Here is a 60,948-nt window from a genome sequence, read left to right as displayed (position 1 = left end):
GAGCTTCGCCTTTTGGCTCAGCTCTCTCTTCACCACAACGGATCGGTACAGCACCCGCTTCCCAGCATACGCTGCACCAATCCGCCTGTCGATCTCCCGCTCCATCTTCCCCTCATTCGTGAACAAGACCCCAAGATAATTGAACTCTTCCACTAGGGGCAGGACATCCTCCCCAACCCGGAGGAGGCACTCTACCTTTCTCCGGCTCAAGACAATGGTCTCGGATTTGGAGGCACTGATTTTCATCCCGGCCACTTCGCACTCGGCTGCGAACCGCTCCAGTGAGAGCTGTAGATCACGCCCTGATGAAGCCAATAGGACCATGTCATCCGCAAATAGCAGAGACGCCATCCTAAGGCCATCAAAACGGATCCCCTCAACACCTTGGCTGCAACTAGAAATTCTGTCCATAAAAGTTATGAACAGAATCGGTGACAAAGGGCAACCTTGAACGAGTCCAACTCTAAACGGAAACAAGTCCAACTTACAGCCGGCAATGCGAACTAGACTCTTACACCAGTCATACAGAGACCTGACGGCCCTTATTAAAGGGCCCGGTACTCCATACTCCCGGTATACCTAGAGGCTCTGGATGTTGCGGGGCTGTGTTGGTTAACGCGGTTCTGTGTTAATCATCAATCTTCTGAGGACAAATTAAATAATTTGTACTGGGCTTACAGGTCAAGACGTCTATAAGCAGTTTCTTACTGTTAGATTGAGCGTTAGGGATAACCGAAATACAGTTTTTACAAATATAATAGCACGTGTAAAGTAAGTTTTTTTCCACTCCTGATTTTCATTTTATGTGTTAAATATTCCCTAAAATGTAATAATAACCATCCAGATGCTTGAATACATTTGTTCTTAAGTTGTTGCAAGAATTATGCCAGAACCTAATGTGCATCATGTCCTTTTGTGTCTTTTAATTTGTATTACAAAAATCTGGTTCAGCTTTTCTGGATGTCCAAAATGCAACATTTGGCCTGCAAAAAAATTGATCGTAGATATGTGAGATTGTCTTAGCTATAATTCTGCTTGAAATATCCAGCAAATTTTGTTCTGGATGAGAAGAATTCATTTGCAAACAGGATTAGTGATGCAATTTGTTGTATGAAGAATGTGTGAGACATCTGAAATTTTGATATCCGTAGAAGTGTCAATCTGTTAACCTGCACTGTCGATGGCCAACCTTTGCCTGATGCTCACATCTGGCCGTGGCAAGTAAAAAACTGTCACAAGGTAAAAGTTATCTTATCTTAACAATTGAAAAAAAGTGCCTTCAGTGTTCATATAAAACACTATGTCTAAGAAAATGAATATTCCCTGTAAATAATAAGTTGGTGAAAAACTGAAATAGATCAGTGGACAGAATAATAGGTTGTAATTTGGAACTACATTTTAAATGTATTTAAAAGTATTTCATTATTTGTTTAGTTTTGAGAAGACTGATACTTGAGATTTTTTTGATTGTGGAGAGGATAAATGGTGTTTTGGTTTCGTAAAAATAGTTCTGGTTCGTCCCAGGAAATAGCAAGGCAACTGTAGAAAGCACACGCTAGTAGCAGATACAAACTTGTCATAAGGTCAAAATTTTCTCCAATGACATTTGAAAATAAAGGTGCTGGACTTCTTATTTTGCTATAAGAAAAGATTATCGAGTCATCATATTTTTGATATGGTTCTGTTGGTCTGAAATATTTATAGTGAGTTATGATTTGTAGCAACTTGTCGCAGGATGAGGCAATTCCTCTCTCCTATAATGGTAAAAGAAGAAACAAAAAGGTGCTTCAAAGTTAACATATATGTATACATATATATATATATATATATATATATATATATATATATATATATATATATATATATATATATATATATATATATATATACATATATATATATATTATATATATATATATATATATATATATATATATATATATATATATATATAATAATTGTGGTCTTCAAAAAAGTAAAAAAAAAAACTTGAAAGTTTCTGGTGAGAAAAATATTTTTTCAATATTCCTTATTGACGTACATTATCAACAACTCGTTTTTAATTTAATACAACTTCTAATGTATTTTTCAAAATGTACATATTTGTTTATCTATTGATAGATAGTTTTATGGTCATGAATTGAAGATGTCAACAGTGAAGGAGCAGCAGTGTGGCTTTAACTCTTAGCCCCGCCCATCGGCTCAGTCTGGACCAATCACAAAACACTACGAGCCCGTGGAAAGCGGCTCGGCCAATCGGCGTGCACTACGGCTCGGGCCCGGAGCAGGATTTATGTGCGTGTTTGTGTATCTGCTGATCAGTCAGCGGTGTGTATGGGTGTGAATGCGAGAGCGAGAGTGTGTGCGTGTCTGAATGCGAGCGAGCGAGTGAGTTTTGGTGTCATTTTATTTTATTTTTTAAAGAATATCGACGAGTTAAAACTGCTAGAGCAATGGCAGGCTTCCGGAGGAGAACACGTTAAGCCAACCTTACGCCACGAACTCTGATGAAGTGGAAAAGAAGTAGTTTGCTGCGTAGAGCTCATGAAAACAGGACGCATCTACGCAGTTTAACATCTTTGTCGACACCGGCTAATCTGAAGTTCAGGTTGCTTTTTTTAAATTACCTTGTCGTAAAGCAGTCGGGTTTTAAGTCCAATATGCCTTCTGTAGGTCGCTCAGGTTAGCCAATGAACTAGTAATCGTCATTGCAAAGACATAAAAGTAGCTCATTATTGGTGATTCAACCATAAGCTACTTGGTCTAAAATGCTAAAGACACTGACGAAAAAGCTGAGAAGACATTCACTCAATGAGATCCATCCTTTCCAGCTGAAGGTAAGTTGGACTCAGTTTCTGTTAGAAAACATGGTTGTCATTGCAGGGAAAAAAAAAAAAAAAAAAAACATCTGAGAAAGACATTAGCCTGAGTGGGTGCAGCTTGGCTCTACTTTAGTCAGATTGAAGTCCTTGTAATGGCTCCTGTAAGAGGTAATAATGAGTTAATTATCATTCTTCCATCTTTAGTTCTCCATTTTGCTACAGCCTCCCTGTAAATCTTAACTTTGTGTTCTGAAATCTGGAGTTTTCTCAGCCTCTGAGGCCCTTGTAACCCATTCATTACATTGTTTGCAGGCATTTTCAACTCTTTTTCCAGATGTGGATAATACAGCTTTCACTCGTGCTCTACTGTGTGTGTATGTGTGCATGAGAGAGAGAGAGAGAGAAAGGGAGTAAGGCATTCACACTCATTTTCCTCAGTCTCTATAATAGCTCTACGTGTCAAGACAAACCGAACAGCAATTAGGATCTATAGAAAGACTAGAAAAACAAACACTGTAGTAAAAAAAAAAGATAAATAAGAGATGATCTGAGTCATCGTTATCCAAACATCTCCAATTTTCCACAGCTGAACCCCCGTACTTGCTCTCCTTTGTCACAGCCAGCTCAGTTTGCATAATGCCCCCCTTTTTTTTTTGTTTAAGAGACGGGTGAATGGTGTCCTGCATGGGTCACTAGCTGGCTCCATCTATACTATTGTGCATCAACCGACTGTACGTTGGTCGCATGGCTGCCATTTTGTGCCAAATTTCTCCCGTTCAAAGGCCCAGCCGAGGTTAGGGATGAAAACGTGCCATCCCTATTGTCGTTGGCGCATTTGTTTAGGTTCACGAGTCCCTGCTGAGTGATAGAATCCTTTGCTCTGGATAATGGGAAGTTTAAAGTTCACTGATAGAGATCGTCCCGAACACCATCCACCCCATTTTGTCTACATGTGGATACATAACTAGATTCTTCCAGTTAGAACGATGCTCAGACCACCATATGAGGCACCCTGACCATTTCCAGAGCCAGGTTCCAGTAATTTCCCAAATTCTGAGCATTACCCTGTGAATTCCTTTTGGATTTAAGAAATGTATCAAAACATAGACATTACCACTTCTTTTTGCATATAGTACCCAAATTATAGTAGATATCTGAGACGTATGCATCATTTAATAGGGTAAACATTTTTTTAGAAATAAAGTTTTCCCAGGATTGGCTCAGATTAGCAGCCGGCAGGCCAAATGGTGAAAGTATTTGTTTTCCCCTAATGCATTCATCACATCAAAACTAAAGAACTCTCATAGTTTCCATCTATAAACGCATTAGCCATCAGCTTGTGTTTTGATGCACTTTTTTTTAAGTTCAGTAAAAAAAATCAGACAAAGGGATATTGCTCTGATGTGGGTTGTCAATAGGGATTATCTTTTAATACCTTAATTTTCTGTTAGATTCAAAACTACAAGCACTAGAGAGAACCTGTGGCACTTTTTTCCGTCTCGTTTATGTTATTGTTCTTAAAGGCATCTTAGTTAGTAGGTCGGACCTGAAGGAGAACAGGACATCGGTATCGGTCAGGAGAAACGAGATCAGGGGCATTGCCAAAAAAACAACAACAACAACAACATAGCTGTACTTTTTTATTCATGAATTCTGGAATTATAAGGTAGCTAAGAACGGATTTTACATGTATACCAAAAATACTGCAACACTGGCCGTTTTCAGGGTTTTCAGCAATGGGCTTTCATGCAGTCTGGAAAAGCAAAGCTATGGATCTTGCGTTTCGGTACGGAGGAAGCCCGATCAGGGCTGCCCTTTTATAGATCTGAGTACTTCAAAATGAGGCAATTGCTGATACAGAGTCCAAGGATGATTTGTAATTAAAAATGATCAAATCTGTGCTATGTAAATGCCATATAATGTCCGTAGCTTTACAGAATAGTAAACTGACACACTTCTTTCATATTACACCTATTCAGAACAATGATTGTTTTCATCCCGTCTTGTCCGCTTTACTTGACAGCGACAGATATTTTCTACCAACTGGAGTTTCTGCAGGACAGCTGTAATATTCTGCACTGACAGGAAGTTAACCATGAGAAGAAAGCTACTATAATGTTCAGATAATGCAATGTCGAAATTTCTCATAACCATTATAATTCGTTTTTTACATTTTCTACCTGACTTGATGCCTACTGCTAGTCATCCTCATGTTTCGCTCCTGCTGGTAACGTCTTGCAGAACGGTGCTGAACTAACTTTGTCATGCTTACGTCGCTGTGGCTCGTTGATAGTGTGACTCCTAACATATTTCGATGCGGTTCTGGTTAATCACGTGCAGATAAAGCTGGCGGAAAACATCTCTTGCATCAAGATTTTTGTGTTTGACCTTGGAAGAGGCAGCTTTCCTCCACAGAGAGGGCTGTCTGAGAATGTCCAAGATAAGAGCATGTCACATGACACACTCAGGGAGCCACAGCAGCCACTACAGTCCCTCTTTCATTGTCATTACCATTGTAAAGCGTGAAGAAATATTTCGATTGTTAGGAAAACTTACATATTTATGTACATATTCGGTTCAATTTCCCCCAGAACACACGTAACGCCTGTAAAACGCATACCAGAATTAAACTGGATGCCGTTCTTTAACCCATTGGAGCGCGAGTAACATTCTGAATATTTAAGCAGTAAAACCTATTATTACTGTAGCTATTGTGTGGGCATTGAGGTTGGATTACACAGGAATGCCACTTTTTTTTCTCTCTCTCATCTGGATTTTCTTTTTCACTTTAATAACAATAGTAGCAAAACTGACTGCTCTGGAGAGATTTTTCTCTGGTTATGTCCATAGCTGTACATGAAAGTTTCAGTGATGTAAAACCCTCTCCTTTTAACAATGAGAGCCCGGTTCGGTCCGGTCCGGTCCTCCTCTGAAAAGCTGCTCTCCCTTCTCCACCTGCCTCATCAGCAGCTTAGCAAAACATTTTGCTACGATTTGTTTCATCAAACACTGAGACAGTCATCCGGTAATGCTATATGCATAATTACGCACCGATGGCGCAGAACAAAGCGCTGCTTACACTCGTGTCTTTTGAAGCTGGTTTTGAGTTTAGCTCCTCATGTAGTTTATTTCTACGACTGGAATCTCATTGGCTTATCACACGGCTGCAGCATCAGAGCTGATAGGCCAGAACTATATGCGCGAGAGTAGGTGGGACCCGTATCACACGAGACGACACGTGGTGAATACGAATGGATCTGAAGAGACCACAGGTCACAATTGGTTTAAATGGATGTCAATCAAAACATTTTTTTTATTTAAAACAAACAAACATTTTGGGTCTATTATTTTGTTTTCAAACGGTGATGTCCTGAAAGCTAACTTGTACTTCTGGCCCCTTCGTGGGTCGCCAGGCCCTTGAGGGGCATAAACTGACACAGGTTGTAATTGTTTTTGCAGGCCATGCACAGGAAAATAGCCTCGATTGTTTGAAAATGTGGTTCTAAAAAAAACAGGGGCTGATGGTTTGCTGCCTGTGCAGCTGATATAAAATCAGTCATGGTCCAAGAACAGGTATTGAGATTTGAGTCTGGTCAGGGACTCTTAATACTGATCACTTTAAAATGCCTTGACATCCCTACATTTAAGTCATTCCTAAATCTGAATTTGCATGGAACTAAAATAAGCATTTTTACGGGGTTTTTTAAAACCTAAACGAAAACCATATAGCGCACAAGCCAGAGGGCTATTTATCTGCTCTCCTGGCATCATTATTTATTGGCCAGTAAGCAGTTTAGAGATGCGTAATATCTTGCATTGGCAGTCGTCATTATTATATCAACATGTGCAGTGTTGTAATCACTAAGTACTTCTTGGATGCAATATTTGGTAGACCATTATAGTTCAAATGGAATACATTCAAAAGGTTTCCTCATAACATAGTTTGCCAGTTGAATGGACTCTTACTGCCGGTACCGTCTACATCTGATAAACATTTATGTGTGTCTAAGATGCTAAAGTGAAAAGAGGGAAATCTGGAGAAAAAAAAAGAGTAGTAAAATGAATATATAGAATTGTATAATTGGATGTTTTTCTGATATCCTCAATTCAAATACTGATGAATGGACCCATTTTGACTGCATGGTGGGGCCAACTTGAGTCAATTTAACATGTGTGCTGCAAGAGTGTTGGCTTTTTAAACTGACATATAAAGTATGACATTTTGAAGAAAATCCAATGAGACTTTTGCTATATTTTTTGAGTGTAGTACCTTATTCAGGATGCTGAATAAGGTACTACTAAGGGTCAGTACTGTCACTATGTGACCATATTGAAATGTTTTTCTTTTCTTTTTTTGTACAAGTTCAACAAAAATTACAAATTCAATAAACAGCAAAACATATCCCAGGATATGTTTGGACCCCTGTTTGTCATGGCAAGAGCTAATGGGGATCCTTAGTAAAAAATTACAAATTATATCACTGTTTGGTCAGAGAAAAATCCCACTTGTCGAAGTTAAAACAAGTTAGAAGACCTTTGGTCAGAAAAAGGCTTTTATTCCCATATGCACAAGACCAAATTTGACCGGGGGTCAGCATCTTAACTCAGACTCAAGCAGGCGGGTTTTTTCGGAGAGTATAAAATTACTTCCAGCAGACAAACCGAGCGCATTTGTCAAATATTTTCACTCATTTGGTTTTACTCCTGAAGTTATCCCATATCAATTGTAATCAACATGGCTTACGGCAGATTCTCTTTGATTGTTGTTCAGTCTTGTTCATTGAAAGTTACTATTTATGGTTAAAGGCAAACCAGAGTTAGACTTCTCTGAATTCTGGGCTTCTGCTCCAGCTCCTGAGGGTCGGTTAGTACACAGATTAGATTAGATTGGAGTTTGGGGTTCATGTAATAGTTTAGGTGGTCAAAGGTGATCAGAAATCAGCCCGACTTAAGTTAAAACTCCACGTGGGTGCAAGAGAAAAGAAATCGACCACGTCTGACCTTGTGCCGGTGTGTTTTGTGAGGCCGTGTCCGTGTCAGTTTGGAAGGACGGAGCAAAGCTGATATGTGTGTGAACTGGGTGGTGTGAGTACGCCTTGACATTGCCATTGATCCAGCTTATCCAAGCCGCTCAGTGATGCAGGGGGTTGACAAGGATTTCATTCAACTGTTCTTGACAAACAAACACACAACTCTTTGTCCAGGTTAGAGTGTGAAATAAAAAGCAGTTTTAATGCGTAATTTATTCAGCCTGCTGTTATGTTAACTTTTGTATCTGACCTCTCTGCAGTACTCTATTAGCTAACTTATAAGTAGTAATGAAGGTCTAATATGAAAGAAGGAGAGTAATGTTTAGTAAATTAAGAGTCTTAGAAATAAACGTTTTTTCTGGTGATGGATTATGTTAAGGGGCATAACAATTCAAAGTTTTTTTTTTTTCAGAAAAGGGTCTTTATATTTTTCTTTAAAGATTTACATTGGGAGAAAAAATATTATATGCAAAACTAGAAGTAGGTCTTAAAGTTTTGCACTTAATGCATTTAAAAAAGAGCAACTTAAAGGTAGATCATCAGATAATTACTGATGCAGATATTTGCCCTTTTTTAAGAAAAAAAAAATACAAGTAATCATGTGCTTTGATTAACTCATTTAGAGTTTAATTATGATCCAATAAAGGCCAGGGACATATGGCTAAAGCATAAGCGGGGAATGGATGGATGGATGAAGAATTGGTACGGGCTAAAAAAAAAAGTCATCTCTTGTTACATTTGACACTAAAAGGGAATGCCAACTTTAAAAAGATTAGACTTGTATTCATGTGAGAAGAGCTCACGTTAGACCCTAATTCCTATCAGTCGGAGCCTTTTACATTTAATTGGTCAATTAGGAAAAGGGGATCAACATTTCAAGTTTTTGTTTTCAAACTTAGGTCTTCCGCAAAAAAGAGATGTATTAAACCAAACGTTTTTTTTTATATTAACCAATAAACTGCTACATTTAATACATTTTTGTAACCGTATTTCCCTACAAGCCAGGGGTCTATTTTGGACAAAATAGTAACTTAAAGTTGGTAAAGAAGTTTTTATTGCCCCATTTATATCCTTTGACAAACTGGATGTATGAATCTTCAGACTTCCTCTTCAAACTCAGTGGACTTCATCTGTAAAACTTGAGCAATCATTGTCTTGTTGTTTGGTTGTTGGCAATTTTTTTTAAATATTTTCCAATTGAGCCCTTATTTTATACACATATAGCTATTTGTTTGCAACATATTTAAATTTTATACCCATACGCTTGGATCAGATTGTTTCATGTGCTTGTTAAGTATTTCAATAAATTGTGGGGATAAAACATCAGAAAATGCTTAAATCCAAAGCAGAATTAAATGTACTACGGTGATATTTTCTGTTGATTTCATATCACACTCTATTTTCATTGACTGTGGTTTTGATCCCCATTTGGGCCGGTTGACTCTTATGAAATATGAAAGATTAGATGCTGAAATCAGATCAAAAGACGAGACCAGAGAGGAAGATCAATCTCCTGACGCTAGCGGTAGATATTGTTTATAAGAGTCACATTACCTAATTTTTCTACAGTATGCTATGAGTTCATAATAGAACATTTCTATTAATCATTGGTTGTCAAAGCTTTCACAAAACACCCATCTGGTTGTCATGAACTGTTGCATGTACTATACTAAACTAAGCTATGAAACATCAGGTACAAAAGACTACAACCGCAAACGTTCAAAATGGTCAAAAGGAGTATTGTTAATGAATCTACACCTGCCATGTTCTGAATCAAAAGGAAACAAACTTGTGTCACCGATCAAATGTGCCAGATTTCTGTAGACCTGCTTTATAAACCCTAACTGATTGATCTGGTTGAATACGAATCATCAAGTGTTCATCAAGCTAGTAACAGCTAGCGTTAGCTTATGTTTTCCAGGAGGTTTACAACTTCGTTGATGCGCGTTTTAGCACTTTACTGACCGTTCTAAGTTGTTCTCAAACATTTATGTCGTGCTGTTAGCTTAGCATGTAGCATGCTCAAATGAGCGTAATGGTCTAATTTCAGCGTAATTTAACAACGTTCAGCAAAACGGCCCGTCACGTTGCAATGCGCTGGTGAGAACCCTGACAACCGAGTGAAATGCGACTGGACTTTAAAGCACACGTCCTCCTTCTAATGTAGTTTTGCCTTTTTATTTTATTGTAATTGTATCACGTTAAGTTTCTTTAGGTCTGTGGAAGACGCCTAAAAGTATTAAGAATGTTTTTTCAAAATGCAGCTGTGCATGCTTAGATGTAATTTTCTGTCAAAAACATGAAAAAATATTGACAATTTACTCTTATTCAGTAACACATGTTGGGCAATGAATTTTAACATTAAATGGTTGAATAATTTCTGTAACCCAAGTCAAATCATAATCTATTTATTATCATTACACACAATGATATATTTCAAGGGTTTATTTCTACAAATTTTGACAATGATGACTGACAGCTAAAGGAAGCCCAAAATGCAGTTTCTAACAAAGAACAACATTAAATAAGACCCATAAAAATTGGAGTTTTATTGCAGAAATGTTATGCTATGGCCTGCAGAATCATGGCAAAAACTGCTGATTTGACAGTAGCAGTCATTGACAGCCTCCACCAGGAGGGTAATTTACAAAAGTTCATTGCTAAAAAAGCTGGCTTTTCAGAGTGATGTTTTCAAATATGTTAATATATGGTTGAGTGATGATGTTGTGACTTTAGTTGTACCTGTAGCCTAATGGAGTTGCTAAACCTCCCTTCAACAGCGACAAGTTTACCTTTCATTTCATAATGAAAAAAATATTGTATGTATGTATGTATGTATGTATGTATGTATGTATGTATGTATGTATGTATGTATGTATGTATGTATGTATGTATGTATGTATGTATGTATGTATGTATGTATGTATATGAAGTACTGTATGAAAACGGACAAATTGTCATAGGATCATAATTTAGATAATCCATCCATTATTTACCCTTGAATCTTTCTTTCTTTCTTTCTTTCTTTCTTTCTTTCTTTCTTTCTTTCTTTCTTTCTTTCCTTCATTCACTCCACCTTCCCGTCTCTTAGTACAGGTCCAGGATTCAGATTTGAAGCCTGGCTGCTGTAGAAATATCTGCCATTAACTCATGGCATACCTTTGTTTTTATGATTTTCAAAAATTGTCTGAGACGACTCTGAATGCTGGCCATTTAAGACCAGTAAAGTACATAGTTTTGACATGAAAATGTGCAAGGAACCCTGAATTATTGATTCTCCCACATGGGGGGCTGATTGACCTTATAAATCGACAGACCTGCGATCTCTTGTTGGGGTTTATTCTGAGCTGACTTGCCATGTAAGAAGTCCGCTCTTTTCTCTGATGATTACACCTTAGAATATATATCATATCTGATTTCTGACATAAAAACGGGGAGGCCTTGGCTTCGAAATGGAGCAGGGCTGTTGAAACTGGTCTTTGCTGAAGAAGCTGCTAAACCAAACAGTGGAATTTCCTTTTAATATCATTTGAATAGAGCCTTTGGTTTGTTGGGATTTGGAGCTTTGGCTCCTGTTCCCCCATTTCACACTTTCTGGGGCGCTTCAGAGAGAAGAGTGTGTTTTACACACTGTAAGCGTATACACACACACACACACACACACGCACAGATGGCAGCTGCTCAGCGAAGCCTCTGAGTGGTAATTACTTAGCGTGAGGCGCATTACTTAACTCTTAGCGTTGCAGACTGCAGGCTATCTGTATTGTTTCTACTGCTGTAAAGGAGGAATTGATTTTTTTTCTTCTCTTTTTTTAAAGACAGGCCTCTTTAGGTCATGGGAAACAAAGTCTGCAGTTTGTCAACAGGATGACTCAACTTTGTGCATCTGTTTTTAATCGTAGAATAAAATCCATCTTTGTTCTTACGCAACGTATGTTGCAGATTCATGCCGTGAAACTAAGAAAACACCTTGAGAGCGTTGCTCAAGTGCTTATCGTTCTGCTTTTTATGCATTTGAACTTTGTGTTCACGTCTGTGTGAATATTATCTTTGAATTAAAATAAATAACATATTTGTTTATTACTTTTTAATCCTCTGAGACCGGTTAACAAAAGTGATCCTGCCTTCAGTTTGTCTTGGAAGTTGAACTTTGATCTGGAGATGGCATTACAGATTAAAAGCCATCATGGCCACCTTGCAAATAAGACTTTGTGATAGTTGCTGATTTTGTTGCTTCTTCTAACACTGGCAGTAATGAGCGCGGCCATCGAACACATGAGTCAGCAAACTCTGCATTCGAGCCAAAGTTGGGTTTGGTGTTTCCTCCAGCTCTAAGTTATGACCTCAGGGTTAAACGAGCCTGAGAATAAGCGGTTAACAGCAGTTGCTCTCAGGGAGAGGTGTTCGGCTTCAGTTTGGAAAAGGAAGTTATCGGAAGAAAATTATTTGGTGAGAAGCTTGGTATGAAGCAAAGATCGGTGCGTTTTTAAACTCATCGCTTTGCACTGAAACATTTTCAAAGAAGACTTTTTTGCACTCAGACATTTTAGAATTTGTGTAACAAATTGTTTATTTTCCATCAAAACACATTGGAGGTTTAATTATCTTTTTGATCTCTGTACATACATTAATTTTTTTGTTGTTCTTACAGCCTTTAGAGGGCCTTCCCTGTTATTTGTGTGTTTGTACCGTTGAAGCGCTGGCTGTTGTGCAAGAACTGTTATGGGTTTTTGGTCTTCTACACTAGAGAACAAGGTTTTTTTTTTTTTTTAGATCAATGGGAGACCATCAGCAGTATGAGATTTCTAACGGAAGAAACGAAAACTTAATTATTTTTAACAGTATAGGACAGCAGTAGTCGCCTACCTTACCTACCTGGCCTTTGTGACCGACTGGATCCTTTTTTTTTTTCTTCCAGATTTCCTATCATGGCAGTGGAGAGGGAGGGGAGAGTGATGACTCAGAAGGCGAGAACCAGGAACTGGCACAGATCGACAGAGGTACAAGGACCGTCGAAATGAATCATGATTCACAGAATTCTAGGTTGCATTTGGGGTTTTTAATCGTACCGGGATGTCTACCTGCTAATTTCCTGCATTAACGTCTCCAGAGAGACGGAGAAATTGCGCCCTCACCCCCTTGGCCACCAGTCAGCAGCACAACCAGGGTCCCGTCTCTCCAGCCCGGTTACGGCGCCTCCGCCTTCTCCTGGACGCCAATCTGGACCGCCACTCGTCAGAGGAAGAGCTGGAGCGGATCAGCTGTGGCGACAACAGGAAGTGGGCGTCCGCCTTCCCCCAGCGCCACGGCGACCATCACAGCAGCGCCTCCAGCGACGAAGAGGTGCGGGATCTCTGCGGCTGCCGGTCGCCACCCGCCTCTGCCAGACCCCTGGTTGAGCCCGGCGCCGCTTGCCTGGCAGCGTCTCCCAGCCCCGTCCTGTTCAGCTCCAGCCCACCGCGCAACCTGAAGCCGCCCCCGATGAGGTTTCAGCTTCAGGTGGCTCAGCCAGTCGCACGGCCCATCATTCTGACCCACTTCGACCAATCAGCACCTTATAGAAAGTATCGGCACAGCTACAGCGGGGAGCCTGGGAGACCCAGTCTGGACCTGGAAAAAATGCAACAGGTCAGTTTCCCAGTTTGTCCTCAAATGTTTGCCAACTCTGGAGGATTGCATACGGCACAGGAGGATCTGTTCTGCTAGTTTCATTTGCGAATTCCTCACCAAATGAAGAAAAAAAAATAAAAATTTTTGGTTCTGGACTCCACAAAGAGCAAACAATGTTCATAGTAGCTTTTATTTCCTTTTCCAAATGTTTAGAACCTGTCTTTGAAACTTAACAGTGAGTAAAGGAGCAATATTTCAGCTTGGAGTCAATGTAACAGGATGCAGTGGCAAATATTTTTAAATATTCAGTTTGACAGTAAATTAAGCCATTCGAAATATTCATATTTACTACCACAACAAAAGTTATTTAGGTTTTGTTGGAGCACATTCTGTTAAGATTGCTGAAGCAAATGCTTGAATAAAATCAGTTTTCAGGTAGCATAGACCAATAAAATAAAATAAATACAACAAACAATCAAACATGATCTTACATTTCATTTGGGATTTTATCAGTGTTATATTGTTGCGTTCAGGTGCTCATTTTAAGTTAAAAAGAAACTAAATATAGTTCATGCAAAGCAAATTGCTATATTATGCAATAATGTAATTGCAATAATGCAATAATGTTATTTATTGATTTATAATAAAGTATTTCAACTTTAGAAATGACATAAACTAAAAGAAAATGAAACAATGTGAACATAAACAGTGAAATGTTTTTAAATTCACTTATATGTAAAGTCTTTTTTTATCAGGTGGTGGTAGAAAGAACTGTTTCCAAAATGCATCACATGCATCATTTTTAGATTATTGTGGCGAGTGATTAGTAGCCTGTTTGTTTTTTGTTTTGCTCAATTTTCAGCTTAATACAGATCAGTTGAAGCATATCATCATCATCATCATCATCACAGGTGTAGCTGTGACTTATGTGAAATAAATCCATCGAACCAAGTTAGCAAACTGAAAAATGGTGGAAGTCATTGTCATTAGTTAGAAAGCGGTACTTCCTGGGAAAATCTCGCATTCATGGTCGTATAAAAATGGCCTCACATGGTGGAAACTTCTGCAAAGAGTATTGTTGAAAACTAATAGGACAGTTTTCTGGCTGCTTAAAACCTTAGAGATGAGAGAAGAGAAAGATCATGGATGTTCAAGTTGATGTTCAAGGAGTTGTCCAAGCTTTTCTGTTTCTCCGCTCACCTCCCTGACATTGGCTTTGAGTTGGGATTTGCACTGCAGGTCAATTAGCTACATCTGAAGCACATAGCACTAACATCTTCCAGAATCGAAGGGGAAGGGGACAGCAAACATCTGGAAAGTGGCTCTGTGTCTTGAAGTCTGATCAAATTCTTCCTGTAGCTTTACAATGGTATCAGCATACTTCTCACCACTAAATGGTTTGCCAGAATTCACGAGTGCCTTGCACGTTGGGAAATGGCAGAAGTTTGTCAGGCATTTGTTGCAAAGGGGCCTCCCTGATGGATAATTCAGGGGAGAGCGATGGCCTCTTCTACTGCAACATGAGTTAAATGTTTATCGGCAGCCTTTTTCTTCACGGCAGGCTATGAAAAAGACATGACATGCTGGAGGACAAAAACACAGGCCATTTGTGCACTGGGTGACAGGATACTGTTTATTTTCCCTCCACTTGGTGACAGTCCCGAAAACATGTCTCAGGCGACCAACGTTGCTAAGTCATGTTGTTGTCACGAGCCTGAACTGTGGAAGCCCACAAGTGTCAGGTATGGAGAGAAAATTGAGAAAGAAGAGAAAAAGAAGAGAGAAGGAAGGACAGAAAGAAAGAAACCCCTAAATTTCATTATTGTTAGCCTGAAGTTCAGGGGGTGCTTTGACACCGACATAAGCTCTGCACCTGTTGGGGGCATGGGAGCAGAAGCTATAGTTATACAGATCATATTAAATTTGAGTAGAACAGTATGTAAGTGTAAAAATGTAAAAAAAAAAAATGCAATTTGTAAAACGTGATCTGCAAAGAAATTTAAACAAGCAAAATCTGAAAAATATGAACTCACTGCAAAAACGGATCTAAAAATGTGTAAAATGTTATTAAAATTTGTGTTTTTGTCCTTGACTTGAGCAGGAAAATAATATTATCTGCCAATGGAATGAGTATTTTGACCCCTAAAATAAGATAATTGGACATCTTGCACTTGAAATAAGATGATGGAGATGAATTGTTCCTGTTTCGAGTGCAAAAATCTTATTCCATTGGCAGATCATCTTATTTACCTGTTCAAATCAAGGACAGATACACTCATTTTAAGAAAATTTTACTTATTTTTAGAACTGTTTTTGCAGTGACTGCAAAAACGTTTAACTTTTGCATAAACATTGTAATTTACTCTGAAAACCCTTTTTGAGCAGTTTTTCAAATTTCCATTTTTGAAACATGGATTTTTTGCTTGCAATATTATTGGAACAAATTGCTCTTCATAGTCGGGGCCCAGTGGCACCAGGCTTTTATTTCTGGTGGGGGGGGGCACAAAATATCATTCTGCGGGTCGCAATTGGCCCCCGAGCCATGACTTTGAGACCCGTGCCATAGAAACATGTTGGGGAAAAAAAAATTGTTAAAAGACACCAAAGGAAACATTTAAGGAACGATGCTAAAGAGCACGCAGGACAGACCAAAAAAACGCAAAGCAAGCTCTCCATTTCCGTCGCCGGACACGCTCCACCTCGGTGGTCCTGCTGGAGAGGGATGAAGGAGAGGGAGGCACGGACGGCAGATGTCCGCCCTCATTTCTCACAAAGGCTGGTGAGCGAGGGGGGGGAACGACGAAGGGGTGGGAGGCAGAAGGAGAGGATTAAATAAACAAGAGAAAAACGACAGCCGCTAATGAGTCATGGAGAAGCGGGTCCGCTAATCATTAAAAATCCAGTAGACCTGTTGGGCCCACAGTGTGGACGGGGAGAGCGTGTGCAGCCATGGGGGGGGGGGGGGGGCTCCATATGTCCGTGAAGTTTTTTTTTTTTTTTTTTTTGATTAAACAGGGTAAGGGCAGATGATGGGAGACAGCGGGCAGTGCTGGTCGAACAGTGTGCGTGGCATCCATCATGCAGCCAGCATGTGCACATCCTACTGCTCCTTTGCTGTATCAGTGTGTGTCTGAGAGTGTGCACGCTCAGTCAAGTGGAATGGGAGGTGCTGCAGGGTATACAAAAGGGGGCCTGCAGAGGTAGCGAGCAGACACAGCCGGAGTTTCCCCCGGTTAACCCTTTACACGAAAGGTCCTGGTGGAGAAACCGAAGAAGTGAGGCAAAAAAAAAAAAGGGTAGCTGAAGGGTGTCGAAACTCAGAAGGGACGAGCAAGATGGGAAAACTCTTTATGCGACAGAAAAAATCCTGTTCTTCTTGTTCCAGACACATTTTTTTTTCCATATTTTAGACATTTTCTACAAAATGGGAAAACTCTTTTATGCGTCAGAAAAAAAAAATTCTTGTTCTTATTGGTAGTTTATACAAACCATGCGCCCGGAGAGTTTGGTCCACAGCGAGGCCGGGGCTGGGTTTAAGATGCTGCGCTTGTGCGCGTCATGAGTTCACTGAAAGGGAGGTTAAAAGGTCAGCGATTTGCTTTCGTTTAGTCCGGCCTAATCCCTCGATTATTCACGTCACAGATGCGGTTGAGCCATTTGCTAGTGTAATTATCTTGGGAAGAGCAACAGTTTGCGTGCCAGACTCAGCTCGCATACCGGGGCACACTTGCGGCTCACGTTTTCTTAAAGAGGTCCGGACAGACTGAGAGGCAGAGCAGGCTTGAGCTCGGACGGACTGGAAGAGGCGAGCGGGTTTTTGGGAAGAAGCGGATCGAACTTAACCTCTTTCTCGTAAACAAGCATTTGGACATGTGCGGTTTATTTGGGAAGGGTAGCACCAGCGCCGATCTGTGGGTGGACTTGCTTTATTTGAAGCAGCTGTGATGTAGTCACTGGCAGAGTGCAGACCACATCACTGTAACTCGTTCTTACGTTTCGCAAAAGTATTCACACCCCATGAACCGCAACACGTTCGTCGCACACTTTAATGTGTTTTTCTGGGACAGACCAACACGAAGTAGCATAAATGTTTTGTGCACTGCAAAAACGGAACTAGAAACTTAATATAAGAACAATTCATCTCAATCATCTCATTTCAAGTGCAGTATGTCTAATTATCTTATTTTAGGGGTCAAAATACTCTTATTCAGATAATCTTATTTACCTGCTCAAATCAAGGATAAATACACTAATTTTAAGAACATTTTACTTATTTTTAGATCCGTTTTTGCAGTGTGCTACTTTTGTCTGAAAATGTTCTTGTTTGAGTAATTACATTGAATGCATATACCCCTAAATAAAATGACTATCTTTCACTGCAATTACATTTTATTTGCCAGATTTCTGGTCTTAACTCAGATTCCCAGTTGGGTTCAGGTCTGGACCGTGACCGGGCCTTTCCAACACACAAAGATGATTTTTATCACTTCCATTGTAGTTCCAGCTGAACGTTTAGGGCTGTCCTGCTGCTAGACGATTAACCTCCTCGCCAATCTCAAGTCTTTTGCAGCCTGTCAAGTATATCTCAGTATTTAGCTCAGTTAGTCAGCCCATGGATTCTAACCAGTGTGTTGATCCCTGCTGAAGAGCAGCATCCCCACAGCATGATGCTGCCACCACCAATGTCTTTCACAGAATGGTCTTGTTTGTTGTTGTAACATGAGAGATAGTGTAAGAAAAAATGTGAGCTATTTTTACACAGTACAGTAATTATATCATATTGGGGGTAAATCCTTATGTTCTGCACTGCAAAACCAGAGCTAAAAGTAGGTGAAATTTTCTTGAAATCATTGTAATTTTCCTTGATTTGAGCAGGTAAATAAGACTATTTGCCAATGGAATAAGATTTTTGCACTTAAAATAGTAACAATTCATCTCCATCGTCTTATTTCAAGTGCAGGATGTCTAATTATGTTATTTTAGAGATTAATTGTTCCTGTTTTAAATGCAAAAACCCCATTCTATTGGCAAATAGTCTTATCTACCTGCTCAAATCAAGGAAAAATACACTCATTTCAAGAAATGTTTACTTATTTTTAGTACCCTTTTTGCAGTGTGGCAGAGAATCAGTTTGACACCCATCAAATTATTTAAAAAGAAAAGTTGTGATTGATGTTAATTTAAACAGAAACAACAACAACAAAAACTGTCTACTGTCTAGTCAGCACAGAAAATCAGCTGCTGATCTGGACAAAAGTAAATTGGTGCTGCTAACCTGGCGGATTTGTGGCGACAAACGAGCAACTTCTTGTTCCACAGCCGCGTTACGTCTCGCCCCCAAAACGGTCGCGCAGCAAATCTGGGTCAAATTCACGCAGAGAAGAAACAAAGATGTTGTTTAAACCTTTAGGCATGGAGTTTTTTTACACTCATGTTTAAGCAGTCTACTGTCGGCTGTGTCAGCGACACAGAGGAGATCGGGCTTGGCGGGAGGCGAGGACGAGGGCAAGTGGACGGCAGCTCTCTGGGCCACATCACAACAGCAGGAGTCTTGTGTTTCCATTCTTTCCTGCGCTCCTCAGAAGCTGCCTCTCCACAATTCAGACAATTCGATGATTGTCTGGTCCCTCCACCCCCACCGTGTTTTTTTTTTTTCTAAGAATGGCAAAGCTGCGTGGACATGGAGGGCAGTGGGAGACAGGATATTGCATAAGCTTCCAAGTGTTTAGTTTTAGTCAGACAGCTGGATTTGTCCTCACTTCCTTCATCCTCCAGACCCACCCTTTGTGTTATGCTTAAATGTTGCGTTTTTGTGACTGAAATGTCCTGTAATCATTAGGGTTCAATGGTAATACACTTTATAAATGTACAAATTATAATTCATAAACAGCCTTTGCAGTTGTAAAGAAAGCCGGGAGATATTTGCGGTTCCTGAGCATCTCTGTTCTCCACAGAAAATGCTGCTGAAGAAGAACTGCGGGGGCAAAACGCGGACGATGAAGATTCGGGTGAGTTTGTTTTATGTTTAGTTCTTTTGGGTTATTGATTCAAATTTGAAGTGCTGATTTATATTCTTCTTTAAGCGTTTGTTAAAAACCTTTAGGAATTTCTATTTTGAGAATGAAAAATATGCGAAAAGGTAGAACCAGACCTGGGATCTAAGGAAGGTTTCTGGCAGGTGTTTCACTGAACGCAGCACCCTTTCCTGGAAAAGCATCGTGGTGGTTTACACATTATTTTACAGTCATCCTGCGCTAGGGGCGGCGTTTGGTAAAATATTAATGCAACCTCATAAATACACACTTTGACAAGGGATCGGTTTCAAAGTCTAATATAAATCTCAGAAGGGGTAGGAGCTCGATTCCTCTTTGTTCAAGAGTTTTTTTTTAAACGCATTAGAAGTTTTTAAGTCCATTCAAAAACCCAACCTAATCCCAGCTCCAACTTCCGTCACACGTTCAAAGGAGTATAACACAGTCGAAACACCTCCCCCCCTCCCCTACCTGTTGCTGCTCACTGCCTGAAAGTATGCTCCTAAAGCTTTCCCTCAATCACCAAGAATAAGAAACATGGCTGCTTGGACATTTTTCTGGCCACCAGGACATGGACCATCATTCCCGGCACCAATCACCCCCGGACAAACCAGGGGAAAATCGGGGAAAACCAGATATGATTTTAGAACAACATTGTTCTAAAATCATATCTGGTGAGCATCCGACTACAGACTAGCTACCTGAGCAGATATCTTAACTAAATAATCAACTTATTTTAGTTACCTAGCGGCCTAGTGGTTAGAGCATTGCACTTGTGTCCCAGAGGTTCTGGGTTCAACTCCCACAGACTGCCACTCTGGGTCCCTGAGCAAGACCCCTAACTCCTGCTTGCTTCCCAGGCACCGCACAGTGGCAGCCCACTGGGTTAAATGCAGAGAGTAAATTTCCTTGGAATTTATATTGCAATGACAATAAACTTGACAATGATTATTGAATGACTTATTTTACTCCGTGTCGAGCTACAAAGAGCAGAGCAGCTAAAGGGTATTGTATTCTGTGGTGTTACCAAAATAGTTAATTTACTGGCTGTGTTTATCTTTGATTAAGCTTGTGATAAATGTTTTATTTCACACTATTCTAAATGTGCTTTTCAATATGTGATATAACTTTAGAAGTGGTTATGATGTTTCACATTTTTGTTTTAGATACTGTAAAATTTTGGTACTTTTATATAAGTATTCTGGTGGTCTTTGCAGTTAGCCATGCGTATAGGATAGAGTAATGTGTTATACAGAACATAACCTGCTTATTAAGTCGTAATACATTTAGGGCTTCCTGCTTTTTCCAATTCACATTGATAATGCAGCTGTTTATTTGTTTTGTTTTTTTGACTTAGTCTGTTTCTCCGTTCTTGTTATATCTTGGAAAGTAAATGCATTAAGTGACCGTATTAAGGGAATTCAAACCCAAGCACGAGGTTCACAGCAGAGCTTCTTTATCTAGCAGGACGAGGAGGATCATGGTTTTCATTACGGATAAGGTTGCTCCGTTGCCCTGTGAACAGTCGAGCCCGTCCTGTGGCCAGCTCCTTGATCTCCATCCAACTGCACACTGGGCCGGCATCTGGCCCCCGACGTTTGTTCCCATGCCCACCTAGCTGCTGAAAATCTGATAGCGCCATCAGCTCGACATTGCAGCGACGCTTTAGAGCTTTCTTCTGCAGGTTTAATCACGCCCGGCAACCTTTATAGCCCGGCGTTCCTGTTTAGTTGCCTTTTAAAAGTGGCCTGAGAGCTTTTCAAAGGGCCCCTGACAGTTTTTGAAGAACAGCTACTAAAACTGTGTAATTGTTTTTGTTTAGTTTTTTTTTTTTTTTTGGTTTGAGGGAAGCTCGACTGGAACGAGCCTCGGTGCCTTGGCACGGAGCGGGCCACTCCAGAAGGATGCACAGTGTGCTGAGAGAAGTGACGTTATTATCACGTTGTGTGGGATAGTGTCGGTGGAACCTTATCACACTCTTGTTTATGTATACACACCAACTGTAGCTGCTGCTCGTGCGTTTCATGCGCCCAGCTCCGCGAGCTGAGATGGAAAGCGAGGATGATCTCTGAGTGAGTGGCGGTGAGAGGTAGAGGAGGAGGAGGAGGAGGAAGAGGAGGTAGAGTGCGTGCGGTTCCCTTGTGGTGTTTTTCCAGGGATGGAGTCATTTTCCATTTATAGCCCGGGCCGGCTGCAATCTGTTTAGCTCCACTGAAACACACAAGTATTGCTCATTATTCCCCGTCCTCGCTCGCTGGTTGTGTTGTCCATGTCAGTGACGTCTGCAGGCACTGGGTCCGCTCCAGCTTTTCGATTTCTTCTCGAAAGCTGCACACAGCAAGCCTTTGAGCTGCTTGGAAACTGTCTTTTGTCTTCAACCCCCCCTCCTCTTTTTCTTTTTTTTTTTTTTAAATCTGCAAATCCTCGATTTCCTGGCCACGAACCAGAGGAGACACTGGATCTGATGGGGGCCCTACGCTTCAAGCAACTCAAGCATGAGAGTAGTCGCAGGGGTCAGGGAGGTCAGCAGTGGTGTGTTTTAAAGAGGAGGGGTTCGGTTGGGAAACACAGATCTAGCTGCTTCTCATTTTTATTCCCCCCCTCCTAAAGGGGTTGGAGGTGAACATGACAGCATGTTGGAGGCCGCAGCGGGCAGAAACGACGGTGACTGGAGTCAGCCGCCATGAGGAGTTTCTAGTGAGCAGAGCCACAACTGATCCAAGTGAAGGAAATGGTGCAGTTATGGTTGGAGTGGATAAGAGAAAGTGCTGCATAGTATTACTGTAGTTTAGACTGAAGTTTGTTGTGATGCAGGTTTTGTCCTCATCTGCCAGGAAAGAAATTACACTTTATTACTATTGCTAAAAAAAAAAGTGTATTTTTGTCAACAGGATCCCTAAATGTTTGCGCGTGTATTCATACCTCATGGACTTTGACGTTTTGTCAAATTACAGCCACAGAAAAAAAGTTATTTTATTGAGACCCACCAGAGGCAATACTTTGTAGAATAATGTTTCCCTACAAGCAGGAAGTCTTGAGGTATGTCTCTACCAGTTAGCACATCTAAAGATGTTTCCATTCTCATTTTTTAAATGGCTCAAGCACAGCCGACTTGGATAGAGACACCTTCAGTCGATCCCTTTAGGTGTCGGTAATGTGTTTAAAGTAGGTTTGACTCCGGGTGGAAGGGAAGTTGCAGCAGCGAGATTATCTAATTTTATTATTTGTTTTAGAGTTTATATAATCATACTTTTTTACCAGAAACTTTCAGATATTACACAATAGCATTAGTCAAACTGTTTTATACATAGACTTTTACTTTAAAAGTTTATGTATAAGTCTTTGTTCAACAAGGATTAATGTCCAACTCACAAAGCTATACTCTTGACTAATAATATTCTGATTAATAAACACTGTTACATTTCTTGTAATATCTTTATCTACAGACCATTTTTGTAGCTTGTGGTTAATGCAGGGAAAAGTCAAAATTAAATGGCAATTTTGATTTTTGATTACGCAGCCCTACAACTAATAGTCCACTTAAACTCTGGATCTCTGCAGCCCTGTTAGGTTTTACCAGGAACATCTTGGCTCCTCTCTCTTTGCTGTTGCAGTTGTCATAATTCGTTGAACAGTGTTCCATGCGATGGTCAAACTCGAGATATTATTTTATAACCTAATCCTACTTTTAACTTTGCAAGGCACTGTATAATGACCTACAGTAATTATAACAATTGTGTGCAAACATGGAGTGACTAGGGCAAAGGGAGAACCATTAATATCTGCATTGAAAACCAGATAGGGACTTTATCCTGGAAACTATCTTTTATGATCAGACACAGTTTATTTTTAGCACAAGACACTAATTTTGAAGTACAACTCCTTCAGACATTAAAATGGCCCCTAAACTTGAACGCATGACCTGTAACTGGACAGAACACGTCTGCAAAAACAACAGCCAAAGAAAAATAATAAAAAGTATTTATCAAGACCACTTTAAAAGATCACAGTACAGCCAGGCGTTTAGGAGGCAAAGTAAAAGGTATTTCCTCTTCTGGTATCTTAACCATGAGCAAAGCAAGAGCAGCAGGAAGGTATTAAGTTAGACCATCAATCATCTCAAATAAATCTAGCAAAAACAGCAAACAAGATTTTCCATTAGATTCTGATCATTTTTAGAGATGCACTGATATTAATTCTGGCCGATTTCTTATTTAAGTACGACTAATTTAAAAAAGATTTAAGAAGAGCATCGAAAAGATTTCCACTCTGTCTGCCATGAGCGGTCACTCATTATTTAGATTAGAAGCAGCTGTGAAGTCAGGCTGTATGTGCGGCAGAGCAGTCGCGTTTTTCAAGGTTTTACTAATGTTTTAGAACGCAGGCAAAATTATTATGGAGTTCAGTTTTTAAACTTGCATTAGCATCTTTTATTATTGAGGCTAGCATTTTGAAAACTAAACCTCCCTTGCATATACTCTGGTAAATATTGAACCTTACCTTTTTAGCTATGGAATCTCCAAAAGTCCCCCAATATTTCTAAATCTAGCATGCTTCATGCCAGACAGAAGTTAAAACCTCAAAAGAATAAAACAGAGTACCTTCCTGTTATCTGCTGAAAGTCTTGCTCTCTCTCTCTCACAACCTCAATGTAAACCAGATGTGCAGAAAATAGTTTCCTTTTTAAATAGCTGCTTGCATCCCTTTGCGTCCTTTCACTTAAATTCAAATAGCTTTTTTTTAAATATCACTGAGGTAAATTAAAGTGTCAGTGCACACTGGTAGGTAAACATGCCTGTGTGGTAAGTGACTTGAGTTTTTGTGTTTTCAGTCGTTCAGTGTCCCTTAAATAGTAAGTTTCTTCATCTTATTTCCTTTTGATCTCAGATTAATGCAAATGTTCAAATGGAAGATGTTTGTAGTTTAAGGAGTTGTAATCATGTCTGCCACTGTTGATTTGTCAACACAATTGGAGATGCCTTGTTCTGACTTTCAGAAATGTCCTGATTTACCTCGTCATCGTTTGGCCGACTCACAGGCACCATATGGAGATCTTTTTTTTTTTTTGCGTTTTCACTTTCATGTTTCCAGTTACCCGCCTGTCACTTCTTTTTTTGCCTGTTTTAAATCAACATCGTGATTCAACTCTTAAGTGGTTTTGGGAATTGTTGCCGAGTTACAGCTGCTGGATCCCTGAAGATGTCGGCTGAAGTTGAGCTACACCTGTGGCCTAACGACGCGGGGAATCATCCGCGAGAGGAACCGGTCGGGCACAGCCGTGCGTTCATCTCGGTTTCCAGCGAGGAATCAGCTCACCGCAGCCCTGGAGAAAGCGGTTGCCTCACTGCCAAATCCAACAAAGTCATTTCCTGCCGTTTCCTGTGGGGAGGAAAATGACTCGGGCTAATTTTAGAACGGAGGGGTGGCGGAGGGAAGGGGACGCTTTTGCAAGCGGAGAAGGATTATTGTCCCTAAATCTGTTCCAAGAGTGAAACGAAATCTCTTTAAGTGTTATTTCCAGAGGAGCCAGATACGTTTTTTTGTTGTTGTCGTCTAAAAATAAAAGTAGCATTGTTGGTCAATTAATCTTTTCTCTGTGTCTGTAGAATCTGACCGGCAGTCGACCTCCGCCCAGGTACACCTATGACCCCTCCATCTTCGCCTTCCGGTCCCTGAGCACAGCGCCCCCCTGTAGATCCTTGACACCATCTGAGGACCCTCCATGCTCCTAAGCAGACACCATCACCCCCGATCAGACTCCGGACCGCACCTCTTCACCTTTTTTTTTTTTTTTTTTTTTTAAAGCCTGCGGCGTATGCGGCACGTGAAGGACTGAGATTTGGAAAGGTGTTGTTTAAAGGTTGAACTGTTGCACTCTCAGGTAATCCCTCCCCGTCACTTTTGATCGCTGCTGGAACCAGGATACACCCTAGCAGAACTATGTTGTATGTATAGCTGTAATTGAGGGGGGGTCATTAAATAAACACGGCCCAAGAAGGGGTTAACCCTGTGGAAGCCTGTTCGGATCACACTGAAGGAAACAATGCATGTTAGACAATCAAGTGGTTCCAGGGTTTCTTCCTTCGTAACTTCCTATCTAAACTAAAAGGTGACTCATCTATCTGGTTACTGTTAAACTGAGATGGTGGTCGCCTTTGTCTTTCTGAAACTACTTCTCTGGATGTGTTGCTGCAAACACAGTACTGTAAAGTCGAGCTATAACAAACATGTATGACTGTAGTTGAGTAGTCGACTTTTGATGACTCGTCACTCGTCGGAGTTACTCGTACTCTCTTTTCTTGCATGAATCTCCGAACTCTGCAGAAACTGAGATCTGTGGAAACATTTATGACTGTAGGGTTGCTGCGCATTTTGGCTAATCTGTCGTCCTGGCTAGCCTACTCGTAGTGTGCCATTTCAGTTTTTTTTTTGTTTTTTTCGGTAATGTACCTCGATTACATTCTAGGTAGAAGAGGACCACTGGTCTAACTATCTAAAGATCTCTTAATGCCTTGAAATTACATTCCTGCTATATTAAAGTCTGAGGTACTTCCCATCCCCTGAAACGAGCTCAAACACAATGTCACCGCTGTAACTAAGACCTCGCCGAACTGAATGTAACATTGTGACATGTTTTCGTCCATTGTTGCACAAAAAAAAAAAAAAAAAACTATTCAATAAATGCTCTGTGGCCTCTTGTTTAGGAGGTGATGTCATTTTATTTCGTAATGCATCCAATTTAAAGTGGTGTGACACCTTGCTAAAGCATTCATACCCCTTGACGTTTTCCATTTTGTAGGAGACACTGCAAACAGGTGGAGGAAGGCTGCTCTGGTCAGATAAGACCCGAACTGAGTTCTTTTCAATGCAAAATGTCGTGTTACAGGAAATACACGCTGCACATCACCCTGAACCACCCATGAGCAGGGACAGGGACACTGGTCAGAGTCTATGGGAATATTTATGGAGATAAATACAGGGCAATACTCGAAGAAAAGCACTTAGGTTGTTAAAGACTTGGGAGTTTCACCTTCTATCGGGACAATGACCCTGAATATACAACCAGAGCTACAATGGATTGGTTTAGATCCAGTATCCTGCAGCTTTTAGATGTGTCCCTGGTCCACCACACCTGAATCAAATGGCTGAATTACCTCCTCAGTCTGCAGTCAAGTTCTCCAGTCCTGCTAATGACCTGTTATTTGACGCATGTGTGTTGAAGCAGAGTAACAGAAGTTGCAGGACACCAGACCTCGAAGACCAGAACTGAGGACCGCTGGTTTGGATCTAAGCGGGTTTACGTAACCGAAGCTGTGGCAAGACTTGATAATCGTGGTTCAGATGTTAGTCTCCACGCAATCTTACTGAGAATCGGCCAAATCTCCAGTCTCTGGCTGTGCAAAACGGGAAGACTTAACAGCTTTAATTTAGGCACAGTCCATCTATCGTTCGCACCCGCTTGTCCTTGCAGGATAGCTGGGGGACGGTGCCTATCTCCAGCAGCCGGGAGGCGGGGAACGCCCTGGACAGGTCGGCAGTTTTGTCACAGGGCAACACAGAGACATAGAGTAAACAACTATGTATGCGCACTCTCACATCTCAGGGCAACTTAGAGACACCAATAAACCTAACAATCGTTTTCTTGTGGGAAAGAAGCTGGAGTACCGAGGTGAGATGCACGCTTCATGCAGAAAAACTCCAGGCCAGGATTAGAACCCAGGACTGGTCCACCATGCAGCTACCTGATGCCTGGATGGATGGAAGAATGGATAGAATAATAGACGGACAAACTGATAGTTGGTTGGGTGGGGGAAAAAAAAAAGAGAGAATGGACTGATTTAAAGAACACATGGATGGATAGAAGCAGGAAAAATAGACCAATGTGTGTCTATACGAAAGAATACATGGACGAAGGACAGAATTAACCAATGGCTGCATGGACAAGCTGAGGTTTAGTTGGATGGAGGGATGAAACAGTAGACGCACAAACAAATAGGAGGATAGATGGAATAGATTGGCTGGGTTTATCAATGCAACTTTTAGACGTTTGGATAAGAAACAGAAAAGCCAATAATATTCAAAGTTTATATGATCTTAAAAAGGTAGTTGGATCACATTCCAGGCTACAGAGCAACATGTTGGTCATAACCAGACTGAGTAACTGGTTATGACCAAAATATTAAGCCTAACTTAATCTGTAATAAATCAAAAACTCCTCTGAAGCCCACTTTAATAAGAACTGTCCCTCTGCTAACATCTGGTGGTTAAATCGCAGATTGCGACCAACTAAACCAAACATCCGATTTATGGTAAACATTTTCTACATATAAGAAAAAAAAACAACACTGTGTACATAAAGTGTCCGACTTTCCTGCTCCACAGCTCCTACTAGTAGCTGACAGAGACCACAACCCAGCCTTTTTTTTTTACTTATGTACTGTTTTATTATTTTACAAAAAAAAAAAAAAAAAGGATCCACTTAGTATTATTGTGTTAAAACACAGTTGCAGAGATGTGCAAAGAGGACGGGACGTGTAGCTGACGTCTAAGGAAACAACACTTGAGTGGGATTTCACAGAGAAAGGAATCGCCTAGCTCTCGCAGAGACAATCTTGTTAAAAAGAGAACTTTGAGAGGGCTGGACTGTGTGTGCGTGCTCATGGAAACACACACTCCACTTAGCTTGAGTCATTATCAGCTTACGTTTCATCCAGTACGCCATCCAAGTGTCCAGATGGTCAGAAAAGCTGCTTCAATGCGCTCCCTCTCTTCCTGACACACACTCACTCCCTTTGCAGAGGGAGGGAGGGGAGGGGAGGGGGGGGGGGGGGGGGGTTACGCCAGGGATCGACTGAAGCCAAACAGGAGCGCGGTGCGGACTGGGTGTCAGGTTGGTTTCATCTGCAGGAAGAGCAGCTAAACAACAGAAATCTGGAGTCGGACGCTGCTGAGGGCCAAATAAAAAGGCGAACGTTTGAATCGCTCCCTGCCAGCGCTGCGACTGCTCAGAGGCTGAACGCCACTCGTTTCCAGTTCCTCGCAGTCTGAGAGAGGGAACCAAAAAGGTCGCGGTTCTGTTGTCTCGTCTCTGTTGTGTCCTCCTCAGTAGCCGTACTTGTCGTTGAGGTGAGTGCGGCCGTCTCCGGTCTGACCTGTGAGAGGAGGAGAAGAGGCTGTGAATCGCTTCGTCATCTAATCAGATTTGTGTCTGAGAAGAAGAAAGAAGAAAAAAAAAAAAAAAAGCTCCTGGCTAGCAGCAATTTCAAAGCTCCTTTTATTCGCACTTATCATTTCTGTTCCAAACTTTGATCTGCAACTCCTCAGCTGCACAAACAAACCTTAAAAGGCCTGTTAATGACATCCAGTCTGGAAAATATTTCTTCCCCGGCAGCATTGGAACCCATTTAAAGGCACGTTTCACATTTTCAGACAGGGGGGGAAACAACTTTCTACACATTGCTGTGTGATGAGCTGGCAGGGTGATTTAAGGCCTCGGTCAGCCGATGGGCCGGTTGTTTACCTGCAGGCGGCATCCACACAGAATAGTCGGGGTCATCCTGTGGATACTGTGCCGACAGCTGCACCGGCAGTGGAGGCTGTGGAGAAGCATCAGGGATAAAAAAACAAAATAAAATCACCTCATGCTGAGCACTCACACGCTTCTAACTAACACATGAGAGGTGTGAGGGGCCTACCCTGCTGGGGCCCATCACTCTCTTCTTCTTCTTGGGACTGGGCTCAGCAGCTGGCTCTGTGGTGCCCCCTGCCTTCAAATCTGTGGACAACACAAGGGTCATGATACCAAGGTTACCTCTAACTTTACAGACAAGAGAAATAATTCACACGGTGAAGCTCGTACGGCAAGTTTGCCCCTTTTGTGCTCAGTAACGTTGTGCCAAACTGATCTGTAAAAATGATGTCTCACTTTATCTCTGCTTAAGATAAAGATGGAACTAGAGCCTTGCTGAACAAGTGCTTTTTTTCTTATAAACCGATGCTGTAATGATTGATTATTTGACTGGATGAATAGACGGATAGATACAAGAAAAAGAGGGAAGGTCACAACAAAGATCATTTAGAAGGAAGTATGAAGGGTAGAGGAGCCAAAGGACATAGGGACTTTGGAAGGAAGAAAGGACACAAAAGGAGAAAAAAGGGAAGAAAGGAAAACTGCTTTTATACAGTGGGATAGAGAATAACATGTGGAACTACTAAAATGTTTTCAATACTCTACTTAGAGACCTGGAAAATAAAAGAAATTTCCAAACTTCTCCAGACTGTGCAGTAGCTCATTTCATCAGTTTTTACAAAAAAAAAGTAAAAAACAAAGCAACTGGACTTGTTTTCCATAGTTGAAGACGTTCCGCTTCCTCTCCAGGAAGCTTTCTCAATTCAAAAAGTCTGGAGTAATGTGGAGTACCAAGCTTTATACTACTGCCTAACAAAGGCCCTGTAATGGCTTAGATAACATGCAAATTCAACCGAAACAGGTCCACCCCTTAGTAATGGGCGGTCGTTAAAGTCATTAAGCCAGCAGATTGAACCGAAACTGGTCCACTCCTCTGTAACGAGGAGTTGTTAGGGTTGTTGTTGGTCTGAATTCAAAAAGTCTGAAGTAATGTGGAGTAACAAGCTTTATACTACTGCCTAACAAAGGCCTTGTAATGGCTTACATCTTCAACTACGGAAAACAAGTCCAGTTGCTTTGTTATTTACTTTTTTTTGGAATGACCATGACCTGGATGACTGAGAATCTTCACCAGCTCATTTCATCAGTTTTTAAAATCTTTGAAGTCCCAGACTTAGAACCCTCTTTTGTTTATCCAGATGTCCATAAAGATTTAGAAACACTGCCTGAACCGTGTAGAAATGGCCCTTGGCTGAAATGAAACGCATAGAGGAACCCTGTTGTGTTTATGAGAAGGCTGGTGGATACCGCTGCCACCTAGTGGCAGGAAAAGACCTGAACCTGTCTGAAAAGGAGGAGTAAACGGACGCTTTTACCGTTGACCTCCTCAGACTCTTTCAGGCGACCCAGAGGAGCGCTGGAATCTTCACAGTCAGCTTTAGACTGGGCGGCGCTGCGTTCATCCCCATCATCTTTACTTCTCTCTGCCTCCTCCTCCTTCTCCTCTTCTTCCATCTTCTCCCTCTCTTCCTCCTTCTCCTCTTCTTCCATCTTCTCCTCCTCTTCCTCCTCCTCCTTCTCCTCTTCTTCCTTCTTCTTCTCCTCCTCCTCTTCCTCTTTCTCTTGCTCCCCCGCAGATGGAAGTTCTTTCATGTTGAAGAGCGCGGCGGGCAGGTTGGGCCGTTTGGGGGTCAGCTTCTACAGGAGAGAGGAGAGAGAAGAGAGGCCGTTGCTGCGGTGACAGACGAACAAAGACAAACCGTATCGCAGGTGACTGCAGCGCTTACCCCGATGGCTCCGGTTCTCAGCTTGAACTTGCTTCCTCCCTTCATGGCGCCAAACAGCGGTAAGCTCTTTTTGGGTTTCTCCGAGTCAGAGCTTCCGCTGTCGTCGACGCCCACAACAGATTCAGGTTTACGAAGCATTCGCGCGTAAGACGATTTCAGCTGGCGACGAAGAGGCGCCTCACCTGGGGAGTAGCGAGGGCATCTGCGCCGGCCGGGTCAGGTCCACCAGTTTCCGGAGCCTCTGAGCCTCTCTGCGCAGGTCGGCCACGTGGATGTGAAGCTTCCTGCGCTCCACGGCGTCCATCGCAGCCTCGGTCTTCACCGCCGTCATGAAGGCGTCCAGCGAGTCCTCGGCGCAGGAGGCCGAGGTCTCTGCGAAGAGAAAGAAAAAAAAAGACAATGAGTCGTTTCAAAGTGGAGACCAAAAAACGAACCTGGTGCTGCCGGGCTGCAGGTGAAGATGACGCACCTTGTTTACCAGCAGTTAGCTTTTTCTGAGTGTCAGCCAGCTCCTTCTCCACCGAGGACAGCTTGGCCACCTGAAGAACAGTAAATAGTATCAGTTAAGAAAGTATAAACATAAATAGGAAAATTTAGTTATTTTTTGTCGCTCCCAACTAAAACCATAGAATATGTTCTTTTGTGTTTCTTTTGAGCAGTAACATGGAATGCCAGTTTTTCCTCTTTGGGAGGGGTGGGGGTTTCTTCCACTTAGCTTCCCATTAATATAAAAAAAAATACAGATTTATACGAGCAGCCATCTTCTGTCTCTCTTTTTCTGTTTCTGTCTCCATCAGGTATTTTTACGCATGGTTAGATTTTGCAGGCTACCTGCCTTTCTGCCTTTCCTACTTGATGATTGAATAAAAATCTCTTTGAAATTTAGATCTGCCAGAGTTTAGAATACTTTTTGAGCGTAACTTTCTTCAATTTTAATTTTATTACATTCGGGATCAGCTTCTGATCCATTCATGGGGTCTATTTAGCAACAGAAGTGCGTTTTCCAAGAATAAAGCGGCCATCTTGTTTCAGGGACGGACTCAGGAAGCTGGATTTTTTTCTTTTGGTGATTTGTAACAATCACAGCAAATGGTATTTTGTAGGACATCTGAAAATGACCATAGAGCCATAGAACCTGCTGTATTGAGCATTAATGTTTATAATAGAGTTTATGATCCTCCTCATATTTGCACGAGGCAAACGTTCTCGGTATATTGAAGTAATCAGGGCACCGCGTGAAATACATAAATGTGTCCTTTTTCAGTTGTAACATCTGCCGGGAAAATTCTCGGTCATTCGAGCATTTTTCTTTCATGTATTTGGGGGTTTTGACTAATTATTTCTTTGCTTTAATGTCAAACTTTAATTGTTGAGACGGCTCCATTTACGATTTTTACAGAAAGTAGAGAAAAAGCATCTCATCGGAATCTTGTTCATTTGAACAAGATTTTTCTTCTCTGTTATTATTCTACTGTAATATTCTAATTTTCCATCACCTCTCAGCCATAATTACAAACATGAACATAAATAGATGCTTTAAATATATCACCCTGTGTGTAAAAAGTCTAAATTCCTTTTTGAACTGGATCACTGAAAAAAAGCAACTATTTGATAATAGAGAAATCTATCCAGACGCATCTGTGCGTTCTCCCAAACATAAAAGTGCTTCTGCGCTCCATTATTGGTCCTAGCTGTGTGTTAGACCGTTTGTCGTGTTTTACCAAAGATTCGTAGGTCTCGGTCCGCTCCTCGATCTTCCCGGCCTTCTTCATTCGCTCCTGCCTCTTCTTCTCCACGGTGCCGGTCCGATCCAGGAAAGTGTCGTCGTCGCTGTCGTAGTAGTCCTCGTCCTCCCAGTTTTTCTTCTTCCGTTTGCGTGAAACTGAAACCAGAGGAGACATTAAACAGGAGACTCAGACAGAATACCACCTTCGCCGGACACTTTGTTGTTTTTTTTTCCTTCTTCTCCTCCTCGGGCCCTCACCCGCTTCCTGCCTCAGCAGCCCTCGGGCCTCCAGCATCCGACAGGCCTCCAGGCAGCACTGAACGGCTGCCTCCTTCTTCTTCCCCGTGTGGGTCACTTCTGCGACCAGCTGCCGCCCCAGGGCGTCGTCCACCGGCAGCCTGAGAAAAAGCACAAATACAGTTTAAAGATATATTTAACGGAAGCGCGTGACGTGGGTGCTTCGGGTCGCTTACTTGATCCTGCAGAGCCACGTGCCATGATTTTGGTCCTCGTACTCAAACTCCAGCTCCTCGCCTGCAGACAGGAAGCCCGGGTTAAGACGGTCGGACGAAACGCAACAAAAAGAGAGACGGTCGGGTTGTGCAGGGAGTCACCCTCTCTGTCGTAGAATCCTTGCAGAGCCTTCTTGGGGTCTTTGAGGTAGGCTGCCTCCTGGTCCTCGTGGAACTCGGTCGAGAAGGGGTTCTCCTCGTTCTCGTCTTCCTCCGGAGCAGCGTCCTCTTCTGCGGGTTGGATTTATGAACGCAGAAACATCAAATTAACAGAACATAGCCTTTAAGCTTTAATCCAAAAAAAATAAATAACAGGGTCTCAAAAGCAAGAACATTTGCTCACCCATTCCCCAGGAGCATCCAGAGTCCTGATTCGATGCTTCGCTCTGGCTCTTTTTGCCGTCCCCTTCCACATCATCCTCCTCTCCATCAGAGCGGTCTCCCATCATCCTCTTCTCCAGCTCAGCTCTCTGTTTGCGGGCTCTCTCCCTCAGCTCCGTCACCGTCAGCTCCGACTCCTCTTCCTCGTCAGACTCCGGACCCTGCGGAGGGGAAAAGGGAAGGACCTCGAGTTGGGAACAACCTTGGATGTTATTTCCGCTGGATAACCACAAGGCCGCTATCGGCTGCCATAAAAACAGAACCCGTTCTTTTTTTTTTTTTTTACGAATATGGCCACCTGATATCCATTTTTGAATTGATAATCTTAAGAATGTGAGGATGACTAAAACCAAGAACAGCTAACGTCTTGACGCATTTCAACCTGTGCCGTTTTCCTAGATTTGGCTGTATGAGTTACAGCTATTGTGAAGAAAGCAAATCCATCATCGGCGGGTTTTAAAAATCTGAAAATGCAAACTTAGTTTTAACAGCAAATTCTTCCACCTTAAAAAAAAAAAAAAAGAATTTGGCAGCTCAACTTAGGTTTGCAAAACCGGATCAGAGTGAACATCGAGACATCTAAAACAATCCATTTTGTAAAGAGGAGACCGAAACATATAGGAGTGAGTGAACCAGCATTTCAGAAGCACATACGACTTCAAGTAGGGATGTTCTTGCAAAATGCAGGGGCTCCGCCTCTGGAATAACAAACAAACATGAATTTTAGCATAAACACCCCACACCAACAGACAAGCATTGGTTGGAGCAGCCACTGGACTCGGTCACCTTGCAGTAAAACAATAAAAACAGCTGCACAACAGAGACTTTCAGGAACGTCACACCTGACTTAGTGCATCAGGAGTAAGAGGTGCGCATGTGCATTGTGGCAATTGTGTACACTTAGGATGAAACAGAGATAATGCAAAGGAACCCAACATGACGGCTGCAAAAAAAGGTCCTGGGTTCAAATCCAAAAACATGACTCATGTGTTAATCGGCCTTTCCAAAACGCCCTTAGTCTGTGCGTGGTTGTGTTTGTCCTGTGCGCCTCTGTGTGGCTGAACCTTCAGAGAGCTGCTGTGCAAAGACAAGCGTCTATTAAGGAATCTATCACCCTGCTTTGGCCCCAAAGCAGGGTGATAGATTCATACCGGGAGCTGGTATGGAGATGGCGCACATGTATTGTGAACTTGGCCATCGGCGGGGAGCAGAGGACCTACCTGCACGACGAACAGCCTGGTGCTCCCCCCGAACTTCAACACGTGTCCCACCCTCAGTCTGATGTAGGTCTTCGGGGGGATCTTGTTCTTGTTGACCACCGTGCCGTGGGTGCTGCCCAGGTCGTGGATGTAGAAGCCCCTCTCCTCGCCGACGCAGCCCACCTCGCCGGCCTGGCACCGGTACTGGATCACCGCGTGGTACCTGGAGATGGACGGGTGCTCCAGGGAGACGTCGCACACCGGCAGCCGCCCCACCACGAAGTAGCTGCGCTGGGTCAGCGGCACAGTGTCCACTATGGTGCCGTTTTTGAGGATCTCCAGGGCGTACGTGGATTCCGGGGAAGGACCCCCCCAGGGGGGCTCCGCGTACGGCAGAGGGGGGAACTTCCCCGCGTCGACAGGAGGTCCCTTCGCTTTAAAGTCTTGTCTCTTGGGCTTGTCGGCGTGTGCGTCCTCTTTTCGCTCTTTTTCTCCGGCGGCCGCGTCAGAAGCAGCCTCAGGCGCGGAGTCCACCTTGTTTTCTGCTACGCTGTTTATCCGCTTGTTCGCTAGCGACGGCGCCGCGAATATGGCCGGTTTTTTAAAGGCGTCCTCTGTTTCTGCCTCGGCGGTGACTTCCTCTTTCTCTCCGCGTTTGTCCCCATCTTCGCTGGCCGCATTTTCCTTCGTTTCCACTCCAGACTGCGCTTCTTCCTCCATATTTACCCCACGTCTGTAAGCAGGAGGAAGAAGCGTTTATTTTGGTGTAACCGTGAAATGAGTCCGGCTATTAAGCGCTTAATTGGAAAACAAATATTCTCAACGCAAAAAAGAAAAAAAAAAGAAACATTATCAAAATTAATTTTATATATATTTTTTTATTAAGTATGAATATCATTTTTTTCTTGCTGTATTCAAGCCTGAATTTAAACAGTGGAGGAACTAATCTGCAAACAGGCTTGTGAAGCATGGACAAGAGAAAGGATACAACGTTGAAGTTAGCATCCGATTTGTTGCTGAACGCTCTGTGGATTAAAGGACAATTTGACGAGTTTTAGGAAGGTTTCTTTTGGTCGAAAGTGGACGATTTGTTTTAAACTAAATACAGAATATTTTAAACGTGTTTTTTTAATTTATTTATTTGTGATTATTTATTTGTGAAACGTTTATCCCATGAATCCCTCAAAGGACAATGTGTTTATTTGTTCATTACTGGACATACAACTCGCTGAACAATAAAATAAGTAACGCAAATAATATATTGATAAGTAAAAATGAGCAAAAACAGTTCTCATAATCCAGTCTAAAGAAATAAGTATCATTAGCCTCTAAATGGCTTCTCACAAGTCATAAGATCAGCTTTAGTTTTATCTTTCAAAAGCTGTCCTTTCCAAAATGTAATTTTTTAAATCACCTTACTTACAAAATAACGTTGCACGTTCTTACATGCTACAATGACATTGCTTGACATTGGACGCTTTTTGGACATTAAATGTTTCCTGAGGTCATACATACTCTTTTTATACAATACTTCTGTTTATGCTTTCTTTCCCTATATTTACGTTAAAAAAAAAATATAGTTTCAACAGATGAGTACCTGTATCTCAAATAATTAGACTTTAGTGTAGAATGATACAATCCAGCTTGTTCGTTTTAAGTATAAACTGGACCCTTGGACCAAAACAGCATTACAATCTTGCTTTTACAGATAGAAGGTATGTGTAAAGAATAGAATGCGTTGCATCTTTTAAACAGTGTCAAATAATAATGCACTTTAGATTTGACATATGAAGTTTTCAAGATTTTTAGGTAAAAAGTCCACGTTTCTTAAAAGCAGCAGAATGGCCCTTTAAGAACGGAGTCGGAAGCACGAATCGGAAACGAACTTCGCCGTCGTTTAATATAAGCGGCTAGTTGCTGTCCAGCTTCCGTTCAACTCAAGACGTTTTGGGTCTAAGTTGTCTGAAGGTAACTTTCAACCTTTATTTCATATGATGGTTGTTTGTGTAACGGTACACGCACACAAAGTGCATAAATATTAGCTTAGCTGCTTGTTGTCTCGGTATAGTATAGGTTCGATCTGCTTGTTGTTGCTTTTTTTTTGCAACAAAACTCTAATCGGAAACTTGTTTTCTTCAAAATGTCCATATATGAAATGTTTTCCTTGGTACTTTTCTTCAGTTGAAATTAATTATCGAGAGGAACTCCATGATTCGGCTTCAACGAAACTAAACAATAACGCATTATGTATTAAAATCGTTATAGATTGCGTGCTCGCCATTTATGCCGGACTCCCATCGGATGTCAGATTGACCACCAGAAAGCGCCACTGGTTTCTCTACATTTCAGTCTGTGATCACTTATTCAGTGCGAATTTGGACAAAACCAGCTGGAATCGCAACTAGAGGTGAACAGAAACAGGGGTGTTTGAATCAGAATTGCAGAATCTAAAAACATCTAAATGTTTCCATGTTTTACTTCTAGAAAGCAGTTCGGACGCATGTCTTGCATGTCTATTTCTGAAGGCATTTAGCTGTGCTGGATTGTGTTTAGGGTTGCTAGAGTAAAGGTGGCCGGATACAAACACATGGCAGACTTTCCACACAAAACCCCCAAAAAACCCTGAAAATTATAATTTCTCTATATGGAGCTGTCACATAAAATCCAATACAATAAGTTGAATTTTGCGGTTGTAATGTTAAATGTTTGAGAAGCGTTGTTATTTCTGCAAGACACTGTATGTTGGTGTATTCAGACATTTTTCTTCTTTGATTTGAATTATTTATATTCCTAATCAATCTGGATACGTTCCTTCTCGCTTCTTTTATCTTTAGTCTTAGGTGGGAATCCATCATGATGCGTTACTGGGGTGAGATCCCCGGACCCTCGGGGGCCCCCCCCAGTCGCAGCTCCTTCGACTTGCTCCAGCGTGAGTTCCGCTCGGTGGAGATGCAGGACCCTCCCCTCCACCAGCCCTCGGCGCAGCGGCCCCGGCCCACCACCATGCTGGACGTCCCCTCGGAGCCGTGCAGCCTCACCATCCACACGGTGCAGCTGTGCCAGCACGCCCGCCGCCTGCGCGCTCTCCTGGCGGTGGCCCAGGCTCAGGGTCAGAGCTCGGCGTCCTGCGAGGGCGGCAGCCGGCCGGAGGAGGCCGAGGCCCAGCTGCCGCTGCGTCCTCCCACCCCACCTGCCATGCCAGATGATCTGCTGCCTGTGGACAGCAAAGACCCTCGCCAGCCCTTTCAGCTTCGCCACAGTGATCCCGAGAGTGAATTCTACAAGTAAGTTTGAGAGAACAGCTCTGTAATATAAAACATTTCGTGTTTGGAAAAACACACTACCTTAAAAACGTTTTCATACTCAAACCTTTTCGGATTTCAAAACCGTATAACTACAAACTTTAATGTATTTCACTGAGATTTTATGCAACCGACAAACACATTATTAGGAAGGCAAAGAAAAATGATGCATAGCTTTCAAACAAATAAAGTCTGAAATGTGTGGTTTGCATTTATATTCAGACCCCTTTACCCCTCCCTTAAATAGAACAAGGGTTTAGGGTGTAAAGGGGTTTACTCCAGAGTTAAGGTGCAGAACATCAACCCAAGCGCGGAACATCTCACAGAGCACTGCTCAGTCCTTCATCTGAACCTGGAAAGAGGATGGCATAAAACATCACGCGTTATGAGAACATCAATGAGGATTGTGATGACAGTGTCGTGAAAATACACGTTTTTCCTCCCTCCTTTCTTACTCACCTCACTGCAAAAAGAGAACTAAAAATGAGTAAAATTTTCTTGAAATTAATGTATTTGCCCTTGATTTGAGCAGGTAAATAAGATTATTTGCCAATGGAATGAGTATTTTTACCCCTAAAATAAGATAATTAGATATATTGCACTTGAAATAAGATGATGGAGATGAATTGTTCCTATTTTAAGTGCAAAAATCTTATTCCATTGGCAAATAGTCCTATTTACCTGCTCAAATCAAGGAAAAATACATTCATTTCAAGAAAAAAATTCTTATTTTTAGGTCTATTTTTGCAGTGCTGATCTTACCAACACCTTTAGCACCTTTTGGCGTTGTTCTCCATGACAGACGTGAGCATCTACTGCAGTGAGAATGTATCAAACAGGCTGAATCGTCCATTGGCAGCCAACGTGGGATTTCATGACAACAATTACTGCATGCCAGTCAGTTATTTTGTGAATTAAATCTGTACATGCCGTGTGGCAGAGACGAAAGGTCGCGGTGCGTGTATGTGTAGAACAACTGTAAACTTAACAAGAAATGGCCGTCCATTTATACTGGCAGGCCGGGCGAGGAGAGCCTTAATCAGAGAAGTGATTAAGAGGTCTGCGGTTGCTCTGGTGAGGCTGCAGGGATCCTCTGCTCTCAACAGCTCAGCTATTAGTTGCGCGCTCTACAATTCTAGCCTTTTTAGGAAGAGAAACCTAAAGAAAGCCTAAAGATCTGAACAGAATACATTGACTTTTGTGGTTGTAATGTTTCGACCTGTGAAAAAAAAGAAAGGTTTACGAATACTTCCACAAGACACTCTGAAACAAGGCTTTTTGTACTGTGCTGAAGAATAACCGCTTCTTGTTTTCTTTTTTTTTTTACACCCTCTCAGAGGCAAAGGCGAACCGGTGACAGAGCTGAGTTGGCCCTCTTGCCGGCAGCTCCTCTATCAGTCAGTGGCCACGGTGCTGGCTCATGCGGGCTTTGAGTCTGCCCAGGAAGGCGTCCTGGAGACCCTGACCGACCTGGTCCACGAACATTACCTGCGCCTCACCCAGCTGCTGCGGGTGGCGGTGGACCGCGAGGCTCGGCTGGGAGCCACTCCCTTCCCGGACGTGGTGGAGCAGGTGTTCCATGAGGTGGGCATCGGCAGCATGCTGGCCCTCCAGCGCTTCTGGCAAGTGAGGATCAAGGACTATCACAGCTACATGCTGCAGGTGAGACGATTTCCAGGTTGATCTCTTTTTTTTTATTATTATTATTTATTTATTACCAGCAGAAAGCAGGAATAACATTTGCTTTTCTTCTAGGTCACCAAGGAGCTGACAGAAGAATATGAGCGGTTGGTGAATCCGGAGAAAGCTCTGGAAGACTCCAAACCTCTGAGGATCAAGGAGGAGCCCATGAGTGACATTACCTTCCCTGTCAGCGAGGAGCTCGAGGCCGATCTGGCCTCTGGAGACCAGGCTTTGCCCATGGGCGTCCTCGGGGCCCATGCTGAGAGGCTGGCTACAGGCTTGGATGGTGACCACTCTCCTCACACTTCAGGTGAGGCTGCTGCTGTCTGCATCTAGAACCCAACGGTGACTAGCTCTTTAGACCATGATAAACTATCTAAAAACTTCTTTAATGTGACAGAAATGCTAAAGGTTCAACTGAAAGCCAAACAAATCCAGTAGCTGCAATAACCTGGCTGCAAACGCGTGCACACCCCTGAACCAATGCTGTGTTAGAGGCGAAGTTTTGATTCAGTTTCAGCATTCAGTCTTCTTCAGTTCACACTTTACATCACTTATGGGTCATTTACTAACCTGATGTAAAGTTGAGCCTGTCAGAGAGGGATTTATCTGACATTTGCTTTTTTGGATCATTTGGTTAAAACCATATTTAGAACGGATCAAACTGTACATAGATATCAGCCAAGATTCAAAATTAACAACATCTATATATAGTTTTATATACTTTTGGGCCTCAACTCTAAAAGATAATTTTTTTAGCAATTACCAAACATTGGACATTTCACCAAAAAAGAGCGCCATGCAGTAACTTGTAGCGATGGCAGCATCATGCTGTGGGATTGCTTTTCTCCCAGTCGGTTTTGACCGAACACCACAAACATTCAGGGTTCTGCTTGAAAGCTTTTAGATGAGGAGGGATTTTGTTTTTCAACATCACAGCAAATCTAAACATGCATCCAAATTAACAAAAAAAAAAAAAAGGCTTCCCCCAAACAAATTGTATGTTTTACCATGGTTCTGGGCCTGAGTCCAGAACAAAACCGGACTTAATTTGCGGGATAACCTGAAGACGGCTGTGGACAAGAGGGGTCCTTATAGTCTGATAGACTTGAAGATCTTTTGCTATATAGATTGGGCAAATAAGGTCAAGTCAAAGGTTTAAAAAGGTTTCCTTGAATGATGCATTACTACAGGAAATCTGGATTTTTAATCGGGCAGAACGTTGGCCCAACAGTACCTTTTTGGAGGGGCAATTCAGCACAGAGAGCTGATTGTCGCAAAGTGATATCATTTAACTTGGCAAAGGTGACTTCTGAGTTGGTCGTAATAATATTGATCACCAAACAGTAAGAGTACCTTCTTCAAATTGAGATTTACCTGTAAAATAAATGTTTAATGCATTAATTTCTGGTTAAGAACGACAACTACAGTTTTAATTTCACCTTCCTCACAAGGCGGCGGCGGTGCCAACAACTCCCCCCTTTGGCCCCAAGTAAAGATGGAACCGCAGGATGGCGACGAAGGTCAGGGTGCCGGCCACCATCACCCTCATCACCACCACGGCGTCCTGAGCGGAGACGTGTTCGAAGAGGGGGGTCCCATGTCCACCATGAGCGAGTCTGGAGGAGCCATGGCGCCTTCGCCAGGAGGGGCGGCGTCTGAAGGCAGCTACGCTTCGCATTCACCCGACTCGCTGATGGGAACGTCGCCCGTTTTTAACCAGAGGCCCAAAAAACGGATGAAGAAGATGTAAATAACTGTATAAATGTTTAAAACCCGGAGAAAATGTTTCTAGGTTTGTCTGCAACCCCCCGCAGACAAAGCAGTGAAACTCATTAACTCCACAGTGAGGACTGGGTTTTGTATTTTCCACTTTTTTTTTTCTTTTTTAGCAATATTATCCAGCTTGTCAAAACTAATTGTTAAATGTAATTATTGGACTTTGTTAATAAATGGAAAACATTTTCTTAAGTATCTTTATTTATTTTTTTTGTCAGAATGTTTTAATGAACTGAATAATAAGTCTCATGATTGGCACCATGGGAACCAGAAACCTCGTTCAAAACCAAAAACATGCATAATAAAAAAAAGTTCTGTCTGCACATTTATTAGGCAAGTCTTATTTTTGAAGTTAAATTAATTTTTCTCAGTTAATTGAAAAAATGTTAATGAACCTTAAACAGAAATGTTCAAGTCAAAGTGAGGTTTTTAGTTTCTTAGGAGAATATATTGGGGAAACGAAAAACATTTTCTTATCTCACTTTATCTTCATTTCTGAAGTGAGAATTATAAACGACTCAAAACTTTCCAATAAACTTTTTATGACTTAAAAATAAATAAATCAGTGAGCCATACAGCCACCTTTCTTTTCCATAACAGCCTTCCGTTCATGGAGTCTGTCAGTTTCCTGACCTGCTGACAGTCAACTTGTTGTGCAGCACTAACCACAGCCTCCCTGACATTGTGCAGACAGGCAGACCGTTTTTCCTTCACTGTAATCTCCCGTTTAAGAACTGCCCACAAGTTCTCAATTGGGTTCAGGTCAGCCCAGGTGATGAAGGGGGCCATGTCATAGATTTGTCATCTTTAATGCATTTACTGGTTAACCACACAGACGAGTAATATGATGGATGTGACGGAGCGTTGCCCTGCATATGGATCATAGTCTTTTTGAAGATGCAGACTTTAAGAAAGTGTCTTCTAAAAACTGGCAGTAGGTTGATTATGAGTGTGCTACATCCCTCTGAGAGACTTTTGGCAATTTTTGTCCTTTCAGTTTGTTAAATCTCTTGTTTGGCCAATTTTGCTGAAAACAAAAATAAGTTGCCTTATGCATAACTTGATAAAGGGCGTTGACCTCCTTAGGCAAGAACCTCCCTCAGTACACAGATACACATCAACTGCTATGTTTAAATCCATTAAGCATTCAACCTTATCCCGCTTTGAATGAGAGAATATAATTAAAAGTTATGATACCAGCCCCTACTGAGCTCTTATGAGATGAAAAGAAAAATCAGTTTTCACCGGCTCCCAGAATATGGTACCTCAGATGTACACGTCATATTCATACACAAAATGCATTTTCTGTATGACTTGGTCTGTTTGTCTCATATTTGACTGAGCCTTTGCAGCACATCTTACTCGTGAACACCTTAGAAGCTCTACAGAGAAGTTCAGGGAATACCCAATCGTCAAACCTCCATCACCGTGCTGGAAAGTTGCTTTAGCTGATCAAGATGCAGGAAAAAAAAAGTGACGATACAAAATAAAAATAAACGTTTAGCTGTCCATTGCATTCGAAACCTGGCAGTTTGATGAGATAAATGATTTGATAAAATGGTTTAAAACAAAATAAGAAGGCTAAGCATGATCTGTGAAGTTAGATAATAGAGAAGAGAAACACTGTGTTGTACTAAACTTTTTTAGAAAGGTTGTGGAACATCTTTTAGTCTCCAAATGATTAATTTTCTTCAATAATTAAGTCTAAAAAATTTAACTAATTTAGAGCCACGCAAATGTATTTTAGGTGTTTATTTTTGTTAATTTGGATTATTATGGTTCGCCACGATCAGAAAATCGAAAATTCAGTTTATCTGAAATTGGTATCACATATAAATAACAAAACATATGTTAATAAATAATCATTTTATGGCCATATTATGTCCTACACAATCACGTGGAGGACTGCTGCTTAAACAGTTGCCCTGAAGACACTCATTGACTCCCTCCAAAAGGAGGCTAAGCAAAACAAAAGGTCATTGCTAAAGAAGCTGGTTGTTCTCAGAGCACGCTAGCCAATCATAGTCATATAAAGTTGAGTGGAAGGAAAAGGTGTGGTAGACAGAGGTGCACCAGCAGCAGGGATAACCACAGGCTTGACAGGATTATGAAGAAAAGCCTGTTCAAGAACTTTGGCAAGAATCAAAAGGCGTGGACACCTCTACAGTGAGACACGCCTATCACTTCTGTGCCAAGAGCCCCAACTTGCTATTTAGTACTATACAAAGACATACTTTTCATACATTTCTGATTTAAAATAAAATAATCTTGCTACTGGTCTTTTGTAATATGATTTTCGGATGTGATACAAAGATCACACACACACACACACACACACACACACACACACACACACACACACACACACACACACACACACATATGGAGAGAGAGCAATATTGTGGATCCCTTGGTATATTTATATATTTTTTATTGTTACCATCCAAATACCTCTGTCTATGTATTTGAGTGTAATGAGTCAGGAATCATGTTTCCTGTAAAGATTAGTAATAAAATAAAATAAAAACCTATTTCTGTTTTTTATTGTTGACTGCACGGTGACCAAGTCCTGTGGCAGCAAAACAAGCACGAATCATCATATCTCCACCACCATGCTTGACCGTTAATATGAATTGTTTGTGTTGAAATACTGAATACCTCGCTTTTCTCCAGTCATGGTGCTGTGCACTGTGGGGAAAATCTGCTTTGGTTTTATCTCTGCAAATATTTCTCTTTTTTTTTTAACCAGGCATCATGCTTAATTATGATACAACACTTTTGCAGGTCATGCTCCCATCCAAAGGACTTTGTTGTTTTACACGATGACTTCCTCATTCAACCTAATACGAAAAAAACAACAAAGGTCTGAACAGATTATGCTATTTTAATCATCCTCAAATTCCATACGTTAGCAGACAACGTGCAATAATTTAAAACGGTGTTGTTTCCCTTCGTTGCCCCCCCCCCCCCCCTACAGCACTCTTCAGAAATATTCAAACGCAGTGAAACGATCAACATTCCTGTCAACCTGAAGCTGCCTCACCACATTAGCATCTGTTTCAGTAATGAGGCAAAGCTGCGGATGCAACACCAGAAGCAATTATGGCCTGGTAGTTTGCATCGCGAAGGCAACATCAATCCAACCTTAATGGCAAATTAATTATGCAATGCATAACTTTGCATCCATGAGCAGGGCCTGCTTGAATGCGAGTGATTTTCTTTTGTGTGGACCTCTTTCATTTTCACAATTGGACAGGTAATGGTCTGTTCCCCCGGAAAGTGCTGATGGGGGTCGTATATGTATTGATATTCAGTTTGAGGCATTGATTCATGATTTTCGCATTGCTGGGAGAGCCAGGTGGTGGTTTGACACAGCTGGAAAACTGAGCGAGTAATCCAGAATGTGCTGGAGAAATTCATAGTTATTGCGGCAAAAGTGATTACAACATTTGCCAGGTGTGATGATTGATGTCATCGTTATTTTCCAGGAAGCTTCCACCAATAACCCATGTACAGCCATGTTTTTGCCAATTTACCCCCTGAATTCATGGTAAAAAAAAAAAAAAAAAAGAACAGTGCACTCTCTTTCAGTTCTAGGGTTAACAAGGACATAGTAAAACAACCCTGGTCTATATTAGGTTTTACAATTTAAATATAACCTAAAGTTCTCCAAAACATTTTGATTACAAACTGTTATTATTTATCAGGCAAAGATGAAGCCAAGATGTAAAAACCGAGCTTGACTTTAGGCACACCCCTACTGCTACCTTAGGATGTAAGAAGGAACACAGCGGCCAAGAGATGCTGAATAAGTCCCTACATTTGAACAACTTGACCAGCTCGATAAAACAGGGGCTTTGTCAATTTGCTGTTCTGGAGCAAACAGGTGTGCGCAAACACAATATCAAGATGGAAAGGCTTTAGCAGTGACCTTAGCTACTGCTGCCACCCATCAATCCTGGATAAAGTACTAAGGGGGATTTCTAAACAACTTGAAGTCCATCATTCTACAGCAAGAAAGATTTTTCACCAGTGGAAAACATTTAAGGCAGCTACTAATCTTCCCGGGAGTGAACATCCTATCAAGTTCACCCCAAGGTCAGAGCCTGCAATGCTCAGAGAAATGAAAAGGAAAACTCAAGACCTCTTACCTTAGACTCTACAGGTCTCAGTTAGTCCGTTGCACTGCATTTAAAAAATACATATAGATAAATAAATATTTCCCTTTGTAGTCCTGCAGAGGGCAAATTTGCCTTTGTGTTTAATCCATCCCCTAGGGAGTAGTGTGCTGCCAGCACTGAGTGGTTCACAGGGAGCATTCTTTAGTCAAGGGTCTTGCTCAGGGAGCCAGAGTGACAGACTGGGTTTCGAACTGCAGACCTTCGGGGGCTCTCCAAGATGCAAAAACCCAGCTCTCTAAACACAAGGCTACCACTCCAAAAAGAACTGAACAAGTATGGCTTGTTGAAAATGTCTGAAGGGGACAACCTCTTCTCTCTAAACAACAAGGCACCGCGACTCAGATTTGCAACGCTGAATCTCAGTAAACCAAACTCAAGCACAGCGGTGGAGATCCGATGATTTGGGCTTGTTTTATAGCAACAGGACCTATAGGCAGCTTGCCAGACCAGGGAGTCCTCTGTACAACAAGGTACTACAGAGTTGATTGTGTGGCCATGTATCTTGCCAGATTATCCTTAACCTAAACTGGGTCATCAACAGGACAAGGATCCAGAACACAGCACCAAATCTACAACAGAACGGGTGAAAAAGAAAAGAGTCAAGCATTTGCAATGGCCCAGTTAAAGTCCAGAGCTCATCCTGGTTGATTTGCGGTAGCTGGACCTAAAGAGAAGTGTGATGTTTGCTAACATCAATGTACTGATGTAACACATAGAAAGGCACCGTGAATGCTGATTGTGTGGACTCTGTTGTGAGTTTCTGTGCAGTTAGGGCTAAGTGAACCTGGAACCTGGAAAAGACGGATCCTTTTTTACTGACCTGATTTGCATAAACCCTAGAAATAAAACAGTTACCAGGATAAAGGAGTAAAACAAAATTTCTCAGATGTTTTTCTTTGACAAAGCCGCAAAAGCTAATAAGGTTTATACTTTCCCTCAAGCGGTTTATTTTCTTAGGAAAATACGCATGAAATAGTATATTTAGATACTGAACCCTTGCACACGTGATTGCATTCAGCTGCATTTTCCAGCCCCTTCTGAGAGTACCCCCTACCCGTCTCGGTTTGTCAACAGTTCCTGAGTTGCTTTGAGCTGCAGAGAAATAGGTGTAATTATAAAAATGTCAAGATGTTTTTTTTTTTTGAAGCAGGGGTCTCTGAGTGGGGCCAGATCACGCTGAGAGCCAAAGAAAGGACCCAGCAAATGATTAATTACCTGGCTAGGTGCAAAGCCATTCATTTGGCATGAAATTTAATCTCTCCTGCTGAGATGTTTGTGAGCAGAATGAGGGATAATACTTCCGCGGTGAGCTTGGAGATTCCTGCAGGGCGGTTAGGCTCTTTAAAGTTTCTAAGTAACACTGATCCTACCGTAATATCTCAAATTTATTCTAATCACATGATCGCGTGTCTCTACAAGTGCATCTAAGACAAATTTAAAAAAAAATTACAAGATGACGATATTGAGAAATCGATGAATTGCCAGACATATGGGATGCGACAGAAACGACGTTGCAGCCGTTTGACTGCAGCGTGGAGACAAGAGAGCTGATTACAGTGGCATCAGCCGTCTGAATCAATCAATGGATATTTGCTTCTGGGTGTTGTGGGAAAAAATGTAAAATTAAACTGCAACCGAGTCAGAACCTGGAATCCATTAATCTTCCATCCATAGGTTTGAGTTATATACATGCAAAATGAAAAAAAAATACATAAGTAGATGATCAATAATGTGGCTGATGTGAAACGATGCACCTCAGAACGTGTGTATCAAATAATTTGAAAAAAGTGAACTGCAAAATTAGACGTTGCAGATATTGATGTACAATATGTGAACTGTACAGCCCCGATATACAGCGAGATGATAAAAAAAAATGTTTGATCCACTGCTTATTTCATAAGTTTAAACAAACTCTTAATTTTAATGGTAGATTTATTTAAATATGATGTTATGTGTCTGTTGAGAATTACAAAATCAAGTCTCCATTAAGCTCTTCAAAAAGAATCTTCACAACACTTGGGGTGGAAAAAATCCTCAGCAGTCAAAGCATAACAAAATATTACTCAGTGATAAAATCTTCAGACAGTAGAATCTGATACATTAAGTGGTTTTATATAGAAAACAAGTGAGTAACAATAACCAGCATTCTGGTTTGATACTGTGCATTTATTTATAACAGACCCTGCCCAATACGTTTAGTAGCATCCTAACTTCTATCATATTTCATAGACTTCTTTTTGATAGGTGAACCAATGTTTCCCCTCAGATTTAGTAAAAGTACCGGTACTGGAGAGTTCACTGAGAGTTCAAAGTCAATTCTAGTAACTGGGATGGTATGTGATAGTATGTTTTTTGTGCTTATACAGTGGGTAGAACGAGTGTTGAACATGTCAGAGTTTTGTTTATTAAACCTTTAATATTTTTATTGATGTGAAATTCATACTAGATCCCAGTAAAAACCTGAGTAATCCCGACATATGGGGAAATTAAAGCTAATTAGTCAGGAAACTACATTAAGGGTAAGAAACTGGAATCGCACAAGAAAAAATGGCAACCTTAAAGGGACCTAGTCACCTGCCATGACTTTACAAATTTCTATGCCAGCAACTCACTCTGGTTGCATACAAAGATTTTCTGATTACATTATTGTGCCCTGTTGGCTTGTTACATTTTATATCTGTGTTTTACACTTTGCTTTTTGCTACATTGGTGGTAAACAAAGCATTTTGTGTATATTTACCACAACAATACCACATCAACAGAAGTACGATATTGCTCATGCGCTCAAAGAGTAAACAAGAAGAAGCAATGGTGAGTCCGCAACGCCCAGTGGAGGTATGAAAATAAAGAAGTTAGTAACCCTAACCCTGTAGATCAGGTTGGTCTTTGACCACACCGAGCTGTCATTTTACCACGAGGCATTGCAGGACGGTCTACTGGCTCCTGCGTTAGATGTGTCCGTTGTCACCATGTTGCTTTCTGATACTTTATCTGTACGGCCGGCAGATGGCACAACAACGTTCGTCTGCTGAACACACCAGGTGCAACGTTCTTTTCATGCTCCAAAAGGACTAAGTAAACACTATTAGGATGAATGTTTGACGTATACTGTTTTATCTTTAGATAAGAATTTTTTTTTTGTGTGTGATTCTTTTATATATTCACAGACTAGTACATGACTAGGCCCTTTTAAGACAACTTATATTGGGAAACTAGTCACGTGCATTGCTCAGCTGTGATTTTGAGCTAATTTCCCACAAAAATAATTATAAACCAAAGTTCTGGTGGTCCTTCCTATAAAATATGAACTTTTTTCCATAGATTTTCAATTGGATTCAAATCTGGCGATTGAGTCATTCTACCAGTTTTACCTTCTTTCTCTAAAATAGGTTGATTGGCTAAATGTTTGGGAATGCTTGCTTGGAAATCCACATTCCTATTATCATCTTCAGATTCTTAATGTCCTGTTGTTTTGTCCATTAAATCTTATTTTAATTACAAGAAGTCTGCCAGTACCATTTGATTTAAGTCAGCCCACACAGTGATGTTGCCGTTGCAAACTTCATGTTTGGCGTGCAAAGACGTGCAGAGTTTATCTGGCCAGACTAGAATTTCAACAGATTGTCCAATTCTTCTGACACAAACTTAAAACATTTATTTTTCTTCTTTGCTGAGATTGCATGTAGTTGGTCACCGGGCTTGCACACACCTCAAGGGGGCTTTAGGTCCACTCTATTGTACAGAACATTTCTAAATTCTTTAGTCTTCCTGTCTGCTGCTTGACAACACAAATCTTTAGTTCGCTCCACAGATTTCCTGTAGAACTGACATCTGGAGACTGTCGAGGTTACTTCATGACCTTTTGATTCTTCTTCTACAAAAGTGTAAAAGGTCTCAGAATTGTGTTTCTTGGAGCGGACCCAAGAGGAGACAGGCAGACAGGAGCAGCATGGTCAGTCAAATAATTTAAATAAATAAGAATGAAAAACATCCAACTTGGCAAAAACCTTTTGCCAAAAAGGTAAACAGAGGTAAGCTTGGCATGAACACAGTAGTTGACATGAATGATACGGCATGACAGCCGGGGCAGGTGGGAAACATGAGTGTGATGAGCATGTACCAGATGGACTGAATGGGCTTAATTGGATGGCGGGCGGCTATGGCTGAGGGTGAAACACACGAATGGAGCAGAACAGACCTACAAGGACATAATCATTTTTTTTTTTGTGTGTGTGTCCTTTTCTGGCAATGTAGCATTAAGAATTGTTATCTTAATGGCAAAAAGAGCCCAACAGATTTTACTTTCACAAGTGGAGCCTTACTGCTTTTGCCATAGTTCTCAGAATCCAAGCACCTGTAGGTGTTTGTGAGAGTGCACTTGTGTATGTAAGGTTTATCCAGAAGAAAAATGCTCAATAGTGGATGTGAGGAGCCAAAGGCCCGGCCCCCCCGGAGCACCGAGGCAGACGCCAGGGGAACCAGAACCACAGATGCCCAAAGGGACGCCCAGAGCAGAGGTGCCCAAGAGGGGCCAACACAGAGAAAGCTGCTTCCGCTATCCAAGGAAGAGTAGAGACAGGCCCCAGCTACGCCAGAGCGGATCCAGCCATGGATCCCAGGGCCCAGAGGCGTGAGAATGTTATGAATGAGTGTTTTAAGATGCATAAAAATGTAACAAAGTCTACAGGGGCTCCTAAGATATAGTACAGATGTTTTCCGTTTTTTTTTTTTTTTCTGTCCTGGCAGCTCAGGTGCACAGTTTGGTGGGCCGGTTGCCTTACAGCGTGGGGGGAGATGTGCTCCTCAAAAGGGGTAATTGGGATATTCAACCTGTTGTGCAAATTACTCTATCAAATTAAAAGCACAGTGGACCACGTTTTAGAGCTTATTGTGAAAAGGATTTTGTTTCTTTTTTGTTTATTCATTATAAAGGTTTATTACCTTTCCACAATACTGTATAATGTGGACAGAAGCATTGGAACCCTACCAAAAAATAGAAACTAAAGAAAATAAAGGGGTTCAGTTTTTCCATACAGCTCTTCCGTTCTCAGCGCCGACAGACTAAGCGACAGCTCCCCAGTCTGCCACTGGAGGACAGTCTTGCTCCTTAGCCGTAGCTGTGCTCCTTCTCTCTTCAGCCGCATTATATTTCTTTCTTTTGCATTCATCCAGTTACCACAGAGACCGGGGCACTCCCAAAGCCTTCTGAGCGAGAAACACTTCATGGCATCACAGTGCTGCTGAGATGCTACCAAGTGAATGCATTCCCCCAACTCATGGCAATAATTAGCTTGCTGCTGCTGCTGCTGCTGTTGTGTCCATGTCTCTGCATGTCTGGGCAGGAATACACTGTAAGATCAAAGAATGTATTAACCCGGAGCACAATCAGAAGGATTAGTGCCTCGTGATAAGAAACACATCTGCAGGCTTGCTCGTTTTCCGGATCTGAACCTCTTCTGATTGATACACATAATAATTCTGCCTTTTATTTGACTAATTACCTGTCAGTCATTGTACCGCAGTGGTTCAGGGCGTGCATTCGCAGACAGAAGGATTAAAATTAGGATAGTAACCCTGTTGTTGTTTTTTGCTTTTCATTCCACTGAACCATTGAGTGTTAGCATGAGGCTTTGAAAGCACTTAGATGGAAGTACTGATATGAAAAATCCCTTACAACAGCATCAGCTGTACATGTCGAGCTCTTAATCTTCAAACTCATTGAAGACACAGATTTCAGGTATGTCAGAAATGGCAAATTACTTAAAGTTGAGCAAGAAGGCTAAACTATTCTGGTGATATCTTTAGTCCTTAAACAAAGTGCTTTTGTTCCATATGTAAGACCCATGTGAGTCTCTTTGACCTCCAAAATAAGACACTTAGCAGGCACAGAACAGAAGATATCCTTTATCATTCCCCTTCAGATGGTTCTTTTTTCATTCACGGTGTCATGGTAAATACTCCAACATACTTTGCTACTCTATATAAGAGAAAACTTCCAATGAAAACCTGATTTGTGGATAAATTTAGCGCATCTAGGACATCAACGTTGTGCCATTTTTAACATCCCTGTCTGTCTGTCATGGGACATTTGGGAAATAAGACATAAAGGTTCTGGTTTGATTACTTATAGCAAAAAAAAAAAAAAGCCAAAGATAAGGCTTCACTCCACAACTGTGCTGATACACTTCTATGAGTCACTGTTTATGGAGCAATAAATGTTTTTTTTTTTTCCATCCAGCACAGGTTTATGTTTCAGTTAGACTTTCTAAAGGCGCAGCTAATTAATTTAATGTAATGCATATAAAGGTACCTTTGTAACTTTGTAAATTTTCTTATCTTGTACACAAATTAATTAGAAAAAAAATTGTCAATAGGCACAAGGCATCACAAAAGTATGTAGTGAAATGAATACATATAATAAATATAAATTTACTCTCAAAATCAAAGTGTTAACACATTCATTGTAATAACTGAAAGGATTTTGTCTAGGTTGGACTCTTTTTACTAAATAGCTGACTTCTGAAGTCAAATAGTTGCAACGGATTTATTTAGAGTGAATTGGGTTGAATACAAAGGCACACAAATTTCCAACATATATTCATAAAAAAAGTTAAAACAATGTATATTTTACCATCCCCTTCATAACAACCTTTTTGTTGATCTGTCACTTCAAACCCTAATAAAATATAGGTTTCTGAAAATGTAAGAACATGGAACAAATGACTGTACTCTCAGTTTTAGCAGAAATTACTAAATTAAAACTATTTAGTCTAGCATAGGTGAAATTTCTCTAAGTTCTTTTTAGGTCCTGTATTTTAATATAAACATTTGACTTGTAAGTACTAACACCCCCTTCTTGTTGCTGGTAGCTCCAACCATCCAGATCAAATAATCTTTATATTTTTTGAAGTCTCAGAAACTCTGCCTGACCATATAAAGTTAAAACAGCTTTACTTCTTTTTGTTTGACATTTTTCCACCTGGACCAAATGTAAAAAAAACCCCAAAATGCTGACATTACTGTATTGCATTGGCATATGAGCATTCTGACAATGAGTTTATAATCTCCTAAATAATGTCACAGTGTAAGAAGACAGTCCTTCCAGTAAGAGGCTATACTGCTAATCATTACTAATACAGAAGTAACACTCTCAGCACTGCTCCTACTACAGCATTCCCTGTGTCCATGTTCTACCACTGTCACCAGATTCAAATAAAAATCCCATAATTATGCTAAAAATTGTATTTTGCAGTATAATATTGAAATGTTCTTTTTTTGTGTTTTTATAAATAGAACACAGATCTCTTTTTTTTTCTTTGTTTAATGCAGAATAAACCATTCCAGATTTGATTAGTTTGGTGTGTTTTAGATTTTGAAATGCAGATTTTCCTAATTGTATCTAGTCTCATTAAAAACTAGGAAATAGCTTGTTAGTTTGTCATCAATAGGAAGCCCAGAAGCAGAAACTAGCTTATGTGTTGTCTGTGGCTAATAGTTACACAGACACTGTATTATCTCAGTGTTTACAAATTATTGGTATCATGTCGTTCTGTTACTTTCTTTCTATTCAAAGCAAGAGTCTTAAAGTCCGGGGCAAAATGGAATTAAACACGACATGAACCCATACACAGAAAGACTCACAATTACAAAGGAACCAAACATGCATGACTTTGGATGATGCTCACAATAGTAGCAGTGAACTTGCATATACATGAGAAGACCTTGAAAGCTCCCCCAAAAGAAGGCTTTGGCAGGGATTGAAACATCTATATTTTTGTAGCACGGCACCAATAACTGTGCCATTGTGCCTGCTAACCTACAGACAGTGACTCAGATTTTAGACTTGAAGTTGAGCCCAAAATATGTCACAAAAGCAAAGACCTTAGACCTGACTTTGCATTGCTAAGACTGGAAACTTGTTTTGCTCTTCTGGTGTGGGATTCCAGTCTCTGTCTTAACAATGTTTATCCCTTATAATCAAGGTTCAAAGCAGGCCAGCGTGCAGCTTTGACACCTGATGCACTGCATGTTAATATTATGTTGACTTTTACTTGCCACTCAGAAACTTGAGACTAGACTTGAACTCGTCCTTCAGAGATTTGAGACTTGCTTTGGACTTTCGCTTCAAAGACTTTAGACTTGCTGTCACTGTCCCCCTGAAATGAAATGCTACTTAAAGACTAGAAACTTGACTCTTGCGTGCCCTTCAAAGCCTTGACACATGCCCTTCATTGATTTAGGACTGAATTTGGGTTTGACCAACAAAGACTTTGGACTCAAACTTCACATTCAAAGACTTCAAGACTTAACTAGGGCATGCTTGGGACTGGACCCAACATTCATCCTGGCTGCTCCCCACTTGGCTACAAATCCCAAGAATTAAGAAAGACAGGGATTAAATCTCAAGCTCCTCGAACTGGAGACGTCGTGGCTGCATTTAGATATTGTCCATTAAAGGCATGGACAGAACTGTTGACGAAAACATAACTTCATGGTGTTTAACACTCATTAGGGAAAAACTTTGATTTCTTGACCATAATTAAACCAAGCTATTGGTACATACATACATCAGGATCTATTTTTCTCACTCTACTGTTCTACTGTTCTTCAATTATGCATTACTTGTCATCATTTCAGCTTTTAACTTTTTGCTCTCTCTCTCTCTTTTTTTCTTCATAGTAGGTACACCTGGTCTGGCGTTCTGTTATCTGAGACATCATCCAGGGAAGACAGATCACCCGCTATTACCATCTAATGTGGAACAGATTCCTGGATCAATGTGTGCTTCTGTGCTTGTTTGTCTGTCTTGTTGTGTCTCTGCTCTGTCTTCTGTAACACCCAGTCGGTCGAGGCAGATGATCGTTCATACTGAGCCCGGTTCTCCTGGAAGTTTTTCCTTCCCGCTAATGGGTGGTTTTTCTTTCCACTGTCGCTTCATGCTTGCTCAGTATGAGGGATTGCTGCAAAGCCATGGACAATGCAGACGACTCTCCCTGTAGCTCTACGCTTCTCCAGGAGTAAATGCTGCTTTGAAGCAATCAACTGGTTCCCTTATATAGGAAATTTCTGACCAATCTGTATAATATGATTGAATTTGACTTTGTAGAGTGCCTCGAGATGACATGTTCCATGAATTGGCGCTATATAAATAAAATTGAATTGAATTGAATTGAATTACTAAAGATGTGTAGCACCAAATGGTCAAAAATGCAATACTCTTGAGAATGTGAGCGTCAACTTCAGACAAAACAGAATAAAATCATTGTAAAAGGTCTGTATTAGCGTATACAGGGCCGAGGAGTCAAATAGGGATTACAAAGTACTGCACAATGACAGGCCCAGAAAAAAAAACAGACAGGCAACTGGGTTTATCCACCTTGGTTTTTGGAGTCTAGCTGTGTGGAATCTGACACAGGAGCTTTTATCAATGTGTCACGCTGTGGTTGTGAAGCTGTGACACTCGATAGCAAATACTACACCATCCCATCCCAGGCGTCTGGGCTTCAGCACATTCTCCAGGTCTATGAAACACTTTTTAGGCTGTGCAAAAACTTTGGTTCTGACATAGCCTTTGACAGTCACTTATTGTTTTGATGGATGTAACACCTTTCAGTGGTGACAGGCGTTAGATCGCCTTCCCTATTGGCAGGTGTAGATGTGCAGATGAGTGGCTGGATGCCCTTTATGTGCTTAAGGCAATAAAAGTTATCTATCTAACTCCTTTTAAGGAAATGTTATTATTCACAGCCCTCATAGGATTTGAAAGGACTTTATTGGACTTTTAGGGATTTTATTGGACTATCATATTTATTTTAAAGAAATGTTGATCGCAGCTCAGTATGTTAATGTAATGTGTGTTTTCATATGTCCTTTTATTTAGTTTTACAGGACAGCTTTTTTAATTTTAAGCCTTATGTGTCCTGCTAAATTTTGTCTCGTGGAGCACTTTGAGCACGCCTTGATGCAAATGATATGTCTTATTGCAGTGTACGTGGGTATGTATGTGTCTTAAACCCCTGCAAAACAAATCTACCTACTGGTATAAATAAAGTAACCTTGAACCTTCCTGAGAAATCACAGTTGAGCACATTTCAAGGAGAAAGTCAGATTATTTCCTGACACAAGAGCATCAAAGCACTCTTCCTCTCCTCCTCCTCCGACGACTGCTGTTTGTTCAACTCCAACTCCAGCTTAGTCATTACTTTATTCAAGTCTAGGAAACTAACTTTCATTTGTGAGTATGGGATATCTTCAGGACTGGTTATGCTTTGATTTTCTAATTATTGTGGTATAGATGCTGGGAGCTTAGTGCTGCTCCTTGTTTACTTCGTACGGTGTAAGGAAGCACATTGTTGTACCTCATCAGGTTCTGGATGCCACTTTCCCTTCCCGCTCCTGCTCTGCCCTCTTTGCTTCCTCTTCCTGAACTTTAAGAGCTCTCTTTTTTAGTTGACGCCGCAGTAATAAGTCTCAACAAAGGGTCCGTCGTTTGTCAAGTTAACCTTATTGATTTGTCGTCTTCTCTCTAGTGCGTCTCACACTGCTGCCTCGGAGAAAACTTTCTCCATGGTGTCTAACAAGAGCTCCTCGGAAACAGAGCTGCACCACTGCTGCTTTTTTTTTTTTTTATTCCCTGTTGCTCATTAAACAAAAAGAAATCTAGGGAGGAAAATACACCCTCCTGGCAAAAAGAAGTCCCCGAAATGAAAACTGAACAGAAAAATATATCCCGCTCCGTCTGGTTGCTGGAGATTTGTCAAGCAATGAAACAGAATGCCAGAGTCGGAGGATGCTGAACAGCTGAACGATTGGTTTGACATTTCTGGGGACGCTCATATTCAATCTACAGAGAGACATACAGTGTCTCTGAGAGGTTTATCCACCCAAGTTGAAATATCCGGTTTTTGTTATGCAAAAAAGTAAGATCATTATCAATCATTTTCAAAAGTGAAAAATAGTTCATACAGAACAAAGCTTTAATCCAGTTGTGTAAGTGTGCACACCCTCAAACTAACAATTTGTTGAAGCCTCTTCATGCAGTCTCCTGTAGTGTGGGAGTCTTATCACATTTTCCCTTGACTTGACAATGTTTGGCCTCTCCACTCCTCTCTCAGATTGTGAGGAAATCTTTTTTCCACAGCCATACAAACTTTTGAATCTTCATCTTTTTATTTTTTAATCTTTCTTGAACGCTGTAACCCTTGTTCATTGCCTATCTGTTTGTCTTTCTTACGTGTACTGTCAGCAGGAGCGGCCAAAAAGAAGTTTCACCATGGTAACACGTGGTGACAACAAAGAATCTTTGAATCCTTAGGTGACCCCAAAGGGTTTCTGTCAGATGTAGTTCTGGACTGGCTATTCAATTCAAAAGATTTAATATTCCTTTTAATAAGTTGTTATATAAACCTTATGAAGTGCATTTGTAGGTATTCACAATACACGTTCATAAACACCTCAGTTCCATCTGAAAAAAGTAACCCCAGAGCATGATACTGGCTCCACCATCGTCCACTGTTTATAGTGATGGTCAGCCCTGTTTTTTTCTCTCCAAACATGTCTTTTGAAATTGTAGTGGTTTCATCATATGACACATTTTGACACAAAGTTTTGGGAGATTTTAGCCAGACTAGGAAGTTTTCTTGGGAAGAAAAGGTTTTTGTCTCGCAAGTCTACTCCTTAGTCCAGACAAGTGAAAAATACAGGAGAATATTGTTATATCTAGGACATGATCAGTGTAATGACTGATCAGAATCTGGAGAACCGATAATTCAACTGACACAAGAAGTGAACTTTTAAAAGAGTTTATTTTAAATTAACACATACAGGGATCACGTCAGAGAGGAGAATAAGGTTAGTGGCCAGGTAGAAGTTACCTTGTTGATGCTGCTGATTGATGGGATGCACCCATTTCTTCTGAGCACTCTGCCTTTCCTCTCACAACAGTTTGTCAACTAGAGGAAGGAAGGCCAAGGTAGGCCTTCTGCTTGGTGCTCTTTCCACGTGGCAATAGTTCCTTTCAGAACAGAAACACGCAGCTGTGGAGCAAACTTTGCAACATCTGCTGTAAATTTACGCTTTTAAAAACACGCCCGTAAGCCACGTCGCTTATGTTACGCTTAGGTTACGTGCCTGGTGTATTTCCTCCTTTAGGGTGCTGTATTTGGCAACAATCTACCCAAAGCTGACGCTGTGGCTTGATTGATACCAACAGCTAGCAGCTGATCCCTGGAATACACAATGGCAGCACACTGCCCTCCATTGTCGCTGAAAACAAGTTCCATTTAAGATAGGAGGGGCCACAAAATTGAAACAGGGAGGCAAACAGAATCAAAAACTCAAACACCAAAGGATGGTATTTTATTTATCTTTAATAGGGGTATATATACTTGTGAGAGCCTCTGTGTTTAATTTATTTGTTAAGTTTTATAACGAATACAGTTCATTTTGGAAACACAAAAAACCCTGCATTTGTAGCCTGACCTGATTTGCAATGCATATCGAGAGATCTGCAAACAAAAGCCTCACCAAGTTTTATTACGATGTAAAAACATAACAAAAAAAAATCCCCTAATAGATTGAAGTCAGAAGGCAAAAAAAAATTGTCCTTGCAGAATTGTTTGGCCATCAACTTCAACTAGCCTGCAAGAACAACAAGAACAAAAGAGATTATGGTCACAACTTCAGAGCTGCATTGAGGGTCATTTGCATCATCTTTTTATGATCACTGTATGTTAAGTTTAATAAAATATTAAAATTTAATGCATGAAAAATATATTCTGAAACCATGGTGCCTTTTATCCCCTTAGAAGCAGGTTGTTGAAAACCTGTGTTTCTCTAATTCTCCTGCTGTACGCTCGGGTTTTAATGGCACGGCTACACAAATGATTCAATTACTCCTCCTTTTAAATGTGCAAGCTGAGATAACGTTTTGCTGCCAGAGAAGGAGGAGAAAATGAAATTAGGCTCTGCTAACTTCTCTGTGCCCTCGACACTTGTATTATGGTTTTCTATTAAAGCCCCCTATCTTTGTCGTAATGAATTCAGTCTCTTTACAGGAGGAGCATTCTGACATTTGCACAAAACTCATCTTTGTTTTTGTTCGGATGAACTCCGAGTGGAAAATGCAATGAAGGTGTTAAACTAATGCATGAGTAAAATAAAGGTTTTTAAGGCTTTAGCAATTTCCTTTAAATGTAAAGCCTTCTGGGATAAGAGTACTTCCCTTTTGTTTCTATGCCTTCCTTTCATTTGGAAATGAAATTATTGTTGTTACCAGATCAGAGGGTCACGGTTTTCATTTAGCCAGGTTGGCAGGAATATGAAAAATAAGCCTGCTGAAGAGAGATACACACACAGGAGAGTTATTTAAAGTTACTTATTTACTTATTTTGCCTTTTAGAGCAAAACAGAAGACATTCTAAATATAAAAGCACATTTGTTAAAAAACAGTTTAAAGTGACAATAAGGCAACTATCTCTAAAAACGACAAATATCTTTGTTTGCAAAAAGGAAACTAAGAAAAAAAATTCAGATTGTTGGCAGCTGATTTTATGTAGGGAAAGTTATGTTGTTTGAAATCTCATGACGGCAAAACCAGAAAGCCTCTGACCTTTTTAACTTATTAATACACTCGTGTAATTTGAGGACAATTTAAAAATACTATAGTAAAATTGGACATTTATATTTAATTTCAGTTATATTTGTGTCCATGTGGACCAATCAGGAGAAGATCACATCCCAGAAAGGAGATCAATAGGTTTTTCTCAGTTAAGTTTTGTAAATTAATTGTATTTTTCAAGTGAATACAGCCCCTTCACTTTTACACTTTTACACCTTAAAATCAATACACAAGGCCTTTTATTGGAGTACATTTATTCAGTGTAAAATCCTGACACCCCTTTATGAAATCTTCTTATATACAAAATCACAAGTCTGCATAGAATAAACATACTCAACTTTTTATTCAATAGAAGTTTCTTAGAACTTATTTCAAATAAAAAAATACATGACATAACATTCTATCTAATGAAGGAAAATACAAAATTACAGTTGTTGCAATTATTCAAAACTCGAAAACAACTGGAATTTAGACAAGAAATACTGAATGAAAAGTTTATCTTTTCACCCTGCTCAATAAGCAAGTTTTCTTCCCTTTTTAGATTTTTAAATATATAGACACATTGGTATGCTTAAAACTAGACATTATAATAGTTATTGTGATGATATAATATTTTAAATTGATGATATAATATTTTAATTTTTTTTCCAATTTTCAAATTGCAAAAAAAAAATTTAATGTGATTAACATAAATACCAAGTATTCTAAAAATATATATTTCTCAATGTATGGCTCATTATATAAGGACACTACATGGGTCTGGTAAAAAACAGAGCATGGGTATGTTAAAAGGCACCCCATGCTGACTGTTAAGTACAATAAAGGATCTGGAGGATCCAAAATTAGAGTGGATGCTGTCATGAACCATTTGACCTTTGAAATAGAAAATCTTGTGGACTCTGGCAGAAAACTGAAAACAGGATGACTGGTCATTTATAGAATGATCCAAAACATATGACCAAGTATGCACAAAAATGTTTCACCAATGACAACAAAATATTTGCCTTCTTCCAGAGTCATTTCAGTTCTCATACCTAAATCTTATAGAAAACCAGAGCGGAAGAGGAGAGAGAATGAGACAAACAAGGACCAGGCATGCAGTGGTGCACTACAACGCATAACAAAGACTTACTAAAGAAAGGTTTGCTTATTCTTGAATGAAATTATCCCACCTTACAGTTTTTTTTGTATGTATGATTAAAGCATTTTAACTTTCTCTCCTATAAATGTGAAAGAAGTTACCTGTTAGAATCAGGTATTTCCATCTTTTCATGATCAGTCACTGCCCAGAACTGGCTTCGCTTTTTCTTTGAGGTATTGGGAAGTATTTCCATTCAGCTGCTTCAATAAAGAGCACAACTCAATAAACATGATCAAATTGCACAAACAGGGAGTGGAAAGGGAAGAGCTGTTGTTGCTATAGTAACTCTCAACACCACATCTCCCTGGTATTTTGTTCCTTCATTCTGGACAAGGAAAACCTTGATCCTAAAGTGCACCAAAGTGCAGACAGGTATATTGTATGACTATTTATTAAAAAAAATAATCTATACAAACTTAGAGGCAAGCACAATGAAAACAGGAGGAGGAACAGAGGCAGAAGAAATGATGGAGTGACAGCAGAAAACTGGCAGTGTGATGGGAGAATCCAGAGAGAA

General features: G+C 40.9%; 3 protein-coding genes across 3 annotated transcripts; 2 read left to right on the top strand and 1 right to left on the bottom strand.

The window, feature by feature from the left end:
• The first annotated feature begins 2,283 nt into the window (after positions 1–2,283).
• Positions 2,284–26,193, top strand: si:dkey-16j16.4. The gene is made up of 5 exons (XM_036132821.1): positions 2,284–2,837; positions 12,771–12,852; positions 12,963–13,480; positions 19,417–19,470; positions 25,101–26,193. Exons 1-5 carry the CDS (start codon positions 2,769–2,771, stop codon positions 25,224–25,226), a joined length of 849 nt encoding a protein of 282 aa, XP_035988714.1. The 5' UTR covers positions 2,284–2,768; the 3' UTR covers positions 25,227–26,193.
• A 1,297-nt stretch (positions 26,194–27,490) lies between these two features.
• On the bottom strand, positions 27,491–35,489 carry LOC105920127 (solute carrier family 4 member 1 adaptor protein). Its single transcript, XM_036132832.1, has 14 exons — positions 34,749–35,489; positions 33,491–33,689; positions 33,250–33,378; positions 33,109–33,169; positions 32,894–33,033; positions 32,631–32,791; positions 31,379–31,448; positions 31,092–31,281; positions 30,910–31,006; positions 30,735–30,820; positions 30,499–30,635; positions 29,190–29,269; positions 29,015–29,090; positions 27,491–28,646 (listed from the first exon to the last, which is right to left on the bottom strand). Exons 1-14 carry the CDS (start codon positions 35,445–35,447, stop codon positions 28,597–28,599), a joined length of 2,175 nt encoding a protein of 724 aa, XP_035988725.1. The 5' UTR covers positions 35,448–35,489; the 3' UTR covers positions 27,491–28,596.
• Positions 35,490–36,382: 893 nt separating this feature from the next.
• On the top strand, positions 36,383–41,686 carry supt7l (SPT7 like, STAGA complex subunit gamma). The gene is made up of 5 exons (XM_012855641.3): positions 36,383–36,695; positions 37,562–38,011; positions 39,367–39,691; positions 39,785–40,022; positions 41,167–41,686. The coding sequence occupies exons 2-5, from the start codon at positions 37,581–37,583 to the stop codon at positions 41,463–41,465; spliced, it is 1,293 nt and encodes a 430-aa protein (XP_012711095.2). The 5' UTR covers positions 36,383–36,695; positions 37,562–37,580; the 3' UTR covers positions 41,466–41,686.
• The last annotated feature ends 19,262 nt before the right edge of the window (positions 41,687–60,948 follow it).

Source organism: Fundulus heteroclitus, unplaced genomic scaffold (assembly GCF_011125445.2).
Source record: "Fundulus heteroclitus isolate FHET01 unplaced genomic scaffold, MU-UCD_Fhet_4.1 scaffold_55, whole genome shotgun sequence".
NCBI classification, from domain to species: Eukaryota; Metazoa; Chordata; class Actinopteri; order Cyprinodontiformes; family Fundulidae; genus Fundulus; species Fundulus heteroclitus.
Note: the sequence above shows the minus strand (reverse complement) of the source record. Positions and strands in the feature narration are given on the sequence as shown.

Bases quoted from the DNA above. Each gene is read 5' to 3' on its own strand.
- si:dkey-16j16.4 (XM_036132821.1), top strand. From the start codon at position 2,769: ATGCTAAAGACACTGACGAAAAAGCTGAGAAGACATTCACTCAATGAG. The intron at 12,853-12,962 runs GTACAAGGACCG...TAACGTCTCCAG, and splicing joins ACTGGCACAGATCGACAGAG to AGAGACGGAGAAATTGCGCC. The intron at 13,481-19,416 runs GTCAGTTTCCCA...TGTTCTCCACAG, and splicing joins ACCTGGAAAAAATGCAACAG to AAAATGCTGCTGAAGAAGAA.
- LOC105920127 (XM_036132832.1), bottom strand. From the start codon at position 35,447: ATGGAGGAAGAAGCGCAGTCTGGAGTGGAAACGAAGGAAAATGCGGCC. The intron at 33,034-33,108 runs GTAAGCGACCCG...GCTTTTTCTCAG, and splicing joins ACGTGGCTCTGCAGGATCAA to GCTGCCGGTGGACGACGCCC. The intron at 29,270-30,498 runs GTAAAAGCGTCC...TGTTGTCCACAG, and splicing joins AGAGTCTGAGGAGGTCAACG to ATTTGAAGGCAGGGGGCACC.
- supt7l (XM_012855641.3), top strand. From the start codon at position 37,581: ATGATGCGTTACTGGGGTGAGATCCCCGGACCCTCGGGGGCCCCCCCC. The intron at 38,012-39,366 runs GTAAGTTTGAGA...ACACCCTCTCAG, and splicing joins CCCGAGAGTGAATTCTACAA to AGGCAAAGGCGAACCGGTGA. The intron at 40,023-41,166 runs GTGAGGCTGCTG...CTTCCTCACAAG, and splicing joins CCACTCTCCTCACACTTCAG to GCGGCGGCGGTGCCAACAAC.